Here is a 72,089-nt window from a genome sequence, read left to right as displayed (position 1 = left end):
ACCAACCTCCTTTGGGAGTTGTGCAGCCTCAAGAAGTATCTTGATAAGGTGTCTGTTTTTTATGGGCCCTCCTTGAGTGGTCATGCATCCTCTCTCTTTTCATATGGCCACGCAGGAGTGTAGGATGTGGTAAGCATACTTAGAGTCAGTGTATATATTGACTCATTTGTTGCAATGAGTTCTGCCTGTTGGGAAGTGGTGTTGGGGGGGATGGGGGCAGGCTCAATAGTTTGTGTTAGATTTACTATGGCATAACCAACCCGGGGGTTGGGTGTGGAGGCAGTGCTCCCGTCTATGAACCATGTATGTTGGGACTGCATAGTGGGATGCAGGGAGATGTGTGGAAAGGAATTGAGAAAGAGGTTTAAAGCCTCCTTGTAATTATGTTCTAAGGGTCATGAATGTTTTGGTATGAGAGTGGCTGGATATAAGGGAGGGCAAGGTTTAAAGGAGAGCTGGGAATTTTCAATGAAGGTAAGGTGGATAAGTTGCAGGTGGGAAGGGGGGAGAATTGACACAGCCTTACGGCTGAGAAGGTCTTGAGGATGATGGGGGATCAGATGACTGTTTGTTGTTCAAAAGTTAGTTTAGATCTTTCTTGTGCTAAAAGGGCAGCTGCTGCTGAGGTCCGTAAACAGGGAGCCCATCCTTGAGCTGTGGTGTCCAGTTGTTTGGAAAGGTATGCAACAGGGGAGAAGATATCTCCCACCTCTTGTCTCAAAACCCTGACCGCCAATCCTTGGTTTTTGGTGACGTATAGGATAAAAGGATGAGATAGGTTTGGGAGGGATAGAGCTGGGGCTGTGAGGAGAGCAGCTTTTAATCACTGGAAGGGAGAATGAATGGGCTTTGTCTAAAGGAATGGCAGGATCCCCTTTGGCTTCTTCATAGAGTGGTTTTGCTAGCATGCCAAAGCTAGGAATCCATAGGCAAAGATACCCTGCAAGCCCCAAGAAAGAAAGGATTTCACCCTTGTGGTAGGAGTAGGGAGTTCAGAAATTAGACTCTTGCAATCCACTATTATTTCTCTGGTTTTGGGGATGAGGTGGACTCCCAAATAGGTGACTGAAGGAAAAGAAATTTGGGCTTTTCTGGGGGACACTCAATATCCCCTGGAGGCCAGGAAATTAAGGAGCGCAGCAGTGTGGGCCTGTGAATCCTCATAGGAAGGGCTACAAAGGAGTAGGTCATCCACGTATTGTATTAAAGTGCTAGAGGTTGGAGGAAGTTCAGATAAGTCTTGAGCTAAGGCCTGGCCGAAGAAGTGGGGGCTATCACGAAACCCCTGAGGTAGTACTGTCCAGGTGAGTTGTTTGGAACGACACGTATCAGGATCACTCCAAGTGAAGGCAAACAGGTTTTGACAGGAAGGGTGTAAGGGGGTAGAAAAAAAAGACATCTTTGAGATCAAGTGTTGGGCCCATTTTTAGGAGCAAACATTATCTGTGAGCCACATGGTGCCTATGGGTGGAGGATGAAGATGGCGCCCATATGAAGTAGGGGAGTCGTAACCCAAGATAGCTCCAAAAGGTTTTTATTGGTCCTCCAGTATTTCTGCACTTGTGAACCCTGCATGATCACTATGCTCAGCATGTTAGTACAAAACGCATGCCGTGTGATCCTTTAATTGATTGGTTAGTTCATGGAAAGCCCCTACTTGCTTGCTTATATAAATTGCAGTGTAACGGCAATAAAGTGGAACTGCCCTGACAGAACCCCTGCTGCATCTGAGTGTCTCTTTCATAGGGCTGGGTTGGCAGGCAGCAGGCTCACTTTTCCCCGAGATCACTTGGTCCCAACACCGGGGGTAATCCTGTTGGCTTCTTCTCCTTCTGGGTCTGCGGCAGGACCCCAGGTGCACCCCCACAGTCAAGTACAGAGAAGAAACAGGTTGTCATTGGGATCGTGGATAGAAGAGTATAGGTGTTAGAAATGATTGGGGTTATGGGTAAAATGGCCACATTAATGGCCCTGAGGTCTTGAACTAAATGGTATGAGCCATTAGGCTTTATAACCAGAAGGATGGGTGTTGGGGCGTTGAGGCCACACACCTCCTCCAGGGGCAGAGAATTAGCCACGACCCCACCCACATATGCGTCTGTAATCTGTTGAAAACATTCGCCTGGACAGGAGAGATAAAGATGGCGCCTGACGGAAGCCACCGGGGAGTGGCCAAGGAAAGACATAGTTTAAAATTATTGGATAAAAGATATTTCTGCGCTCGTGCTCACCGCGTGATTGCAATAGCAAAGCATTAGAGCAAGATGCATGTTCACATGACCTTTAAGATGATAGGTTGAAGTTAGGAAATCCCCTTGCCATATGCTTATAAAAGCAGGTGCTTGTGTGAAAATAAACAGAACTGCTTGACGGAACCCCTGCCGCGTCTGAGTGTCTCTCTGTGGGGCTGAATGGGTGGGCGGCATCCTCACCTTCCTCCTGGGTCCTTCTGGCCACTAGGGTGGCAGGAGTCATCCTACCGGTTCCCTCTCTTGCTCATCCCGTGGCAGGGGGATAAAAGGGGCTACTGGGACGTTCGGGGCCCACCACCCCTGAGCCCCCACAGCTGGCTCCCAAATGTGGGGCACGAGGGTTAGGGCAACTGGTCCGCCACATGGCCGAGAAAGAAGGGCGACGAAAAGGCTACTGAGCCACGGCGTGGAGTTCTCCTCAGAAGAACACCGCCTGGGAGTAGTCGAATTTGTCGGGGCGAGTATCTTGGGTCCTGTCGGCTCTCCCCGACCTTCGCCTTAACCCTTCTTGCTTTGCCCTCTTTCACTTTCTTGGACCTTCAATGAACGGGAAGATGAAAGTGAGACAATTGACGAATCCTGGCCAGGGCAACTCGCTGGTGGACTCTGAAGATCTCATCAGTAGTGTCCCCAGTAGCGGCAGCCCATGTGAGTGAAGGCTCCTCTCCTTTGCTTACTTTGCAATATGGGAAACAGTGTTGGAAAGCATGTTGACCTGGCCTTTAAGGCCTTGTGGTATCTCTTAAAGAGAAACATCATGAAGATTCCATTTTTTGTCTGCCTGATACTACATCGCGGTAGATGCCAAGGTAATGCTGGGAGCAACGGACTACCACCACATACACCGGTAATACAGACTTGGCAAGTAATCCAAACTACCACTGGAAAGGTTGTTTTCAAGGTAACAAATAACTCTGCTCCCGAGGGAACATGGTTTCCAACGCTTAAGCCTGATTTATGTGACATATAGGAGAATTATTTGATACTGACTTAACAGGTAAACCAGTCTCTTATGATGACCCTGCAGACATTAATTGCAAAACTAAATTAGCAAAACAAAATTTACGATCAAAAGACTTTTATGTCTGTCCAGGGCACAGTTCCCACACTTGGAGATAATGTGGCAACACCTCCTCATTTTACTGTGCATCTTGGGGGTATGAAACTACCAGCGATGCTGATTGGAACCCATCATCCTCTTGGGACTACATTACAGTTTTTAAAAAAATGCATGCCGTTCTTAGTTGGTGGAGCGATTTGTCTGGTTAATTCTGATAACAAACTAGACTCTGGCATGCTAACTAGTCACGTGATCCCCGAGTTGCCTTTAATAATAACCCTCTGCCAAGACAAGATAACAGTGGAAACACTTAAAAACCTCTGGAGTGGCCTTGTATGAGGATTAAGATTATACAAAAACGGATATGATGATTGAATTCTTTTTTCAATTAAATATTCCACGCAACCTATTACTAGTAGTGTGGGACCAAATCAAGTTCTTATCAAACCATCAGCTGCTACCAATACTAAAGAAACAAACAGTACACACTCCCCCCAAACCAAGGATGAGCCCTGCCCCAGCGCTTCCAGTTTATGGGCAATTGTAAATACCACTTATACTGCACTTAAATGTCCATAATCAAACATGGCCTGGGCTTACTATGCAGCGCATTGTGTGTAAGGGAGTCTGTATAGGAAGCAATGACACCACCTTCTGTGATAAACAAGTAACACTCACAGGACAATGGAATAAGCCCTCCCAGGGGAAATGGCTGTGCACCCGGTCAGGACTTATATCTTATATATATAATGCTTCTTTTAATAATGAAATTTGTGTTGCAGTAGACATTCTTCACAAGGTATATTGGCACGAAGGATGCGAGATGTACATACATTGGACAACCAAGGGACGGCGATTACATAAAAGAGGCATCGGAGCTGCAGTGGCCGTATCCTCCCTCCTCAGGCTCATCGGTGCCAGCACAGGAACAGCAGGAATAGCATATGCTTACCAAAACATTCAAGATTTAAGACAGACTGTAGATGAAGATTTAGGCCAATTAGAACATTCTATAAGCCATATGCAAACTTCATTAACCTCCCCTTCCAAGGTTATGTTACAAAATCATAGAGGATTAGATCTTTTATTTTTACAGCAGGGGGGCTTATGTGCTGCCCTCAAAGAAGAGTTTTACTTTTACGCTTATCATGCAGGAGTAGTGCATGAATCTTTAGCTAAGGTTAGAGAAAATTTAGAAAAGTGCAAAAGAGAACGAGAAGCTCGGGCAAATTGGTTTCAATCATGGTTTAATAATTCTCCGTGGCTCACAACCTTATTATCCCTGGTGGGTCCTGTTGTTATCCTCTTGTTAGCAGTAACAATTGGCCCATTGGTGCTTACCAAAATAATTAACCTTATACGGCGTAATGTGGGGTCTATCACTATGCTCGCCCAAGTGGTAGACGACGTGGCCCAAGAAAAGAAACCCTCTAACCCATGGGTAAATATGGCCCTCCAAAAAATTTATTCCAGATACTAAAGCGTTCCACCAGACCTCTGCTTGTGTGGATAGTCAATGACGGGTAAGATCCCCAGAGGGGGACAATTTAAGACAGGCACAGCCACTTGAGGCTGGCAAGGCTGTGAGGTTAGCCACCTACAGCTGCTCATAAAAAACAAAAAGGGGGACCTGTTGGGGCATTGAGGCCACACACCTCCTCCAGGGGCAGAGAATTAGCCACGACCCCACCCACATACGTGTATGGGGTTGAAAACATTCGCCTGGACAGGAGAGATAAGGATGGCGCCTGACGGAAGCCGCTGGGGAGTGGCCAAGGAAAGACATAGTTTAAAATTATTGGATAAAAGATATTTCCACGTTCGTGCTCACCGCGTGATTGCAATAGCAAAGCATTAGAGCAAGATGCATGTTCACATGACCTTTAAGATGATAGGTTGAAGTTAGGAAATCCCCTTGCCATATGCTTATAAAAGCAGGTGCTTGTGTGGAAATAAACGGAACTGCTTGACGGAACCCCTGCCGCGTCTGAGTGTCTCTCTGTGGGGCTGAATGGGTGGGCGGCATCCTCACCTTCCTCCTGGGTCCTTCTGGCCACTAGGGTGGCAGGAGTCATCCTACCGGTTCCCTCTCTTGCTCATCCCGTGGCAGGGGGATTAAAGAGGCTACTGGGAGGTTCGAGGCCCGCCGCCCCTGAGCCCCCACAGATGGGTATATTAAAAGGTGAGTGGGAAGGTCATAAGAAATGAGAAGAAAGGAGTTTGCGTACAGTGGGTTTTAAGCCTATTAGGTGTTCTTTAGCGATGGGGTATTGTGGGACATTAGGAAACAAAGAGGGGTTCCACAATTTAACAAGGGTAGGGGAATGGTGCATAGCAATGGAGGGAGAAGAAGTGTCCCATACTAGGGATTGACCTTGTCTGAGGGGGAGGGGAAGGTGGAAGCCTCAGGGGCCAGGTCTGGGTGCAGCCTGTAACAGGAGTATTGTAGCTGGTGTTAAAGTGTTTAGGGTAAGGGTAGCTTTGATTTTGGAAAGGATGTCCCATCCCAGTTAGGGGGCTGGGCATTGAGACTCATTAAGAATTTGTGTGTGACAATTATTTGAAGTTGATACGACAAGCAAACAGAAAGGACATTGTTGGGGGGGAGGGAGAAGGGAGGGAGGTTTTGGTGATGGGGAGCAATAATCAGCTATCGATAAAATAAAATTAAAAAAAAAAAAAAAAAGAATTTGTGTGTGAATTGGGTGTGATGTAGGGTGCAGGAAAGGGGTTGAGTGATCTGTGGGCTGTATTCTGATCCCATGACCTCTACTATTGTGGTAGAGGATGTGGTTGTTGGTCCTGCATATTCAGGAAGGGTAGAGTAAGTGGCCCCTCTACTGATGACAAAAGAGACTGGCTTATCTGCTGTTTTAGTACATTTCGTGTTGCTATAACAGAATACCTGAAACTGGGTGATTTATAAAGAAGAGAGCTTAATTTGGCTTATGATTCTGGGACAGCTGCATTTGGCACAGGCCTCAGCCTGTTTCTACTCATGGTGGAAAAGTGGCAGGCAGCTGGCAGGTACAAGCAGATCACATGGCAAGAGGAAGCAAGAGAAAGAGAGAGAGAGAATGTGCCAGGGTCTTTTTAAGCAACGAGCTCTCATGGGAACAATAGAGTGAGAACTCACTCATTACTCCCCCCTCCCCGAGAGAGAGCATTAATTCATTCATGAGGGATCCGCCCCCGTGACTCAATCCGTTTCCAACACTGCCACATTGGAGATCAAATTTCCACATGAGTTTTGGAGGGGACAACACAACCAAACTCTGTCATTCCGCCCCTGGCCCCCCAAAACTCATGTCACTTCTCACATACAAAATACAATCATTCTATACCAACAGTCCCAAAAGTCTTAGCTTGCTCCAGCACCAACTTAAAAGTCCAAAGTCCAAAGTCTCATCTGAGACCAAAAGCAAACATCCTTCCAGCTGTGAACCTGTAAAAGTCAAAACCAAATTTATCCACTGCCAAGATACAATGGTGGAACAGACATTGGATACATGTTTCCGTTCCAAAAGGGAGGAATAGGCCAGAAGAAAGGAGAAACAGACCCCAAACAAGTCTGAAACCCAGTAGGGCAGACATTATGTCTCAAAGCTCCAAAATAATGTTTGACTCCAAGTCCTGCATCCTGGTCACAATTGGGCATCTGGGCCCCCAAAGCATCAGCCAGCCTTGTTCCCACAGCTCTGCCAGGCACAGCCCAGTGGGCCACGTTGGTGCCTGTGGCTTTTCCAGGCCTGCATTGCACATTACCAGTGGCCCCGATGTTCTGGGATCCTGGCGGCAGCCCTGCTGCCTTGGGTGTACTAGATATTTCCCTGGTGGGGACTCTCTGTGGGGGCTCTGACCCCACTTTCCTGCTTGGCATTGGTCTAGTAGATGTCCTCTGCAGTGGCTCCGCCCTGTGGCAGGTCTCTGTCTGGGCCCCCAGGCTTTTCCAGACATCCTCTGGAATGTGGGTGGAGGCTGCCACACTTCCACTGCTCTCACGTCCTGCCCTCCTGCAGACTTAACACAACATGGACGCCACCGAGGTTTTGGGCCTCTACTCTCCAGGGCTGCTGCATGAATGACACTTGGGGCCACTCTAGCCAGAGCAGCTGGGATGCAGGGAGCAGGATCCCGAGGGGAGCTGCGCCCCAGGTCTGTTCTGGGATAACAGTCCTTCTAGACCTGAGGGCCTGTGATGGGTGGAGCACTTTTCCAGACTTCTCAAATGCCTTTAGGGCATTTTTTCCATTGTCCTGGTTCTTAGCATCTGGCTACCTCACCACCAAGATAACGTCTTTAGCAGTTTATCAGCTTCACCCTTGCATTGTTCTCCTGCTCTCCACTTCTCTACCGCATGGCCAGGCTGCAAATATTCCAAATTTTTACACTCTGCTTCCATTTTAAATTCTGGCTTTACATCATGCCTTTGCTGCCATAATTCACAGTAGGCTGTTAGAAGTAGTCATGCAGCATTCTTAATGCTATGCTGCTTAGAAATTTCTTTGGCCAAATGCTCTGGCTCACAACTCTAAAGTTCCAACTTCCACAAAGTCCAAGGGCATGGACACAATGCAGCCAAGTTCCTTGCTATGGTGTAGCAAGGGTTATTTTTTGCCCAACTCCCAATAAGTTCCTCATTTCTATCTGAGACCTTATCATCCACATGGCCTTTACTGTCCCTATTTCTATCAGCATTCTGCTCACCACCACATAAGTCTCTAAGACATTCCAAACTTTCCCTAGTCTTTTTCTCTTCTTCTAAGTCCTCCAAATTCCTCCAACCTTTGCCCATTACCCAGTTCCAAAGCTGCACCCACATTTTCAGGTAACTGTTTAGCAACACCCCACTTGTCAGTACCAATTTTCTGTTTCAGTCCATTTTGTGTTGCTATAACAGAAATACCTGAGACTGGGTAATGTATAAAGAAGAGAGGTTTATTTGGCTTATGATTCTGGGACAGCTGCATCTGACACAGGCCTCAGGCTGTTTCTACTCATGGTGGAAAAGTGGCAGGCAGCTGGCAGGTACCAGCAGATCACATGGCAAGAGGAAGCAAGAGAGAGAGAGAAGTTGCCAGGGTCTTTTTAAGCAACGAGCTCTTGTGGGAACTAATAGAGCAAGAACTCACTCATTAATCCCCCCTCTCCCAGGGAGAGCATTAATTCATTCATGAGGGATCTGCCCTCATGACTCAATCAGTTTCCAACACTGTCACATTGGAGATCAAATTTCCACATGAGTTTTGTGGGGGACAACACATCCAAACTCCATCACCTGCTATGAGGAGAGTTACTCTGGGCTCACATGTGGTGATCTCCATGGAGGCCTCAGGCCCTGGGCATCATCAGTCCTCCTCTTGGGTGAATCCAAGAAATTCCAGTAGTGATGGCTGTGAAGCCAAAGGCTGCGGGTTGGGGACTGGGCTACTCCCTCTGTGGTGAGTGGAACAGTCAACCCCCCCAGTGACCTGGCTTTTTGCAGTGAGGACAGGACCTGGGAGAGAACCTGGAGTTAGGACAGGCCTGTACCCAGTCGCCCAGTTGACCACATTTGAAGCAGTTCCTGGGTGGCTTGCCCCTATAGGCAGCCAGCTTTGGAGTATGTGAATCCCAGATAGCATTAGCCAGGAGCTGGTATTTGGCCTGATGTCTTCTGTATCGATCCTTCTTCTCCTCCTCCTCCCTATTGTTAAAAACCTTGAAAGCTGCATTGAGGAGGTCTTGTTGGGTCATTTTTGGACCATTCTCAACTTTTTTAGTTTTTTCTGAATATCAGGGTAATGAAATGAGAGTGTAAGAGGGCCATGCCTGCAGGTGAGTTTGGGTCTATACATGTGTATTTATGTAAAGCCTCAGAGAGGTGGGTTTGGAACTCACTGGGATTTTTGGTGGATCTCTGTGTGATTTCTCTAAGCTTGTCAGGATTGACTGACTTGTGGGTAGCCTTTTGGAGGCCGTGAAGTAGGTGTCTGATCATGTTATCCTGGAGGTCCTGATCCCTGTGGCCAGCTTGGTAGTTCCAATTTGGGTCCATGCAAAGGACGGCAATGGTTCCCACAGGCTGCCTATTATTTTGGGCATGTACCTCATCTGCCTGTTGTTGGGCCATTATCTAGACCTGCTTCATATCCTCAGGGGATAAGGTAGAAGTGAGAATCATAAAAATATCATGCTAGGTGAGATCATAAGACTGGGTGAGATATCTGAATTCCTTAAGATATGTGTTTGTGTTGGACTGGAAAGATCCCAGTTGTTTTTCAATCTGGGAGAGATCAGAAAGAGAAAAGGAGATATGGACCCAGACAATTCCCTTTGTCCCAGACACTTCACGGAGAGGGTATAAAGGAGCCAGAGCTGAGGTGGGGTTGTCACCTGATGAAGGGGGAGAAGGAGAGGGGTTGGGTGGCTGAGGATGAGTGTCTTGAGACCAGGTATGGGGAAGAGAGGGAAAAGGTGAAGGGGCTGGTGAAGGATCTGGAACATAAGGAGGGGGTCAGGGAACAGTGGTCTGATGGATCAAAAGATTGATCCAAGTCCAGAAGGGGAGGTCAGGCATGACCTAGGAGAATTTGAGACACTGAGAAAATTATGTTAAGTGAAACAAGTCAGGCACAGAAAGAGAAATACCACATGTTCTCACTTATTCGTGGGAGCTAAAAATTAGTAAGTAAATAAACATACAAACAAATAAAGGGTGGGGGAAAGAAGACAGAATAGCCACAAAATTTCCTTGAACTATTTAAGCCAAGTGCACAGATATGATGTGGGGTGGTGGTGGTGGAGAGGAATGGGTAAAGGGGCATGAAAATCAAGTACAATGTATTTTGAGAAGTAAAATTAAATTAAATTAAATTTTAAAAATGTTAAACAAAATTAAAAAATAAAGCGAGTCTCTTATAGACATCATAAAAAAAGAATTTGAGACATAGGACAGTTTTGACAGAGAGAAGAATGTGATCAGAGATAGAAGAAGGCTTGAACATAAGGAATGTCTCTGGCTTTGCTGCTTTGGTGACAAAAGTTGTCTAGGTCTCTAAGAGTATTCAAATTGAAAGTGCCATTTTCTGGCCACTGGGATCCATTTCCTAGTTTGTATTTAGGCCAAACCTGATTGCAGTAGAAAATGAGGCATTTGGGTTTAATGCCTCCCTGGAGGCCAAGAGGTTGTAAATTGGCCAGGAGACAGCCTAGAGGCATAGAGCATGGCAACTTGGATCATGAGGATCCTATGTAGAGGATGAGAAAGGAAATGAGTAATCCTAGCAGAAGAAGGATAACAACAAGGTCTTCCTGGAGGCCAAGAGATTGTAAATTGGCCAGGAGACAGCCCAGAGGTGTAGAACATGGAGATTTGGATTGTGAGGATCCCATTTAGAGGGCGAGAAAGAAGGTGATCAGTCCCAGTAGAAGGGTAACACCAAGGAGAGTCCTCATTGGTGTGTGCCTTCTTTTTGAGAGAGGAGCCACCGGCTGGCTAGAGGAGTGTCCTCCAATAGCTGGGGGCATGAGAGGGGTTCCCTTGGCCAGGAGCCTGGTCTTCAGGAAGTAGACAGTAGTCATAGAAAGTAGTCAGGGGAACCCATAGAAGTAGGACAGACCCACTGATTCACCCTGAATTGAGGCCAATGTTGGATGTGTTGGTCTTGAAGCAGCAAGAGAAGAGAGTCCTGGAGGTACCTGGTTTGGCAGGTCTGGAAAGGGCAGCTGGGGGGCCAATCAACTCAAGAGAGGGGATTTTCTGAAGGTCCCAGCCAGGACCCTTCCCAGGTTTTGGCACCGAAATGAAAGAAAGTGAGCTGAAACACTGGGTACCAATCAAGCTTTATTAAAGGAAAAGAATCTGCACTCAAAATGGGAAGCAGCAGCTGGCATCAGGGTGGGAGGGCTTATATAGGTTGTAAGGAAGGCTGATGTAATCAGGGAGGGGTTTGGTGCTGGTGTGGAGGAGTTTCTATTTCTCAGAAACCACCAAGTTTCTCGTAAGGGAAAGGCTGGCAGCCATTTTGTGCTGAGTGTGTGTGAAATGGCACTGGTCACATCCAAGATGGCGCTGGTCACGTCCACGATGGCACCAGTTATGTCCAAGATCCATCAGTCAGGGATCTTCTAGTTTGGCAGGAAGTAGCAGAAAAGAGCAACGAGCAGATTTGTGTCAGTTGCTCATTCAGGAAGTTGTGACCTTTGTGATGTAATGTGAAATTTCAGCATTCTCAGTTAAGATGTGCTTGAAGCTCAAGCTGAGATGGCCTCCCAGCTGCACTTCTCATGATTAGACCATTGCCATTTTTCTCTTGTTACTCCTGTGTACATGGGCGATAACCCAGAGAAACTGGTAAATCTCTAGGATATATCTCACGGACTTGCCTTAGATTTTAGGCTTAAACAACATCCATCTCTGAAACAAAGAATGGTGTGGAGAAGGGCCAGGTTAACTGTGAAGCAGGGGTGAGCTTTGTTATGCAGATTTTAGTCTAAGCCTTCCACATTGATAAGAGTCTCTAATGATTTAGAGTCACCCTCCTCTTCCTTTATAAATGTAAGTTCTTCTTTCAAAAGGGTAACTTCTCAGTTTCTCCTGGGTCTGCGTTTCTCAAAATAATAGCTCAAAATAATATTTGAATTAAAGAGGCATATTTTGGGCTGAGATGTCCTGGACCCCATCATTTTCAACATCTACCTAAAGAAGGCAAGAACCTGTTAAGGACCTTAGATATATGCAGTTTGAAGTTTAGGAAGGGAAGGATTCCCTTCGCCCTCTAAATGTTCAAGTCTTCTTTAAGCTGCTGAAATAAACTGGCAATAGATCAACAGGGAACAAGTGTACAAATTTATTAACACGTACATGTGCATGGGAGTCACACAAAATATGAGACACAAAAAAGAACCAGATGGTTGAAGGTTAAATACTCTCTTCATAGGGGAAAAGGAAGTGGGGCATATAGGTAATTTTAGAGAAGGGTAAATAATTTTTAGGGGAAATAAATGGGCCTGAGGAATAGACAGTGGCCTGGCACAAAGTACCTCTGGGCTCTGGGGGAGGTGGTGACAAGTTGTGGGACTGAGGGGGCAGAGCCACACAGCAAACAAAGGTTGTCTTATTATGCAGATAAAGTCTCTCAGTAATAAAGGTTGTTTGAGAGTAGCCTCCAGAAGAACAGACCATAGCCTGTCTTGGAGTGTGATGACTTTTAATCTCCTTTCGAGTGATTAATCTTCCCTAGTTGTTTGATGAGATTCCTAGGGAGGGGGGTTGAGGCACTTGCATTCTTTCTGGAAGAACTTCCCTCAGTCAGACAAGGAACTTCAGAGACAGCCCTTCCCTGTGCTCTGGAAAGGAAGTGGGCAGAGCTGGAGAAGGTCAGAGAGACTTTGGTTCTGAGGCTGTTTCTGAGGCCTTTCAATCTTCTTTGTTCAAAGCATTGAGCATGCCAATGCCCCATATTTGGGGGTATCATTTCCTGGGCCCCAACAGAAGTATCTGTGAAAAATACCCTCACCCATCCAATGCCAAATGATAGGCACAGAGACATAAGGTACAGTGAAGCAAGACTTTAATAACAGCCTTGCAAGTCTGGGTGTCTGTGAATGGGATAGGCACACAAAAAAGGGTGTAGCAAGCAATTTATTCCCTAGTATGCAAGTCCCTCCCCCTAGTTCCTCATTGGCTGAGAGTACTACGGGGTGCACAATCTTCCCGGATGATGCCTAATTTATTATCTAGATTTTTTACACACACACCCACACACATATACACACACCCACACACACACACACACACACACACATGTATATACTATACACACACACATATATACATATTTTTATTATTTGCAGCTGGCTGGTATGGGGATCCAAACCCTTGACCCTGGTGTTACAAGGCAGTGCTCTAGCTAACTGAGCTAACCAGCCAGTCTGCAGATTATTTTCTTACAGTGTCTAATCCAAATACTTGTTTCTACAAAGAGAGCATGTCTTGTGTAAGATCCTTTATCAAGTCAGTACATGTCCTATTTCCCCAACCAGCACTTTTCCTCATTAGCAATACACTTTTTGCTTCTTTATCTATGGTGTACTTCCTAATCTAATGAAATGGGTATGAAAAAGTTGGAGGCTGTTCAGATCAATGCCTGAGGTGAGCATTATCCAACTTTCTTTTGTGAAGACGTGTTTCCCCAGGAAGAAATCACTATCCTGATTTCTGCATAGAAGTGAAGTTTGTAACAATTTGAACAGAAGTGACTCTATTTTGTTAAACCTTTGAATTTAAAAGCTTGTTCTTTCCTGTAACGCAAACCACAGAGCCTGAAGGCAATTGCCAGAACACAATGACTCTTGCTTTCATGTTGTGCACAAAATAACTAGTGGGAAAATTATTAACCCAGATAGACATTGTTTACTAGGTTACCAACCTGATCTTATTTGAGAATAACAGGAACTGAACACATGGAGAATGAAGTATGACACTGGTCATTTCCCACCCAGGAAAGTTCCTTGATGATTATCTGAAACTCTCAAGCACATCTGCAAGTCCCCATTTGGTTACCATGAGTCGGCTTTCCAGCACAGACCCCTATAAAACTCTTTGGCTAACCTGAGAGAGGCAGAAATGGTCTTTGAGACATAAGTCTGTTACTGAAACCCCAAAGGTCCGTTTGCTCGCTGCTGAATAGCCAATAATTGAGAGGCAAGTGTTGGTGTAAGGAAAGGCAGCCTTTAATCAGGAAGCCAGAAACCTGGGGAAATGGTGGACTCATGTCTCAAAGACCATCTCCACTTTTCCCAGACTTGCCAAAGGGTGGTAGCAGGTGCTGATTCGTGGTGATCTAAGCATGGATGTGCAGACATAATCATAAAATTGCAGATAAACATCAAAGAACTTCTCAGGTGGGAGCTGATTCATGGTGACCATCCTCCATGAAGTCAAGTCACGGATTCAGTGCCTGTTAACTTCAAAAAGATCTAGTTAGTAAGCTAGTAAAGAATGGCCATCTAGGTTAATGATTTCTTCTATAGTTATTCTGTGTACAATGTGAGCAAAAGTCATGTTCTAGCAGTCATGTGAACAAGAATCATTGTATTCTTATGTTCAGCTGCAAGCTATGCAGTTTGGGTTACAAGAGTCAGAGAAAAAAACTTTTTAATTTGGAAGTTTGACAAAATGGAGTCACTTCTGTTCAGCCTGTTAGAAGTTCACCATTTCCCCAAGCTGCCAGCTTCCTGATTAAAGGCTACATTTCCTTACACCGACACTTGTCACTCAATTACTGGCTGTTGTGCTACAAGCAAATGGACCTTTGGAGTCTTGGTAACATTAGAAAAATCTCTTTAAAGCATGTTTTTTTTCCAGCTCCTGGGCTTAAGTGCTTTACATGAATTATTTAAAGTAAATGTCATAGTTTATTCTGTTGTAATAATTTTAATATCATGCTATTAAGTCATTTCCTCATTATGCAGAGGTCACACAGCTAGCAAGTGAGCTAGCCTGAGTTTGAATCCCAGTTTTGTCTGACTTCAGAACTAAGCTTTTGATTAAATTGTGCCATTTATATAAAATTACAAACTTCTTCAAGGAGCTCTAAATGCTCAATGGAATTGTTTATAGCCTGAGACCTAGAAAGAATAAGAGAACTGATAAATTCACAGAGGCTTAAAAGGTATATCTTATTTGCTCAGTTTATGCATGAATTATTGTGCAGATTTGATCGAGTTCCTGAACAGTTTTTGAGTCCATTTAGGCGTTGGTGGAATTGAGGTTGGGGGATCGTGTCTATTCAGCACCTCTTCATTTGGGGAACCAGTTCTTGCCCATTCCATGTGGTCCCAATGGCTGAACATAATCGTCCTCCCCCATCTTCAGCATTAAGATGGTCATGTGATCCAGGACAGCCAATAGCCATGCTCTCCTGTGCCCATGATGCTCACCAAGGATGGCCCATGTGACCAAGAAGGGCCAATTTGTATATCCTCTGAGATTCTATAAATGGATGTTGGAAGAGAGAGAGTGTTTTTTTCCTCGGGGACCAAAAGCCATAGCACAGTGTTAAGTGAAACTGTCTGTGTCCGTCTTCTTTGCTTGCAGGGAAGACTCCAAATGAAGCACAGAAAAGCACAGCTGAGAGAGAAATAAATGACAAAGCCTTAATAACTATCACTTGAGTGCTGGTGCAGTTGTGTCACCCTTGAATTTCCCATAATTTCTTTTGTAATTGTAGTTATACAGTCTAAAAATTGGTAAACTCAACCCTGCTTACTGTTCAGAGTTGTCATGAGATGCAGGAACATATTAGAAATGCACAAATAGCATATAACTTTGAAGACTTCTGTCATTCAGAATTCAATTCTGACATTAGCTCCACGCTAAAGTCTATAAATAAAGTCTCCTTGCCTTCTCACCTGTTACTGTGACTGGAACCAATATTCACTCATTTTCCCAGGCCAGAAACCTCAGTCAATCCAGTCTCCCTAACCTATTCCTCCCTGTCTCACCTGTCACACCGCTGGCAATCTCTCCAAGCCATAGCTTTTCTTCTCTCATATGTCTCTGTCACCTACAACTTCTTCTTTATTCCCACTTCTGTCACTATTATTCCTTGTTTCTAGACTGCCACAACCCATAAGAGAAACAGTATAGTGCAGTAATTAAGACCACACATTTTGGAGCAAACTACCTGGGTTTGAATCTTGGTACTGCATTTTAATACCTCTAAAATATTGGGAAAATTATTGTCTGTTTCCTCATCTGAAAAACTGGATAGTAATAGTACCTACATGACAAGATTGTTGTGAGGCTTAAACAAGGGAATACGTGTAAAGCATAGACTGCCTGGCTCATAGTGAGCACACAGGACATGCTGCTGTGATTAATAATGAATGTTCCAGCAACTGTCAACTTCTTCCAGTCTTTTAGAATGGGGGTTGACCAACTATGACCCATGGAAACCCAGTTAACCACTATTTTTCTATAGCCCATAAGCTAAGAATGGTTTTCACATTTTAAAATTGTTTGTAAAAATCCAAATAATTTATATTACATGACATGTGAAAGCTATATAAAAATCCAATTTTAGCGTCCATAAAAAAGTTAAACTGGAACATAGCCACACACATTCATTTTAAGTGTTGTCTGTGACTGATTTTGTACTATGAGAGCAGAATTAGTTGCAACAGAGACTGTATGACCTGCAAAGTCTAAAATGTTTACTATCTGGCCCTTAACCAAAAATGTTTGCCAAATGTGTAAAATAATTGGGATCATCTAATTTAATCCAGCATTGAGAAGAGGGGGAAATTGAGATCCAGGAAGGAAAGGGATGTACCTGAAGTCACATACCGAGTAAACAAGAAGAAGCAGGAGAGAACCTGACGGTGTGATTTCACATTCACTTTCTGTCACACCCTATTCTCCTGTCTAGGCACTGGATCAGGCTTTGGCCTGTACTGCTCCATCTAAGCAGGCCTGTTGAGGCAGCATGCCAGCTGCCCCTCCTCAGTGTCATCTCTGTGACTTCGGTATGGTGGAAAGTGCTATTCTGGAAGACAAGAAAAAGAAAATTTTTGAAGAGGAAGCTGTCATCTGTGTCCACAGATCCTAATGTGCCAGTAGCGTGAGTACCGTGGATTCACCTGCTGTCCTGTGTTCTCGTCTGCAGGTTGGGGTCTGTGAGAAGGCGAGCTGAGTTCACACTCCTGTCCTCCACTGCCTGGTACTACACGCTCTGCTTTCTTATGGTGTGTCCTGGAGGAAACCTCATTTTCTTCTCAGTCTTCCTACAGCAGGACACTACATGATTTTATCCAGCTCTTCCCTAGAGCAAATTATTTGGGCACTGTTTCTATAAAAGTGCTCCATAGCATTGACAATGGACAAACAAGCAATTTTAATATTCTTTTAAATATATGTATTTTAAAAATCTATCTATCTGTATATTCTGCGATGTAAAATTCTTATAAAAGTGCCTGCCACATTATCAGTATTCAATAAATGCTACCTATTTAATTTAAAAATTGAGTGTGCAGAAAGAAGTGCGGAAAGTGGGGAATATTGCAGAGCCCTATGGGCAATAGGTGAGCAGCTTCCATGGGGTGGCACTGGGGTATTCCAGCTCCTAAACAGGATGTGGAGAAACAAGGACTGGTTATGGAAGGAGAGCATGACTATGTAACGTCATAGTGTCATCTGCCATCCTCCAGCAAAATTGCATTTCGGGAATCATATTAAATAAAGACATGTTCAGGTTAAACCTAGATGTTTACTGTCAACAGGACTTCACTAAGTGAACGTCTAACAAATAAACTTCAGGAAGAATTAGAATGACCCCAGAAGGATGGTCTAAGGTAAAAGAAGAAATGATGAAAACACAGAAACAATGCAGCTAAATATTTTCTGCATAAAGAAAATATATTTCTGTATAAAATGTCAGATTTAGGGAATTATCAAAAATGCCAAACTAAAGTACTGGACAAAAATAGCATGTAAACTGACGGGTATGCCGACTGGAGCTGATGTGTTTTAAAGTTCAAAATTATTTGGGAAAGGATTTAATGTTCAGTTTTAGACTTTGTGAATTTAATTATTCAGGATCATATTTTAAGGGTAATCACCAAAAGATTAAAGTACTTACAGTTCAAACCAATAGAGAGACAAAGATATGAAAAAATACATTAGAAAGATCTGAAATCAAGAAAATGACAGAAGAAACATGGAAAAAGGCAAGGAAATAAATATGAAAAAACTAACATACTGATACTTTTATTAAACAAATGGAATAAACTCACCATTTAAAAGGAAGAGATTATAACATTGGATTTTTGAAAATCCTGCAATATGCTTTTTATGAAACACAGGTAAGGGACGTGGAAAGGTGAAAAGTAAAAGGAGGGAAAAGATATACTAGGCATAACCTGACATCAGAAAGTTAGTATAACTATTTAACTATGAAAAAATAGATTTTAAGAGACAAGCATCACTCTCCTGAATGGCAAAAATGTAAAAGTCTAACGATTCAACATGTGGAAGATGTGAAGCGACTGAACTCTCATACGTTGTTACAGGAGTGTGAAATGGCACGCTCTTTTGGAACACTGGTAGTATCTACTGAAACTAAGTATGTGCCTATCATGTAACTCAGGATCCCACATACTGGTATTTATTCAAGAAAGGTGAGGGCATATGTCCACCAAAGACATGTAACATAATATTCATAGGATATTTATTTATTATATCATTAGAGTGTGTCTATTTATTTCTTAAATATGTAAATAAAGTTTGACAAGTTTACAGCAAAAAACCAAACCAAAACAACAAAAAACTGCTAACACGTGCAACAATATGGATAAATTTCATGTATGTTGTTGTATGAAAGATGCCAGTCATTCAAAAAGCACAAACTGTGTGATTCTATTGATAAAAAGTTCAAGGCCAAGGAAGATTATTTGATGGTCATAAAAATAGGAAAACTTTAAAACAAATTTTTCCTTATTTTGTTTATTTTATAGCAATTGTCATGATTAGAGAAGCAAATGACATTTAAAAACTTTCTCAGGGGCAAAGGATGCCAGGGTATTTACAAACACATGGGGTCAGGGACTGCAAGACATGAGCGTCCATCCGGGGTTCCAGGGCTGGACTTCCACCCAGGACTCTGCCCCAGGCCCTGAGCCAGGCTTGAATGCTGATGCCCGCCACCAGGACTGTCCCACTGGCCACAGCATGGGCTCAGGGAGCATCAGGCAGCCTCCCGGCTCTGCTTGGTGGGCCTGATGAGAGACCCTCTAGCTGACCTGCACCCCCGCCTCCCGGTCAGCTCAGAGGGCCTGAGAAGACGGGGCAGCATGAGGGGCACAGGGGCTGGGCAGAGGTCGGATGACCGAGCCTGCCCGGGATGGGACACACACATACAAACGCACACACTGTACCTTCAAAGAAAAATCACAAACGGGGAGATATTTTTGTGTGTGTTTAAGTCTTCACGTCTACAGTATTACTTTTTGCTATTATTTTTTGTTTCTTCGACAGTGATACAAACTGAGGTAAACGTGTGGCCAACACCTTCTCCTAAGGGGCAAAGGTTCCCAAGCCGACCAGCAGAGGCGGTGGTGGGGGCAGCAGCGGCCAGCAGAGACTTGATCTGGTTCCAGTCTTGCTTCCGAGTCAGGATGGTCGCTGCCTCTCAGCGCCTCTGAAAACGAGGGGGCAACGGGCTACATAACTACGGTCCCTTCCCGACTCTACCACCCTAATGCTAGGTGTGCTCATCAGCAGAACGGGAGCCTGGGGAGTCATTAGATTCTTGGGGCCTGTGCCTGCACACACACGCTTATGTTACTCCAGACATTTGCTACACTTTCTCGGGGCTTGGCCTCTCCCCTCTAGCTCCCAGGAAAGGGGCAGGACACAGCTACCCTCAGCTCACTGCCCTCGTGCCAGTCAGTGCCCAGGCGCCTTTAGCTCCTTCTCTACCCAACGCTTTAGCCCCCTTCTGTGCCCAGGGTGGGGCGGGGGCGGGCGGAGTGGGGTGGCCAGAAGGGCGGGACCTGGGGTGGGGCTGCAGGATGATGGGCGAAGGGCCAGGAGCAACTAGTGGGGATGGCGGGGCTTCGGGTGGTGCAGGGGTCTGGCCCGCAAGCTCCCTTGCTCCAGGTGTCGTTGGAAGTAGGGGCTCTGGACCCCGCCCCGGCCCCCGAGGCCGCACGAGGTCTTTCGGTGGCTGTCCCACGGGCGCGGCGCGGAGCGGAGCGTCAGTCGCGGTCGGTCCAGCTGCCGCCCGTGCGGGAAGTCCCGCGCCAGCCTCAGCCCCAGCCCGGCAAGCGGCGCTGCGCGCTGTCCCTGGGGAGCCCCCGCTGGGAAGGAAGAAGTCAAGCGGCCCCTGGCGGGCGTGCACTTCTGACTGAAGACACAGCGGTCCTCGGTCTGGAGGCCACGTCGAGGACCCTGACGAAGGAGGAGCTGGAGGAGGCGCTGCTGGTGACGCTCACCTCCCGCAGGAAGCCCTTCACTGGGTTTCGCTCTTGTCCGCGAACTTCAGTGTCGCTTTCGTGCCTGTGCCTCTGCTGGGGCAGCGCGCGCTCCTCTTCGCCCTGCGCTGGGGCCACGGGGACGTCGCGGCAGGGGCCTGGGCGCCGTCTCGGTCTCCGTCAGCCCCGCCCGGGGGCTCGGGGCTCCGCAGTCACGAGCTGGGATGCAAGGGGTTTAGTCGCCCCGCTCCTGGAGCTTTAAGAAGGGGTCCCCAAGGCTTCTTGCTAGCGAGGGGTGTCTCTTGCTGTCCTTGGGTCCTTAGATGGGGGGGCGGGGGAGGTGGTCAGGGGCGTTCTGAGCTGGGCTTCGTGTCTTGAGGTGTGGAGCTGATCGGGGTTCCCGCGATCCCGGGTGGGGGGCACTGCGTTTCAGATCTTGGGGGCCCATATTAAAGAGAGGGAGTCTTCGCCGTACCTTAGGTGGTCGCTGTCTTTTGAACACAGCGGAAGTCTCCGCTTTCCCCGGCTGGGGAGTCGCTCTGTGCTCGATCTGGAGGGGAGCCCCGCTTGCCGGGGGATCGCTGGATCCTGGAGATGGTGGGGGGAATCCTCACGCTCCCCGGCTGCAGGGACTTGCCGGGTCCCGGCCACCGGCAGGAGCAGGGTGGCTCCGTCGCCGCCGCCACGAGCAGCCCGGCCCTGCGGTCCCGGACCCCCGCCTGGCCCGGGCTCTGGCTGCGTCTGCGGCTGGTGTTCGGCCCCGGCGTCCGCCCCCGCCCGGGCTGCGCTCCACCGCGGCATCACCAAGAACACTTGTTACCTCTGGGAACTAAAGATTACAAAGTGGCACAATGTGCCACCCTTTTGGGGTGTTGGAAATGTTCTATTTCTAAACCTGTGGGGTTACACAAGCTTATACACGTGAGCTGTACACTTAAATCGAGTGCATTTTATGCACTTCATATATGTTACTTCAACAGGATTAGTACATAATTTTAAAAGACAAGAGGGATCAAGGAAATCACTATGAAATTATAAAAGTTTCAATTTATCAGGAAGACATAATAATTCTAAATGCATAAAATAAAATGTGCAAAGTAAAAGTTGATTAAGCTACAGCTAGTAATTGATAAAGCTGCTCTCATGGCGGGAGATATCAACACGCCCCTCTCCGTGAGTACTATGTAGGTCACGCCACATCAGTAAAGTTATAGATTTGAGCAATTCAGTTAATAAGTAGATATAATGAAAATATGTAGTAAGCACTAGTGTGGTTTACCAAACTCCAGTTCTCCACTTTACATCTCAGTGATAGGATTGCACTTTCTAACCTCTTTGTGGTTGGTTCTGGCCAATGATTTACGAATGAAAAAGGAAAAAGTACCAGTTCCAGGCAATAGCATTAAATGCTATCTTGAGGCCCTCCAGAGCCTTTATCCTTTTGTCACAGTGACCAGCAGTGTTTCAGATAATGGCTATTCCATTAGCCTGGATCCTGAAGGGAGGACAAAAAATGGACATGCAGCATAAGATACAAACCTTTGTTGTTTCAAGCTCTGAAATTTTGTGGTTGTCTTTTATCACAACTTAATCTAGGCTGTCCTGACTAGTACATAATTTGGTTACAGAAGTACAGTACAGCCTTAACATAAATCCTAAAATACATAGAATTGGCTTAGAAAGTGGGCGGGAGGTGGTAAGGAAACTAGTATCAGAATCTGTAGGTTTGGTGACACATGTTATGCAGTGCCATGACAGTTATAATTAAACTGTAACCATGGTAACTTAGATGACGTACCTAATAAAGTTGGGGCCCCAGGAGAAGGGGTTGGAAACAAAATGTTAGTGGCATGTGTTGGTTTATATTGGCTGTGTTTAGCAAAGTTTTAGGAAGAAATAACCTCAGGCTAGAATTGAACAGTTTGCCAGCCTGAATGAAAGGGAATAGTGAGAGCCCATGAATTCAGAGGTTATGTTGAAAGAAACAACTGTTCTTCAACTCCAATCAGTGAAAGTTGGAATTATGAAAAAATACCTTGTGCAATTTAGGCCATTATAAAAATCAGCCTTGTGATGTGAGTTAATCAAATATTTGACTGCCACATCTATTGTTAAAACTCTGAAAGGGTTAAAATGACACCCAGTAAAGTCTTTTAAATTTGAAAAATAAAAATAAAAAAATTAAAATTGTGGCATTAATGAAACTTAGCAATAACTGGCCAGTTCCACTGTCTCTGTATCATAATCCCCTTGTCCCATACTGTTTAAATGCCTGAATCGTCAAAGTAAAAATAAATAATAATAATAATAATAAAAATAAACTCCCAAATCATCACACCAACCAGAGTGTTTTCCTTCATTAAGACATTCTCCCAAGTCGCTACCAGTGGAACATTTAGCAATTGGTTTGCCACTTTGCCAGAGTCTCTCTGGGTGGGATGCCCCTCGCCAGCCCACAGGAGAAATCCAGCACACAGAATTTCCACAGAGGAGTCCCATGCTGAGCAGAAGGGAGGCCAGGCCTTCCACCCGCTACTGTGCTTGCTCACTGGCTAGAGCAACCTGGCAAGAGCAGGGTCTTGCATACAGTGGTGGCTCCTGAAGGCACTGCATCCCTCCAGATGAATGGCGAGTGTTTTTTTGAAGGGTATACGGAGCATCACACACGGAAGGCTACCACAGTGAGGACGGGAGGCCAGGTGGTGGTGCTTAACTGACAGCATCCAGGGATTTGCAATGATCATCAATGTGACAGCCAAGGGAGTTTGATGTGGAGAGAGTTGTGAGGATGGCTAGTAGGACATGACTTCCCTAAGGACAAACAAAATGGGCAGGCAACACGGGTACTCATTAACATGCACAATCAAAGAAGACAAGAATGGGTGAGCAGGAAGCCGAGCGCAGTTGCCTCAGTAAAATGCCATGATCCTTGAACTTGAGGTAATATTCAGATCAGAAAAACATTGACGAAAGAGGTAGCTGGGGGGCCAAGAGGAAGGACACTACAACACCATGGCCAGTGTATACTGTAATGATGCCTCTTGTCCTTCATCAAAGACCGATGGCTATTTATTTGGTTGGCTATATACTTGGTAAAGGGGAATATCCAGAAATTTCAAAGACTACTAGACACAAAGTCTAAGTTGATATTGATACTCAGACATCTGAAGCATCATTGTGACTGTTAGAGTGAGAGCGTATTGGGGCCTAGTAATAAGTGGAGTCCTGGACAAACTGAAGCTTAGTGTAGGCCCAATGGTTCCATTGACCTACATGTTAGTCACTTGCTTGGTCTCTGAATGTATAATTGGGATTGACATTCTTGGCAATTGGAGTCACCCCTACATTGGACCTTTATCTTTGGTTAAGAGCCATTAAAGTTGGAAGCCTCTGAAACTGCCCCCCACCCCCACCCCATAAGATAGTAAATTACAAACAATATTGTATTTGGAGGAGAGGGGTGGGAGGAGGATGGCAGAGGTTAGTGTTACTCTTAAAGACCTAGAGGATGCAGTGGTAGTGTTCCTATCATATCACTGTTTAATTCGGTAGTGTATACTTTGCAGAAGCCTGATAAATCCTAGAGAGTGACTATAGACTAGACACAAGCTCAGCCAAGTGGTACACTTGCAGACTTGACATTGTTTCTAAAGCAGATTTATATGGCCTCAGGTAGGTGGTATGCAGCCTTTGATTTGGCCAATGCATTCTTAATATCCCATTCACAAAAAAGAATCAGAAAATGTTTGTGCTAACATGGAGCAGACAACATTACACATCCGCAGTTTTACCCCAGGGCTGTCATAACATAATCTGAATAGAAGTAGACTGTCTGGACAATTCATAGAACATCACAATAATCCATTACAGCAGTGAAATCATGCCAGTCAGGCAGGATGAGCAAGAGGTGGCCAGCAGGTTGGAAACCTTGATATGCCACATGCATTCCAGAAGATGGACAGCAAACCCTATAAAGGTAGCAACTTAACACAAAAGATAGCATAGGATTCACATATTTGCACACTGCTATACATATTCTTGAAGAATTTTTGGTAGGCTGTTGCTGTTTTTCTAGTAATTTATGGATTTAATGACATGAAATTACAGATATTTTCTTATTAATTTTGGAATCTCTCCTGTATCTGTAATTATGTTGTTTTTTTCATTAATAATATTAGTTTGTGACTTCTATTCTTGTTACATCTTGGCAGAAGTTTATCTACTTGTTATATTTACAATGAACAAGATTTTGGTTTTGTTGATCTATCTGTATCTTTGTTTCTGTTTAGTTGATTGTCTGAAAGCTGAATTTGAAGGAAACCAATATTAAGGCAAAGTTGAGATATCAGAAATTCCTTGGAATAATATAGCAATTTGAGGAAATTTAATTGTTCATATAGACTTGTCATAAATAATCCACTCACCAGGTCCCCCAATTTTGACCTCTAAGAGGGGCCAGAGAAAAACACTCCTTTCACCATGGCATTGAGAAATTACTTGGTGAGGGGAGTGCCAGTGTCCTGTAAAAATGTGGTTATAGCCGTGTGTTGTATATACTGTCACTGAAATGAATCCCTGATATCAAAGGGGATGATAGAATTCTGGGGTGGAACAGTCCTCATAGCAGAATTTAATTGCAAGAGACAAGGTGGGCATGGTCACTGTAATAGGCTCACAGTCATATTGGTACTCAGAATTGTTGGACCTGCATAAACCTTTGGAAGTGCCTAATTCATCATGGGATCTTAAGGACGAAAATAGACAGACAGCTTATGAAAGCCTTACCTTATCTTTAGAACTAAAAATGCTGGAGAAGCTGGATATCCTTGAAGATAGACCTTGTAACTGTGTCACAAGTGTGTATTGTAAAACTTGGGAACCATTAACAGGCCATTTTACCATTCTGTCAGGCTGACTGCTTCTGGGTAAGGAAATAAAATAAATGTTAATACTGAAATAGGAGTGGTCAGTCCCCCTAAGTTCAGGTTTCAGCCACTTCCCTGAGTCTCAAACCACTCCCCTAGGACTCAAGTCCGCACTCTTGAGTCCTAAGCTTTGGTGGTCTATAGCACCCATTTTCAGCACCAGCACGTGGAGATTGAGACTGCGGGGGGCAGACATGCAATCTTGGTGGCCGAGCATGTTCAGTAAAAAGGCATTCACCCCTTAAATGACCTTACACTGGAGGCGCTAGAGAGCACAGAATATATTTGAACATATTTGGTACATGTGATAGAATTTGACCAATGAACATGCTCTAAAAGGGACCAACTGAGCATGTGCAAGACTATGTTATGTTACATAACTGGGAACTTCCCCCTTAATTGAATAGTCATTAGATAGCATGAATTTGTATGGATAGCAAAACTGTAACATTTGAATCTGGGGAAGAAGGCGGAGCTGTTGCTCACTATCCTAGAGCCAACCTGCCCTTCAGCTGAGGTGTGTATTTCTCTCTTTTTGCATTGAACTGGTCTTTGGCAGGCTGCCCTTGACTCTAGAGCCACCCTGCACTTTGTCTGTGAATGTGTATTTCTGACTTCTTATTAGACTTGGCATAGACCCTGCTCAGTCGCTGGAGCTAGGCCACACTTTTCCTGTGATATCTGTATCTCTCATACGTTACATGAAACCTGGTCCCACTTTTTACTGTGACTCTGCTCTTGAATTCTTTTCTGTGGTGGAATCAAGAACCTGGTAAGAAGATCAGGTGGGTTGAGTCTGGCCATCAGGCCTTGCCAGACCATCTCTTCTGTTATCAATACTATGCTCTTAACCACCATCATGATCCCATTATTACACTTTATTTGCTTTAGAATTGTCATTTGGTCTGATCTTTTTGTTTGCTTCCTCTGCCTCTTTTAGGCATTAATATGAGATGTAAAGATACACATGCTTCATGTCACTGCCAAAGTCGACAGTTCATTTGCATACCTTTTCCTCAGACTTCCTTGTCCCTGATGTTCTACTCTTGCACCTATCAGGATCCTGACAACCAGCCAAGTCAGTTAGCTGTGCCAAGAAATTAGTGCATATCCATATTTCCAGCCATCTTTCCTCCTATATGAAGTAAATGTCCAAGTGTACTTCTCATCGCTTTGACTGCTGGGAGAGTATCCCTTCAAAACTGTCCTCAAGTAGGGCCGGCCCGTGGCTCACTTGGGAGAGTGTGGTGCTGATAACATCAAGGCCGCAGGTTCGGATCCCTACATAGGGATGGCTCGTTGGCTCACTTTGCAGAACGTGGTGCTGACAACCCCAAGTCAAGGGTTGGGATCCCCTTACCAGTCATCTTTAAAAAAAACAAAACAAACAAACAAAAAAAAACTGTCCTCTAGTGTCCTCCCACCATGTGGGGCTGAAATATATCAGTGGTTCTTTCCAGATGGTGCAGATGTATCTGAGAATCAGGCTTGAATTATTTCCACCTCTGTCAGGTGGTCATAGGGAAGCCTCCACAATGCCTCACTATCAGTTGAGATAAGTGATGTAGGAGTATGGTCTCCCCATTTATGCATTTTATTTAGGCTTTATGGACTTTCCAGGGCTTGATCCCAATGAACCAATTCCATGCTACAATGACTTGCAGCAGCAGTCAATGAACCCGATAATAGAAAAGGTCTTCAAAATGTTCATGGAGAAGTTGGTATTATCTTTTAAATCTATTTTTCCATGAACTCTTTGAAGTACCCTCATATATCTCATGATGGCTAGCAATAGTGACATAATCACATGGTGGTAAAGTGATCAGTCTCTATTAGGGACCTATAGTATGCCAGAATCTATTTTTCAAATGGAAAGTAGTTCTCAGCCACAGAAGGCATGACCTTGCTACAGAACTCTAGTGGTCAGGTGGGAACTCTTTTAGAGATTGAAATAGACTCCACACAGCATCTTCATCTACCTTGGATACCTCTAACATGGTCAGACCTGCTGCATCACATGGCTAACCTGTACAACAGCTTGCACCAATCCTGAACCGGCTGCTCTCTTGCTTTAGGCTCCACTAATAATTGGAAGCCTTCCAAGCTACCCAAGAAATTGATCAGTATAGAATTTTCCAGTGTATTCTATGCTGCCTTCCAAATCCAAAGAGGTCCACCAAGCATTGTACCTCTTCATGGTGTGGGTGTGAATTGCAGTAACTTGTTCTTTACCTTAGAGGGATGTCCTAGCATTCCTCAGTTCATTGAACTTCTAAAAACTTCATTGATGTTAGGCCTCTAAACCTTTGTGGGATTTACCTCACACCTTCTGGCAGATATGTACATTATTAGGCCTTTGTGGTCTTTGTGTACTTTCTAAACAACAGTCACAGATCTGTTGTCCACAGGGCCCAGGGCCCAGGCTAGCATCTCTGATTAACTGCTGCCTTCTATGTGGTCAGGCATGCTATTTCTAAAATGTTCCTTTAACAAATTTTAGTCTATCCATTTTTATTCTTTCTTCAGAACAGCATTTTAAAAATAAATTTTATTGATATAATTTGCATATAATAAAATACACCTATTTTAATTTTTATTTATTTTTTATAGAAAATACTAATTTTAGTTAAATGTAATAAGGCAAGCTCTAGGCATCTGTCATCTTTCAGCCTAATAATTAGCAAAAACTGTTGAAACAAGGCATAGATTTTCCCCCATACTTGTTCTGTGGCTCCAGTTACAAAAAATTTTAATGAAAATGTTAAACATTAAAATATAAGTCTGAGATCTAAAAGAAAAAGAGTGTATAAAAATTCCCACTAAACTTGTGTCAACATTGTTCCTTATTCTACAAAATCTCACCTCTAATAATTAGAGCAAAAGGTGTTAACAACCATTGTGTCTGGCTATGACAAAGGCTACTGCGAGGCTAATGTCTGGAATCCCACTCACAGCACCAATTGTCTAGCTCTTAATCCTGTTCATGACACCAACTGTAAAGCTAGGTGACCATGCTAGTTGTTGCGGTTCTTTTACCTGCCAGTAATCCTGCACTGACTGGGCCAATGGTTGAGCTAGGGCTGGGTCTGGAGCTCCCAGACCCCCTCAAGCCCATTCACAGACTGGGTCACAAACCCTTTGCATGCCAGGCTGGGTCACCAGACCACTTCACGCAGGTCTATAAAGCTAGGCAACCGGCCACACAGTCCTTGGAAGCTGCAGGTCTGGAAAAATATGGCCGCACAGGGCAGGTGCCTGAGGCAGTAAACACCAGCCAAAGTGGGCCTTGCGGGCACACTCACTCCACCCACACGATGTTTACGGAACCACCCCTATCTGGCCCTGAGGCGACGGAAGCCTGATCAAATTACCCCTTCAGGGTCCCTCACCTAACAATCTATGAGCTCAGAATCTTCCACAATGCTCCCTTAGTGGGGATAAGTGACCCTTATATTTACATAAGCTATTGTCCATTCAGTATGCCTTAAGGCTTGCAGTTCTGTCCTTTAAATTGTCAGCCACATATGTCCGGTTAGTAGTCACCATTGGTGTGATCCTCCATGCAAACCCTGCAGTCATACTCATGGGAAGTTCGATGCATACTCAGCAGGCCGACTCATTGATCACGTGACTTTGGTGCAGTGCCTGCAGCCAGAACACTATGGGTGAAAACACAGAAGGGTTATTGGTACCAATAGGGGAAGCTCTCGCCCCTCTGGTAAGATACATCCAGTTTGCCATCCTGAGAAAGGACGGTTGCAGGAGTAGGTATCTTACCTGGCTTATGATACCATACTTCATCTGCTAACACTGTTGGATCTGTAGGTTCTACATGTAACAGTATAGGGGAACTCATAATTGGCCATAATGATAATACAAATGTGCCCTTTGGAATAGAGTGCTTATCTGTTCCAGGCCATGTCATCTTTACTCGAGGAGACCAGGTAATTGTCACCCAAGGTGAAACTTGCAAGCCTTCCTCTAATCCTTTCCCCCAAGGCCCTATTGCAACTACGTAGCATAAATGGGGGGCTTTTATTCCCCAAGGCCATTCCCATTGTACTGTCTGTCCCTGTTGCAAACAGGTTGGGGCCGGTAAGAGAATATTTCCATTCTAGCCATATCCTGGCTTCAAAAGCTTATCTTTAGTAGTGATTTGCAGCTGTGTAGGTGCTGCAGCCCTATGCAACAGTGCTTCCACTAGAGAGGGTCCGCCCTTGCAAGGTCTCTCATTTAGAATTCTGACTGTTGGCCATAATCGCCATGCCCACCCCTTCAGGGATGGGGGTTGGGTAGATAGCCTTAATCCCTTTTTTAAAAGGCCATTGTACCATTCAATCATTCCAGCCACCTGGGGATGATATGACACATGTAACTTCCACTGATTGGATAACTGGGAGGCCCGCCTCTCAACCCATGTCCAGTAAAGCGGGTTCCATTATCACTCTCTATAACTACAGGTGGGCCATACATAGCGGTAAGTCTATTCAATGCCTTCACAGTGTTTACCTGGTCTGGGGCCTTACAAGGCCATACGAACAGAAGACCAGTAGCCGTATCAACAGCTGTGAAGATGTATCTGAAGTTCTCTGACCTTGACAGTGGTCCGATAAAGTCCACCTGCCATCAAGTCGGGGGTACCCTTCTTTGAGTTATTTGCCCATCTGTATGGGGCATCCACCAGGGGTGTGGACTCTCTTGAGCACACACTGGACAGCGTGAAAGGCATTCACTACATCTTCCCATTTTATAGGCAGGGCCCATCTTTGAGCTGCCATCCACATGGTTTTACTGCCCGCATGCTGCATTCGTTGATGTAACCACTGGGCTACATCAGCAGCTGGGGCTCTCTCCAGCCATCTTACCTTAGCCAAGGCATCGGCTTCATCATTTCCTGGACCAGCTAAGGGGAGGTGTCCTGTGACATGGAAAAGAGTTACTTCTTTCTCATGCCCCAATTCCCATAAGTCTTGCCACATGGCTTGTCCCCACAGGGTTCGTGGCCTACCATCCACCGTTGATACTTCCAAGTAGAAATCCAAAGGGTTAAACCTTTGTACACAGCCCAGATGTCAGTACAGATGATTAATGGCCCAGGCTCATTCTTTATGCTCATCCATACTGCTCTCAATTCAGCCCATTGTCTGCTTTTCCCTGTGCCATTTTCATACCACATGGTATCTGTTTAGGGCTGGACAGCAACTGCTGTCCATGATGCTAAGGGTCCCATGCTAGAGCCATCTGTAAACCAAGCTTGCTCTGTGATAGGTCCCTGTCCCTCATGGAAAGGTGTAGCCTCCACCTCCATGGGTAATGGTTGTGTCAAAGTTTCCTCCACAACCTCTATTGGGCCTAGCACAGTTTGCAACTTTTTGGACAGAGGACTCGTTGACACAGTGCTCCTTTGTTCTATGTATGCTCTCCATTTAGACAGAGTGGGAATCTGAGCTACACCCATTTTAGGGTTGGTTGCCCACATGCACAGCCAACCTATTATTGGGTATGTCATCCTTACTAGGACTTTGGCAGTTCCTGTGATAGCTTCAGTGGCTATCAAGACAGAATACACAGCTGCTAACTGTTTTTCTATTAGGGTGTAGTGCACTTCAGTGCCCTTCCAGAGCTGGGACCAGAATCCTATAGGTGTGCAGAATCGGTCTTGTCTCTGCCACAAACCCCATCCTAACCCCTCCTGGGTTATATGTATGCCTAACTCAAAAGGTTTAGTGGGATCAGCCACTTGCAAAGCCTGTACTTGCTGTATTGCCCTTTTTGTAGCCCAGTAAGCTTGTTCTACTTCCTCAGTCCAATATCAGGGGGCTCCTTTCTTTGTTAATGCATACAGTGGGTGTGCCATTTGGGCCATATGGGGTACAAAAGCTTTCCAATACCCCAGAAGTCACAAATATGTCTGTAGCTGAGCTACAGTTGTGGGTCGAGGGTATGTCTGTATCTTATCTATAATAGCTTCTGGGATGACTCTTGTCTTACCCGACCAGACCACTCCCAGGAATCTGACTGACAGCCCAGGTCTTTGCACCCTGGCTGTGTTCATGGACCACCCACATTGTTCCAAATGACTTAGGAGCATTGGGGCTGCCTGGGTTAAATCTGCAAGAGAATCAGAAGTTAATAACACATCATCAATGTAGTGAAACATTGCAACCGTCCTGGGCCTAGTCCACTTGGCTAGGTCCCCAGCCACCAAACCATGACAGATGGTTGGGCTATGCAGATAACCTGGGGGCAATACTTGAAAGGTCCACTGCCTGCCTCCCCACATGAAGGAGAACTGATCTTGGCTATCAGCCGAGATTGGAATGGAGAAAAAAGCATTTGCAAGGTCCAATACATAATGATAAGTCCCCAGCTGAGTCGTCAGCTGATCCATCAAGTCATGAACTGAAGGCACAGCTGCATGCAAAGGAGGCACTACTTTGGTTCAGTTCTCAATAATCTACAGTCATTCTCCAGGTACCATCAGGCTTTTTCACTGGCCATACTGGAGCATTAAATGGGCTCTGAGCTGGACGATTAATGCCAACTTTCTCTAATTCCAATATAGTAGCACTTATCTCTGCATGTCCTCCTGGTAGGCGATACTGCTTTACAATAACTACACATCTTGGCTTGGGTAACACCTGTGGGTCATGTTTAGCATTCCCTTGTAACACAGGATTTACTGTCTGTGTTCGCAGCTGAAACTCTCCAACCATAAAGTACATCCATACCCAAGATGTATTCAGCTACAGGAGATATATATACGGTATATACACAAGGAGGTAATCTTCCTATGCCCAATGGCAATGACACAGCTTTAACCTCAGTAGTATGTCCTCCATAGCCATCTATACGAACTGTGGCCCCTGGAAACTTATCTGGATTGCCATATATCAGGCTACATTCTGGACCTGTATCCACCAATGCCAAAACACACTGCACATTTGTCCTTGTCCAATGTATTGCCAATTCAACATGAGGCCTCCAGTCCTTGCCTGTCCCCAAAAGATGAGTACCTTGGCCTGCTCCCTAATCAGAATGGAACAGTTCATCTGCTTCCTTGGGAGCAACCAAAAAGTCCTTTAAATCCACTGAGTGTACCTCGCTACCTGTTTCTGAACGTTTAGTAAAACGCTGTTCAGGATGCAATTGCTGCCACGAGGCAAACAGGACTGCATTTGGCTGCCAGTCAATTTTCTTTTTATCAACCCCTGCTGCAAGCAAGTCAAGCCACATCTGCTTATGGCTAGTCTTGCTTGGTCCCTTTGGGATAAAATCCTGAGTATTTCTTGGAGGTTTAGTCTTAGCCACCTTTTGGACCCCTTTTGCTTGTCTGCTATCCTCTACTTCACCCAAGCTGGCTATTATGGTTGTTACCTCATGTATAGAACGACTAATGTATGGGGTCAATATGGCCATCAGTGACCCAAAGGATGTTGATAGGGCATTTTGCAGCACTATGTTTCTCATGCTGCTTGTAAACTTTTCATCATCTGGGTCACAAGTGTTCACATTAAACACGGACTGCCGCATCCCCAGCTATTGAATGATTTGGACCAGCTCACCATATGTTTGCCATTTCCTAACAATCTTGTGCAGTTCTCCAGCATTTGCCCACATGGTTTGTGCAGCTTCATTCACCCAGTCAATCAAGGAGTGATTACCTCGTCCATGTGCATATCTGTGGCTATTTTGCAGCCGTTGTCTTGGGGATGGGTGCATAGTGATGGAGGCCAATTTCTCCACCTCCTTACCAGAGCACATTACACTATCCACCCCTAGTTTCCAAAACTGCAACAGCCAAGCAGCCAGGGTCTCCCCATGTTTCTGCCTGAAATGTCTCCCCAAGTCAACCAGTTCAACCTGGGTATATGGGACATAGGTGGTGAACTGGGTCACCTGTGGATCGCCCACCAGTTGTCCATCTGGTCCCATAGGCTGCTTGTGTCTAAATTTCTCATGCACAACAGGTTGTGCCTGGAGATGCATGGTTTCACCCAACTCACCACTGGGGTGGTCGTCTCCCCTGGTGTGAGGGGCAGGAGTGGCCAGTCGCCACACATCATCCTCCAGGACATTTATCTGTGCTTCCAACCACTCTGCTTTCTGCCTCAAATCTGCCAGTAGCTGCACATCATCCACCAACAACTCTGCTTTCCACTTCAGCTCTTGATCAGTTTGCAGCAGAGTGAGTAAAAGCCAGGTTCTGGTCAGCAGAAAAGTGGCCACTGGGCACCACACACTCAAAGACAGCCACATTTCTTCCCTGTCCCAAGGGGTTTTCTGCCATAGTACCTGGTCTATGCTGCCTTGCAGTACTGTGTGCAGCAACCAGGTTCCGGTCAACAGGAAGGTGGGCATAGGGCACAGCATATTCATAAGTAGCCACATTTCCTCCTTCTTCCAAGGGCTTTCAGCTCCTGTATCTGCTCAGAGTCCTGTCACAGGCTATGCCAAATGTAGCATAATCCTGCCCAATTATGCCAATTTGTCTGGCTACTACAAAGGCTACTGTGAGGCCAATGTCTTGAATCCTGCTCACAGCTCCAATTGTCTAGCTCTTAATCCTGTTCGTGACACCAAATTGTAAAGCTAGGTGACCATGCTAGTTGTTGCAGCTCTTTTACCTGCCAGTAATCCTGTATTGACTGGGCCAATGGTTGAGCTAGGGCTGGGTCTGGAGCTCCCAGACCCCTTAAGGCCATTCACAGACTGGGTCACAAACCCTTCACATGCCAGGCTGGGTCACCAGACCCCTTCATGAAGGTCTATAAGCTAGGCAACTGGCCACACAGTCCTTGGAAGTTGCAGGTCTGGAAAAACATGGCCACGCAGGGCACACACCTGAGGCAGTAAAACACCAGCCAAGGCGGTGCTGTGTGGGTGTACTCACTCCACCCACACAATGATTACGGAACCGCCCTGAGGCGAGGGGAGCCTGATCAAATTATCCTATTTTCCCAACACATTGCAACAGCATTTCTGAAATGCAGCTTGTCTGACCTCCCATCCCACTAAAAACAACTTATCATGGAATAAAAAAAGGATTTAAGAAATCTCGAGGTAGGATCGAGCTTTTATTGCAGTTTTCCCCCTGCCATCACTTAGAGGAGGAGAAAGGGTGAGGAATGTGCTTTTGCCCCTGGCTGTGACTGCTTGAGTTTCAAAAATGGGTGAGGAATTAGGATATCATCTGGGGACCTGTGCCTGTGGACGAGTTGTTGGGGAGGGATGAATGTGCCTGTTTTTAATGTAGTGTTCAAGTTCCATGAATTTTGACAAATGTCTATGCCTATGCAACCATCATTCCTATCAAGATAAAGAACATTTCCATCACTCCAAAATGTTCCCTTGTGTCTCTTGCCAGTCAAATCCCACACCAACTACTAATTCTGGACAACCATTGATCTCCCTTCCAACATTACAGATTATTTTTATCCTTTCTAGAATTTCATATGAATGGAATTATACAATAAATAATCCTTTGTATCTGCCTTCTTTCACTCAGCCCAATGCTTTTGGGATTTATGCATATTGTTGTGGGCATTAATAGTTTCTTTCTATTTATTGCTGAGTATTCCATTCTATAGATATACCACAGTTCTCTATCCACTCACCTGTGATGGAGTTTGGATGTGTTGTCCCCTCCAAAGCTCATGTGGAAAGTTGATCTCCAATGTGGCAGTGTTGGAAACTGATTGATTCATGGGGGTGGATCCCTCATGAATGGATTAATGCTCTCCCTGGGGCAGGGGGGGATTAATGAGTGAGTTCTCGCTCTATTATTTCCCACAAGAGCTGGTTGTTTAAAAAGACCCTGACACCTCCTCTCTCTTTTGCTTTCTCTCACCGTGTGATCTCCTTGAACCTGCCACTTTCCGCCATGAGTAGAAGCAGCCTGAGGCCCCTGCCAGAGGCAGCTGTCTCAGAATCGTAAGCCAAATAAACCTCTGTTCTTTATAAATTACCTAGTCTCCGGTATTTTTGTTATAGCAACACAAAACAGACTAATACAACCTGTTAACGGACATTTGGGTTGTTTCAGATTTTTGGCTTTTAAAAATAAAGCTGAGATATCACACCACGTCCTATTAGAATGGCTAAACATGAAAAGACTGCCAATATGAAGTATCTGCAATGATGTGGAGGAACCGGAACTCAGACATTGCTGATGGGAATATAAAAACACCACTGCTTTGGAAAACAGTTTGGCGGTTACTTAAAAGTTAAACATATGCTGACCATATGACTCAGCAATTCTACTGAACTGAAAACATGTACACCAATGTTTGCAAAATCATTTTAAGAAATGTTTGGGTTGTCTCTTCTTCTGATCCCTGCTGCTGAAGCTATGGATTGAGGGTCAAAGAAAAGAAAACAATGAGAGTCAGTAAAAGGAGAACCCCGACGGGGATATATTTATATGTATTCTTATTCTTAAAAATACATTCAGATGTACAGAGGGACAACCATGTGAGGACACAGGGAGAAGACAGCCCCACCTACAAACCAAGGAGCAAGGCCTCTGAAGGAACCAAACCTGGCAACATCTTGATCTGGTTTTTGGAGTTGTGAGAAACAAATGTCTGTGGCTTAAAAAAAAAAAAAAATCGGAAGATGGCTTCATGTGGCAGTCTAGGAGCCCCTTTGAACAGAAGCATCCCCTATGTGTTCTCTGGGCCACTGAAGACAATTTGATTTAAAATTAAGAGCACATTTTATTAAATACATGTTGTTGGGACCTACAACCAAACATTTTGGACAAAATAATAATGTTGCATTCCTACACGGCATTAAAAAAAATTCCAGAAGGGATAATTTTGTAATTGCAATATAAGAAACAAAAAAATATGTAATTATATGAATACCTATAATATCATAGATGAAAAAGATTTTTAAAACATATTGAGAGGGCTGGCCCATGGCTCACTTGGGAGAGCGTGGTGCTGACAACACAAAGTCAAGGGTTAAGATCCCCTTATCTGTCATCTTTAAAAAACAAACAAACAAACAAAACCATATATTGAGGAGATCAACTACAAAGCATAGTTTTCACTGTATAAAACTTTACAGGAAATAAAATACTATCACTTGTCTAGTTTTATTTTTAACATTTAAGTCTTTAATCTGAGTAATTTATGATAAACCTATACAATGAAACAGTGCACAGCCATTTACAAAAAGATACTAATTGTATATATTCATTCATTTCAATTCAAAAAATATTTTATGAGCCTCTACTTACCATGAATAGGTACTACCTATAATGTACCACTATTCTAGACAATGGGGTAGATGTATAAGACAGAAAAAAGGTTTCTACTCTCATGGAGCTTATAACAAGGGGACAGACAATAATCATTAAAATATATATATATATAAATATATACCCAGTATATATATAAATTAAATATAAAAATATATATATATCCAGTAGGGATAAATGCTCTGATAAAAACAAACCAGAATGATATATTGATTTGCGTATGAGACAAACTACAAATGGTAGTTTAAAACGGTCTTTTTGAGAAGATAAATTTGAGTAGAGATGCTATGCAGTGTTCTAGGCAGAGAAGTAATTAGTGAGAACTACCTTAGTATGTTTGAGAAACACAGAGAAAGAAAAACAAGAAGAAAATATACAGTATAATCACAGTTAAATATATATGTGTATATGTGTTTGTGCACTATTTTCATACATACACATTAGTTGAGACTTTTATTATGTATTTTGTTTCTTGTTTCTTGTTTTTCTTTTTTCATTTTTTTGCCTTCCTGTGTATTACTTGAACGCTTTTTTTATAATTTCATTTTTACTTACTGAAAGTATTTTTGAGTATACCTCTTTCTATAGTTTTGTGGTTTCACTAGGTATATCCATACCTAACTTATCACAGTCTACTGGTATTGACATTTTACCACTTTAAGTGTAGAAACCTTACTTTCATTTAAGTCCCTTTACCCTTCCCACTCTTTAATATAACTGTCTTAAGTATTTCCTCTACATACACTGAAGTACATCAGATGGTGTTAAATTTTTGCTTCAACCATCAAACACGATTTTGAAAACTCATAAGAATAGTCCATTATATTTACTCTTATAACCCATTCTAGTTTCTTCTTTCCTTTTGAAGTTCCAACCCTCTTTTTGTTATCTTATTTCCTTTGTAGTTGGAGAACTTCCAGTGGCCAGTCTTTAACAGTAGGTCTATGGTGACAAATTCTTAGTTTTTCTTCATCTGAGAATGTTTCTATTTCCCCTTAATTACTGAAAAGTATTTTTTGCTAGATATAGAATCAGAGGTCGACAACTCTTTTCTTTCAGCACTTGAAAAATGTCACCTCCTGGCCTCCATGGTTTCAGATGACAAATCCACTATTATCCAAATTGTTGTCCCCCCATAAGAAATGCATTGTTTCTCTCTTCAAGTTGAATACAGTCATAATAGAATTTCTAATAAATTTTGTAAATGGAATTTGGCAAGATTATTCTAAAATTTATCTAGAGCAGCAAACTCATAATATAGTCTAAAAAATTAGAAAAGAAAGAATAAGAGAGGACATGCCCTACCTATTTAATTGCTATAGGAAAGCTATAGCAATTAAAACAGTATGATACTGTTACAGAAATAGGCAAAGAGAGCAGTGGAACAAAATAGAAGATCTAGAAAGAGACCCAAATATAAATTAGTATTAGAAGAATATAAGAAATATATATGTAATGGCTTGTGAGAATACGCTGTATCTGCAAAATTTTTAGAAAGACATAAAATCCCACTACACAGAGTTCCTACAAATCAATAATAAAAACAGGGATCTGAAGGGAAAAATGGGCAAAGGATATGAACAGTTATTTCACAGAAGATAAGTAAGAACTAGTCAATAAAGTTTCCTATTCTCACAAAAAGTAAATTAAAACAAGTATCATTTTACATCAACAAATGACAAATATGACAAAAGTTAAATTTTGATAATATTTGTTATTCACTCAGTCAATAACTATTCATTGAGCCCTCACTCTGCACCAAGCAGTATGGTAGTTATCATGGGTATAATGATGAGCAAATTAGAGTGTCCAGATTCATAGTGCTTCTAGTCTAGTGAGGTAGACAATTACTAACAAAATAATCAGAACAACATATGTATATAATTAATTACAAACCAAACATAATTGCAAATTATATAAATGCTAAAGAGTAAGTATAAGATTCAATGAGAGTGTACGATTAAGGGGACCTTACTCAGAGATCACAACGGGATCGAAGAACACTTTTCTGAGTAAGAGTTGCTTGAGCTGAAATATGAAAGATGAGTTGAAATGAACTAATGAAGTTATGGTGTGAAGGGACGGACAGCTTTTTTTTTTTTTTTTTTTAAGTCAGAACAAATTAACATGCTCAAAGGTCCTGAGGTGCATGGCACTTGGGAAAAAAAGATGAGCGCAGTCCGAGAAGGGAAAATAATTAAGAAAAGCTTGAAAATATATTAATAAGGTCATGCAGTCTTATGGACCATGTTAAGGACTTCTGCCTTTACTTAAAAAGCCATCACATTATATTAAGCAGAGGATTATGACTAGAATTGCTTTTATAAACATCGGACTGATTTCCATGTGAAGAAAAGATTTGGGGAAATGAATGTAGTGAAGTTACAGCAATATTCCAGGTTAGAAATGATAGTTCGGATAATATTAATGGCTAAGATTAAACACACACACACATCACCCTCGACATGTTCAAAAACAAGATCATTTTCTTCTCTCCTAAACTTAGTTCTTTTTCTGTGTTCATCATCTTAGTGAAATAAAATGAGTAACCAAGAGATCTGGGTAAGTCATCTGTGGTATAAGTGGATGTTGGTCATGAGTGGATGACTCAGTGGTGTAAGAGGCTTTAAGGAATGAACTTCTGTAAGTGTATATCACCCAAGCAAGAACGCTGGCTCCATCTACCATATCCAATTCTTCACCTGGTCTTTTAGATTCTTCCTTTAAATTGTTTCTCGAATCGATTTCCTTTATCCTCCTTCCCCCTGCACTAGTTCAGATCAGTCTTCAGGATACATAGTTAATGCTTTCACTGGTCTTCCTGGCTCAAGTCCTTTTTCCTTTCAATTAATTCACCCCGAACATAGGGAACTAGAATGCAAATATAATCATGCCACACCCTTAAGAAAAAAAAAAATTTTTTTTTTTTTGGCGGCTGGCCGGTATGCGGATCTGAACCCTTGACCTTGGTGTTACATTGCTAAAATTCTTGTGTCTTCCCATTGCTCACAGAACGTCCTAGTTCCTTCACAAGGCCCTGCTTGCCTTTTCACAGGCCAGTAAATTTCTTCCATTTTTTTCTCTTCCATTTTGTATAACGGATCGTTTTTCTTTCTTGCCACTAACTTTTTCATACACCGTTTCCTCCACCTGGAACAATGTTCCCTGACTCAGAGATTTAACTCTTTCCTAACTCTCATATTTCAATATATAGTTCCTCTCGCCTCCTCCCACCCTACTCAGACTCCGAGCTCTTCTAAGGCAGGGATGTGTCTGGCTTGCTCCCCCAAATTTCCCTTATGTGCCCAGGACAGCGCCTCGCACAACCCTGGGAGGAAAGAAACCCCCCAGGGCTGTGCAGTCCGAGCAGTCACTAGGGATCCTCTTTTCGGAGGGCTTTGGGGGCTCAAGCTCGGGCATTTTCAAAGCCAGGGCCGTTCCAGCGGCGGCGTTCCTTCTCAAGGGAGAAGGCCATCGCTGCGCCCGCACCGGGAACAGTCCGGGCCGCTCCACACAGGCGCGAGGGGCTCTGTGAATTGCAGTCGCCTGACCCTTCGTCTCGCGGCGCTGCGGGGGCGGTACAAGCATTCTGGTTATTATAGTTAACTGAGGTCAGATCTTAGACTCAAGCTCCCACTCCGCACTCGATTCTGGGAGGTGCGGCTGTCTGAGGCTGGCGGTCTTTGTCTCGGCGCTGTGGCCATGGGGCATGCTGGGAGTTGTAGTAGGGGAGGAAATCCCTTCGTCTCACCCGCGGGGGCCGCGGTAGCTTCTGGGAAGTGTAGTTGTCGAAGCCACGGTCTTTGTTTCGGCGCTGCGGACAGAATGGGCGTGGCCGTGGGACATGCTGGGAATTGTAGTAGGGGAGTAAATCTCTTCCTTTCACCTGCCGGGGCCGGGGTATATTCTGGGAAGTGTAGTCTGAGGCCGACGGGTTTCGTCTCGGCTCTGTGGCCATGGGGCACACTGGGGGTTGTAGTAGCGGAGGAAATCTCTTCCTCTGGGACCGCGATAGTTTCTGGGAAGTGTAGTTGTCTGATGCCGGCGGCCTGGTCGAGGGGGAGGGGGTTCGGTCCCTAACGCGCCGGAAGGCGCAGTACCCGCTACGCCCCCGGCGGGGTCCTCGGGGGCGGAGCCGAGAGTCTGGCCTGCATCGGGCCTGAGGCATGTGAAGGGGCCCGCCCTGCAGGTGTCGCGAGCCCCGCCGGGTGGCTCGGGCGGTGACGCTGTCCGGAGCAGGGGGACGCTTCGTCAACAGGGCCAAAAGCACAGAGGAAACGCGCCGTCCTGTGACGACTGTTAAGTGAGGAGGTGCTGGGGGCGCAGATCCGGTTCACGGTCCCCGGAGGCCTCCCTGCGAGCGGGGTCCACGCTCCGACTCACGGGCGCCCGGGCACTCTGGGCTCCATGAATGTGTGGCGGGCGGGGGCGACGGGAATGCCAGCTGGGGGCCCGGTGACTCGGGCACGACCCAGCTGGCCTGTTCACTCACAGCTCCTTTATCTCTCTGCCAGTTCTGCCACTTTCCACTTTCCTGGTCTCCTCTTGAGCCATGTCTCAGGTAAGCTGATGTTTCCTCTTTTCATCCTGAAGTGCAGCCGTGTTTTTCAGGACTTGGGGACCCAGGCTCTTTCTCTTGAAACTACCTGTGCGGCAGAACCCAGGACCCTGCCCCCTATTCCTCCTCTTCAGCTGCTTGTATTTAAACAGAAGTAAAGAGTTGACAGGAAGCTATCCAGACGCGGGCGGGGTTTCTGTCTGGCGGGCGGGGTTTCTGTCTGGCAGGCACGTTTTCGAGTGAGAGGGTATGGTGACAGCTGTTAACACTGTTTCCTTTTTAATCCCAATATTAGGATGGGGAGTGCTTTACTTTACGTTACTTGCTCCAGCTATTCTTCATTCATCTATTCAACATATTTTTACTGAGGATCTACTCTCACCATCTATATGGGTAGTTCTCAGTGTGATCCCTGGACCAGCGGTATCAGCATCACCTGAAAACTTAACAGAAATGAATATTTTTGAGCCCCACCTCAAACCTTCTGAATCAGAAACTCTGGAGCTGTGGCCCAGGACTCTGTGTTTTAACAGACCCTCCAAGTGATTCTTTTTTTTTAAAAGATGACCGGTAAGGGGATCTTAACCCTTGGCTTGGTGTTGTCAGCACCACGCTCAGCCAGTGAGCTAACCGGCCATCCCTATATGGGATCCGAACCCGTGGCTTTGGTGTTACCAGCACCGCACTCTCCCGAGTGAGCCACGGGCAGGCCTTCCTCCAAGTGATTCTAATGCATAACCCATCCCATGTCTTGGGGCTGCAGCAGTGAGCAAAACAAAATTTCTGAACTCACAGAACTCATTTTTTAGGCATGATATTAAGTTTTTTCATTTTTTTTTTTTTTTTTTTTTTTCTGTTTTAGCAAGAAGCACTGGTTATTTTTATTTTGGCTGGGGCTAAATGTGTGGGTAATTGTGTTTCACAGTGGAAGGGATAACAGGGTCAGCTATTCCAAATTAGTCCTTCTGTTTTCAGTTCCACTTATGTGTCCTCCCTTTTGTCACACTTGTCTCTAAATCCAGAGGCTCTCCAAGTTTTGCTGGGGAATCCAATTTCCACCTCTGCAGACCTTTACTCTAGAAAACAGCTTCCTTTACGAGTCAACGATTTTTTTTAAAAAATCACTTTTTCTTTTTTAACTTTAAAACTGTATAACAAAACTCTGCCATATATCTGGGTCTGCTACTAGTTTGGGACCTTTTAAATTCTCATTCATGCCTTATTATGTGGATCACTGAAGTGGTGCAGAAGTAGGCTGCAAAGCAGGGGCTTATTATTCCCGGTAATCCTGAGGGAAAGAGCTTTAGGTTCTGTCTTGGTAGGTATTACATTCCCTTCCTGGGAGGTCCATGTACTTTATTGCTTATATCTTCCTTGTTCTTTGACACTGCTAAAATTGTCACTGAGTTTCACAGCTATTTCTTTGGATTGGGGACCACTGTGACAAACCTGAGCAAATGCCCTATCTGAAGGGTGCTGCTTCTTACCTGCTATAGTCAGTTATAACTATAAAGAAATCCTAGCCGAATCATATTAAAATAGATTGGTATTAAGGAAAACATACGTTGCTTATTTAGCAAAAAGGAATTGTCTTCATTATTCATGAAGTGTTGAAAGACCTTAAGAATTTTTACAACCAAAGCAAGAAATCCATGTTGTTCATGTGTATAATCCCTTATCTTGAACAAAATTGTAAATTATCTCAGGACTTAGTTCTTTCTCCTTTTCTCCAGTTGTACAAAACAAAAGAGCTAGGTTCTTATATAAGTATTCAGAATTCTGAAATCTTCCAGTGTCACTACTTATTTTTTAAATTTTTTAATTTTATCAATATACAATGTAGTTGATTTTTGTGTCCCTTTACCGATTTCTCCCTCCCCACTCTCTCTCCCCCTCCCACCCACCAACATCATATCTGTTCACTTGTCTTAACAAGTTCAAGGAATTGTGATTGTTGTGTTGTCACTATTTATACACGTGGTCTACCCTCCACAGTGAGACTCATTTCACTCCTTGATAAGCACCTTTGGGGGCAGGGGTGCTGGTTGTGGAGATATCTGTATGTCATTTCAGGGGTCAGTGACATTCAGAGATGTGGCCATAGACTTCTCCCAGGAGGAGTGGAAATGGCTTCAGCCGGCTCAAAGAGATTTGTACAGATGTGTAATGTTGGAGAATTATGGCCATCTGGTCTCACTGGGTAGGTATTCTTCCTCATCTCCCTCAAGTTAGAATTTGATCTTTAGGATGGCTGTTGTCAATCTTTTTTTTTTTTTTTAAAGTTAGTTTTTAAGATGGGAATTGTAACTTCACCTAATCTTTAGACATTTTTCATACTTATATCTCACACTTTTTTAAAACCTACGTAATAGGTTTAAAATAGTAGTAAATATTTTTAATATTTAAAATAGTAGTAAATAGGTTTAAAATAGGCCACAAAATAGTAGTAAACTATATACTAAGTGGTATAGCTCACTGTGGAGTGTGGTCTTTATTCTCCCAAATAGCCAGAGTTGGTAAAGTTTACTAAAAGCTTCCTTTTTGGTAGCGTGACGTTTCTTTTAATGGCCTCTCTTTTCCTAGGATTCAAGGACTGATTTTGAATTTATTTCATTTTCTACAATCAGGTCTTTCCATTTCTAAGCCAGATGTGGTTTCTTTATTGGAGCAAGGGAAAGAGCCTTGGCTGGGGAAAGGAGATGAGAGATCAGATCTGTTTTCAGGTAAGTGAGTTAGAAGCTGGTAGGGAACATTTTAAAAATAACAACCCAACTAGTCAATGAGAAAGCAATACTTTTTTATATGTTGGTTGGAAATTTTTCCCTTAAAGATACCACAGATGTGGAGATTATGAAGTCTTGCCCACAGCTCCATAGGGGACCACTTCATACCCAATTCTCATCTTATACTTTCCCCGCTTCCTCACAGATAGATGTGTTCCTTCTTTCCATTGTTAGCTTTGTCTGCTCTCTGAATTTCTCTTTTTGGTTTCTCATCCCTTTTTTCCTGCAAATTGTCATATATTTTTATTGCCTAACAACAACTATATATATATAGTTATATATATATATAGTTAAATATACAGTGGTCTGTTCCATGTAACCATCCTGGAATGATTAATTTATTACTCTGATTAATTGATGATGTATTCATTCATATATTCTCACAATATTTACTGATATTTTAATCTTGTCAAGACTTTCTATTAAGTGCTACTTAGGTAATAACTATCAAGGAATTTATGGCTTACTGAAATGTGTCTGTAAATAACTTGCATTAGAGATCCTCAAATTAGCAGTTAAGCAGTGAGAGAAAAGGAATTTCCAGTTGGTGTTTTAGACCTGGATAATTTGGACAGGGACAGTAATAGAAACATAAAAGACAGAAAAAATTCAGTTTGGGAGAAAAGGTGTATCACAGGAGCCCCAAATCTGAAAGGGCATTTGCGTAGTGTTCCCCTATTCCAAAGAACTCACCCTGGCCAACAGGTAGAGACATTGATTTATTAGACTTACAGGAAGTGCTGATGGTGGCTGGTCAGCTAGAAATCTGCACTGCCATGGGGTACATACCACAGTTATATAGTGAACATATCAAAGAAGAGGTGTAAATCATTTGCATGCTTCTGTGTAAACCCTCACCTGACTCAGAGTTCTCAGATCTGGCTGAGTAGATAAATTAACCCCTCCTGGCACCAGGGTAGTTAACTTCAGTGTTCTAACTCTATTTACATGCTAATTCATTTACTCAGTGCTCCTGCTTCCTACTGTCTTCCATTTGTCATAAAGGAGATGTGCCTTTCCTTGGGTAAAATACCTTGGCCAGGGGTAGTTTCCCAAGGTAAGGGGGATCTCTGGTATGCACGGGGATGGGGGATAGGTCTATGTCCCACATTTACCTTACATAAGGTGATAAATTAGTTTGAGATATGCTTGGTGTGAGTAGAGAATAGTATTTCCAAGTGAAGATGTGCAACAAGCTATTGGAATATACAGGGGTCTTCAAAAAGTTCATGAAGGATTTGTATTATCTTTTAATTTCATTTTTCCATGAACTTTTTGAAGTACCTTTGTATCTTAGAAAAAAATTCAGGTTAGAGATGTAGATGCAGGAATCTTATATTAAGCAGAAATTGAAGCCATAATATTGAATGAGAATTGCTCTGAAAGCTTTCTTCACCTTTAGTTGACAATGGAATTACTGGTGAAACTCTTAAAAATAACTATGGCTATGCCCCCACTTGAAGATGGAGGATCTATGGAGCCTAAATATGTGTATTTATGAAAAGATCTGTAAGTTCTATAATTGATCCTGAAGGAAATGTCTAACGGAGGTACACTGACCTTTTTTCCCATTGAAAGAAAAGGAGGAATATCTACATTTAGAAAGCAGCAGCTTAGGAGGACTAATGAGGGAACAGGAATAGGTACCATGAAAACTGAGCTCTAGCTTTAAGGAGAGTGGTGGTAGTCTCACTTGCTACAGATACCTTTGGGAGGATGTAAAGAAGGATTTGGAAAGAAGGTACTGATGAGGGCTGAAGTCATGAGTCAAGTGCAGGGAGACTTCATTTGAGTTAACAGAGCACTGCCAGATCCCTGAGAGCTTTCTGTGTGCTCATTACAGTCCCCCAGCAAAGGTCATCTCCCTACTTTTATGGTAATAACTTCCTTGGTTTTCTTTATAGTTTCATCAGCTGTTTGCATCTGTTTTCTACAGTTTAGGTTTGTATGTTTGTGAATGTTATATAGAAGAATTCATAATATATTATGTTGTGATTTGCTTCTCTTTCAAAAATATTTTTTTGAAGATTTATGCATTTTGTTTACTGCTCTAGTAGCGTGTTTCATTGTATGAGTAAGTATACCACAATTCATCCATTCTACTTCTGAGGGCTTCTTGGGTTGTATATTAGTCCATTTCTGTTGTTTATAACAAAGTCCCTGAAACTGGGTAATTTATAAGGAAATGAAATTTACTTTTTTCAGTTTTAGAGGCTGGGAAGTCCAAGGTCCACAGAACATATCTGGTGATGACCGCCTTCTGGATGGGAACTCTGCAGGGCCCAATGGCAACACAGGGTATCACATGGCAAGAATGGCAAAAGCAAGATAGCTAACCTCACTTGCTTTCCTTGGAATAATGCACTGTCATGGGTGTGGACTGGTGGCTTTATAAGGAGCATATGAGAGAGCTCTTGTGAGATTCTTGCCATGTGATACCCTGTGTCACCACAGGACCCTGTAGAGAGTTTCACCCAGAAGAAGGCCCTCACCAGATGCGCCCTCTGGACTGTCGACTCTCCTGCCTCCAAAACTGTAAGTTTAATTTCTTCAGGAATTACCCAGTTTCAGGTATTCTATTATAAACAACAGTAACAGACTAACACAGATTGTTTGCAATGTAAAGATACTGCAAGCAGTTTTGATGTTGTACCTGTACCCTGGCACAAGTTTCTCTGTGATATATATCTAGGACTGGAATTGCTGGATTAGAGGATAATGCCAAAATGTTTTTCAAAGTGCTTTTACTGACTCATTCCCACAAACACACTAAGTGGGTTCCTGTTAGTTATCACAGTTTTCCCTATCAGAAGATGCACAATGGTAGGTCATGGTTTGTTGAGCACCTTTTCATATGAATATTGACATTCAAACCCTTGACCTTAATTCAAACCCTTTAATTAAATACAGATTTAATTTTACTGTATTTGCCTCACCTTTGCCCCCCTTTTTTACAGAACTGTTTAAACAGGGCTACCATTTAAGAGTTGTTGTCTTAACCTAGTGTAGACCTAATCAATACCTGAACTATGGAGGTGTCCAGTGGGTAGAGTGAAGTAGACAGACAGATAAAAAATTAAGGAGTAGATTCAGAAGGACTTGGTGATTGACTAGATGGTAGTCATGAAGAAGACTGAGGAATAATGGTTGCCATCACTTTTTGTTGGTATTATTTCCTAAGAAAAGAAGGAAGAACAAGTTTGGAAGGGAGGGGACAATTATATCCATTTGAGACTTGTTGAGTTTTGAGTCTCTGTGGACACTTGAGTGTGTAAATCCAGTAGGCAATTGAGTATCATATTCTGGAGCTTAAGAAAGGTATCAGTGCTTTTCAAATTTTAGTCTGCAAAAGAGTCATCTGGAGAAGCTTCAAATACATATCACTAGGCCCTACCTCAGAAATTCTAAGTTATTAGGTTTGGGATGGAGCCCAAGAATTTGCTACCAAGATGATAACTGAGCTAAAGTAGACATTTTTGAGTTATCTGCACAACTTCTTAAAAGTTTGAATTTTCCTTGTAAAATCCCTGTATTCCTATTGTCGAGCACCTCTCCCCAATTTCTTTTCTAACAAGTTATATTGCTTCTCTATAGGAATGCTAGTAAATTTGTATATTTATAATCTCTTAATCTTTATTATGAAAATAAAAATAACTAATCCTTTCTAGATTGATTTTTTTCCCATGCAAATACTGTAATGATTTTTCTTTAATTAATAAACTTTATTTTTTAGAAATGAAGCTTTAGGTTCACAGCAAAATTGAGTGGAAAGTACAGAGCATTTCCATGTACCCATCCCCACACGTGCACAACTGCCCTCACTATTGATGTCTTGCACTACAGTGGTATATTTGTTATAGTTGAACCTACACTGACACAGTATCACCCAAAACACATAGTTTACTCTTAGGGTAATAGATCCATAGGGTTCACTCTTGGTGTCATACATATTATGGGTTAAGATAAATGTGCAATGACATATATCCACCACTGCAGTATCACACAGAATAGTTTGTACTGTCTTAAAATCCTCTGTGTTCTGTCTGTTCATCCCCCTGCCCCAAGCCCTGGCAACCACTGATCTTTCTATTGTTGCCATAGTTTTGCCTTTTCCAGAATGTCAGAATTGGAATCATATAGTATGTAACCTTAGTAATATGCATTTAAGTTTCCTCCATGTCTTTTCATGGCTTGATAGCTCCTTTTTTTTGGTGGCTGGCTGGTTTGGTGATCTGAACCCATAACCTTGGTATTACAAGGCTGTGCTCTAACCTACTGAGCTAACCAGTCAGCCAATAGTTCATTTCTTTTTAGCTCTGAATAATATTCCGTTTACTAGATGTACCACAGTTTATTTATCCATTTACCTACTGAAGGACATCTTGGTTACTTCCAAAGTTTAGATAATTATGAATAAAACTACTGTAAACATCTGTGCAGGTTTTTATATGGATGTAAGTTTTCATTTCATTAGGGTAAATACCAAGGAGTGTGATTGCTGGATCATATGCTAAGTATATGTTTAGTTTTGTAAGAAATTGCCAAACTGGTGGCAGACTGGTACAGGGATTGAACCCTAGACCTTGATGTAATCAGCACCATGTTCTAACCAACTGAATTAACTGGCCAGCCCCTTGATGACAGTTCTTTATGAGATGTGTCTTTTGCAAATATTTTCTACCAGTCTGTGGCTTGTCTTCTCATTCTCTTTTGCAGATCAGAAGTTTCTAATTTTAAGGAAGACCAGTGTATCAATTATTTCTTTCATGGATTGTGTCTTTTGTATTGTACCTAAAAAGTCATCACCACACTCAAAGTCGTCTAGGTGTTCTATGTTATCTTCCAGGAGTTTTATGGTTTAGTATTTTTCATTTAGGTCGATGACCCATTTTGAATTACTTTTTGTGAAGGATATAAGGTCTCACTTTTTTTCATGTGGATGTCCAGCATCACTTGTGGAAAGACTGTCATTGCTCCACTGTGTTGCCTTTGTTCCTTTGTCAAAGATCAGTTGACTGTATTTATGTTGGTTATTTCTGGGCTCTTTATTGTAATCCATTGATCTATTTTTCTATTGTTTCATTTCACCAATATCACACTGGCTTGGTTACTGTAGCTTACTTACTGTCTTGAAGTCAGGTAGTATTAGTCCTCTTTGTTCATTTCCTTGAATATTATGTTGGCTGTTCTGGGTGTTTTGACTCTCCATATAAACTTTGGAATCAATTTGGCAGTATCAATAAAAAAAACTTGCTGGGATTCTGATGGGGATTGTGCTGAATCTATGGATCAATTTGGGAAGAACTGACATCTTGACAATGTTGAGTCTTTCTGCCCATGAACATGGAATATCTATTTATTTAGTCCTTTGATATCTTTCATCAGCCTTTTGTAGTTTTCTTCATATAGATCTTGTACATATTTGTTAGACATATGAGGGACATTGTTGATGGAAAGGTTCATATTATCTTTTAATTAAATTTTTCCATGAACTTTTTGAAGTACTCTCATATACCTAAGTATTTCATCTTTTTGGGTGCTGATATAAGTGGTTGTGTTTTTAATTTCAAATCCCACTTGCCCATTGCTGGTATATACAAAAGTGATTGACTTCTGTATATTAATCTAGTATCTTGCAACTGGTATAACTGCTTATTAATTCCAGGAGTTTTTTAGTTGATTGTTTTGGATTCTCTGAGTACAAGATCATGTCATCTGTGAACAGACAGTTTTATTTCCTCCTTCCTAATCTTTACATCTTTTATTTCCCTTTCTTGTCTTATTGCATTAGGTAGGACTTCCAGTCTGATGTTGAAAAGCAGTGGTGAGGGGGACATCCTTGCCTTGTTCCTAATTTAACAGGAAAACTTTGAGTTTCTCACTATTAAATATGATGTTAGCTGTAGAGTTTTGTAGATTTCTTTATCAAGTTAATGGAGTTCGCTTTTATTCCTGTTTTGCTGAGAGTTTTTATCATGAATGCTTTTTCTGCATCTACTGATATTATTCTTTAGCCTTTTGTAGTAATGGATAACATTAATCAATTTTCAAATGCTGAACCAGCCCTGCATATCTGGGATATATTCCACGTGGTCATTGAGTATAATTCTTTTTATACATTGTTGGGTTTGATTTGCTAATATCTGGTTGGGAATTTTTACATTTATGTTCATGAGAGATACGGGTCTGTAGTTTTTTTCTTTAAATGTCTTTGGTTTTGGTATTACAGTGATGCTGGCCTCAGAATGAGTTAGGAAGTAGTCCTTCTGCTTTTGTCTTCTGAAAAAGATTATAGAGAATTAGTATAATTTATTCCTTAAATGTTTGGTAGAATATACACCAGTGAACCCATTGGGACCTGGTGCTTTCTGTTTTGGAAAGTTATTAGTTATTGATTTGATTTTTTTAAATAGGTACAGGCCTATCTGGATTGTCTATTTCTTCTTGTATGCATTTTGGCAGTTTGTGTCTTTCATGGAATTGGCCCATAGGTTATAAAATTTGTGGACATAGAGTTGTCCATAGTGTTCCTTTTTCATCCTTTTTATGTCTATGGGATCTGCACTGACATCCTCTCTTTCACTGCTGGTATTAGTAATTTGTAACATCTCTTTTTCTTAGTTAGCTTGGCTAGATTTGGTTTTCTCTGTTGATACCATTTTTAATTTCATTGTTTTCTGCTAATTTGCCCTTTTTCTACTTTCCTAAGATAGAAGCTAGATGATTTGAAATCTTTTTTTCTTCTAATATGTTCATTCAATGCTATATATATCCCTCTAAGCACTGCTTTTGCTGCACCCCAGAAGTTTTGATAAATTTTATTTTCATTTTCATTTAGTTCAAAATACTTTTAAATTTCTCTTGAGATTTTTTCTTTGAGTTATGTATTATTTATAAGTATGCTGTTGAATATCCAAGTATTTTGGGATTTTCCAATTTCTGTTATTGATTTCTACTTTAATTCTATTGTGCCCTGAGAGCCACACACACTGTATTGATTTCTGTTCTTTTGAATTTGTTAAGGTGTATTTTATGGTATGTCCCAGAATGTGGTCTGTCTTGATGAATGTTCCATGTGAGCCTGAGAAGAATGTGTAATCTATTGTTGGATGAAGTAGGTCATAGATATTGATTATATACAGTTGACTGATGGTGCTGTTGAGTTTAACTATGACCTTATTGATTTTCTGTCTGCTGGATCTGTCCATTTCTGATAGAGGGGTGTTGCAGTCTCCAACTATAATAGTGAATTAATGTATTTCTCCTTTCAGTTCTACCAGTTTTTGCCTTACATATTTTGAGGCTCTGTTATTAGGTGCATGTGCACTAAGGATTGTTATGTGCTCTTGGAGTATTGACTCCTTTGTGATTATGCAATGCCCTTCTCTATCCATTCATTTACTTTTAATCTATATGTATCTTCATATTTAAAGTGGGTTTCCCATAGACATCATATAGTTGGGTCTTATTTTTTGATCCACTCTGACAGTGTCTTTTAAAATTGGTGTAGACTGTTGACGTTTAAAGTGATTACTGATGTACACTTGGATTAATATCCACCATATTTGTTACTACATATTACTAATTATGTTACATATTTGTTACACCGTATTTGTTTTCCACTCATTGCCCTTGTCCTTTGATCCTATTTTGGTCTTCCTCTCTTTCATTATTTTAATTGAACATTTTATATGATTTCATTTTCTCTTCTTTCTTAGCATATTGATTATACTTTTTTTAGTGGTTGCCTTAGAGTTTGCAACATATATTTTACAATAATCCAAGTTCACTTTCAAATAGTACTATACCATTTCATGTGTAGTGTAAGAATGTTATAAAAAATATTTCTAATTTTTCCCTCCAGTTCCTTGTATCATTGTTGTCATTCATTTCACTTACATATAAATTATAATCATCAAATAACTTATTTTAAACAAACTGTTATTAGGTGAATTAAGAATAAGAAAAGTAAGGTTTTTTTTGTTTGTTTTCTTTTTAAAACTTCCACTTATTCCTTATCTAATGGTCTTCTTTTCTTTATGTAGATCCAAGGTTCTGACCTACATCATTTTCCATCTCTCTGAAGATATTTTCCATCTCTCTGAAGAACTTCTTTCAACATTTCTTGCAAGGCCACTCTCCTTGCTTTCATGATTTCTGAGAAGTCCAATGTACAGTAGTTCCTTCCCCCTTATCCATAGGGGATATGTTCCAAGACACCTAGTGGATACCTGAAATGGTGTATAGTATTGAAACTTATCGCTGTCAGCCAGAACACATTTCTGTTCATGTCTTCCACCCATAAATTTAATGCCTTTTGCATCTTAACTAAGCACTTATTACATACTATGCTGTAATGTTTGCAGTTTGAGGTGCAACAGCAAAACCAGCACAAATTTTTTCTGTCTTTACAATTTCATGGATAGGAGATTCATTCTTACTGCAGATCTTAGCAATCTCAGCATATGATTTTTTTTCTTTCCTTATTAAGAACTTTCACCTTTTCAATTATCAGAAGCACTTTATGCCTTCTCTTTCGCATATCCAAATCACTACTAAGGGTTACTTGAACATAAACACTGGAGTACCATGACAGTTGATCTGATAACTGAGGTGGCCACTGTATTAGTCCATTTCTGTTATAACAAAATACACAGAACTGGGTAATTTATAAGAAAATGAAATTTATTGCTTACAGTTTCCGAGGCTAGGAAGTCCAAAGTCCAGGGAACACATCTGGTTAAGGCTTTCTTTGGTGGTGACTTCTGCGACAGCAGGGTATCACACTGTTAAAATGGTATAGGAGAGTGAAAAAAACTCTTTTGTGTGTTTTCCTCTTAAAGCTCTCAGAACCACTCTCATGACCACCATTTTTAATCCATTCACCACAGCATGGTCCTACAATTGAATCACCTCTCCAAGGCCCTGCCTTTCAATTGCCATATTAAGATTTCCCAGCCTCTTAACACTATCACAGTGGGGGTCAAGTTTTGGGGGCACATTCAATCCAAGGCAGCCACTATATGACTAATAGGTCTGTAGTGTATCCAGCATGGATATGCTGGATAAAGGGATGATTCACATTCCAGGTGGCACAGAGCAGAACAGCATGAGATTTCATCACCCTACTCAGAGTAGCACACAATTTAAAACTCAGGAATTGTTTATTTCTGGAATTTTCCACTCATTATTTTTGTACTGTCGTTGACTGTGGGTAGTGGAATTCATGGAAAGTGAAACCACAGATAAAGGGAGACTACTGTAATTCTTAGTTTTGCTCCTCTGTATATAGGTAAGGTGTTTTTTTCCCTTAGGTTTCTCCTTTATCTTTGATTTTCTGAAGTTTGAATATGATATGACTAGTTTAGTTTTTTAGGAATTTATCCTGCTTGATGTTCTCTGAGCTTCCTGATCTGTGGTTTGGTGTGTGACATTAATTTGGGGGAAATTCTCAGTTATTATTGCTTCAAATATCTCTTGTGTTCCTTCCTTTTTCTTTTGCTGGTATTTACACGTGTTACACATTTTGTAGTTGTGCCACAGTTCTATTTTTTTCAATTTTCTTTCTCTGCTTTTCAGTTTTGGAGGTTTCTATTGAGATACCCTCCAGCTCAGAGATTCTTTCCTAAGCTGTGTACAGACTAAAGCCTTTGATGAGCCTATCAAAAGCATTCTTTGCTACAGTATTTTTTATTTCTAGCATTTCTTTTTGATTGTTAGAATTTTCATTCCTCTGTTTATATTATCCATCTCTTCTTGCATGTTGTCTACTGTTTACAATAAAGCTCTTTCCTGGACTGATCATTCCAACATTCCTGCCATATCTATAGCAATTCTGACCCTGATGGTTGATCAGTCTCTTCAAACTGTCTTTTGCCATTTAGTATACTTCATAATTTTTTGTTGAAAAGTGGACATTATGTACTAGGTAAAAGGAATTGCAGTAAATAGGCCTTTAGTAATATATTGGTTAAGTGTTAGAAGAGGAAAAGCATTTTATAATCCTAAATTAGGTGTTAGTCTTTTGGTAAGTTTGTGCCCCTGGACTGTGAACTTTACAAGTTCTCAGGTTTTTTCCACCTTAGTTGAGACAGGCTGGCTAGAGTGGGCTGGAGTTGGATATTTCCCTTTCCCCACATGGAAGGCTAGAGCTGGATGGGGTGGGGGTATTTCCCTTCCCCCAGGTAGGTTAGGCTCTGGTAAAACAGTTCCTCCTGAGGGCAGGTCTTGTTAAGAAGAATAGAATGCTCTGGTATATTTCAAAATGGTTATTTTCCCTTCCGTCTGCCAGAAGCAAAGGGATTTTTTTCCAGTATTCACTATGAGGACCTGGTAGAGCTCCTAGATGTAAAACTCACAAAAGCCTAGGGGACCCCTTGTGGCTGGAGTTTTGAAACACAGACTTGTCCTCACTGAGCTTCCAGCTATTTGTCAATTGCAGTTCAGGTTTTCCTACCCCAGCATTGCTTCCTGTGGAGATTTCTGCCCTGATGAGTTATGATTCTGTGTACCTTTTCATCTCTCCAATTCTGGGGGTGGTGATTTGCTCTGTGACCTTACTTCTCTAAAGGAATCTAAGAAGAGTTGTTTTTCAATTCAGCCTTTCTCTTGCTGTTAGGATAGAGTAGTGACTTCTAAGGTTCTTTCAGGTCAGACTGGAAACTGGAAGTCTCCCTGTAATGATTTTTTATCTTTTTTAGTTTTAATTTTTTTATTTTTAAATTTTTATTGAATCATAATTGATTATATATATTTTTGGAGTTCAATGTTGAGATATGTTGATCAAATCAATATTACTAGCATATATTTTGTTACAAATCGTACTTATTCTTTATGTCCCTTGTCCAGTCTCTCTCCATCCCCCTCTCCCTCCCCCCTCTAATTACCCTAGATTTTTTCTCTCCCTTGAAACAGTAATGGTTACTCTGTTGATTTGTTGCCTAGATCTGTCCAATGCTGAGAGGTGTGTTCAGGTCCCCCAATATTATCATAGAGCAGATGCTTCTTCTGTCACTGTGGAATGGAATTTGTGGAGAAAGACATCCTCTTCTTTTCTTTGGTCTCTGCTGGTGACTCTCCTTGTGTCAATGCACTCCAGTGCCTGGTGGACCATCTGTATGGTGATTGTGGAATCTAGCCACTTTCGTGGCAGCTGTGGTTATTGTGGTGGCTGTGTTGGGCCACCCACATAGAGGTGATGTTTTTGTCATGCTCCTTGGTGCTGGTGATGTGCCTGGTTGTGGGAGGGGGTTCCAATCCCCAGATTCATGCCTCAGGACCCTAGGCAGGCCCCAAGGTGCTGGCAGTGTGCCTGGGCAGGAACAAGTTTTTTGTCCTTTGCTTACTTCTAAAGTGGAGGAACTTCCTGTTGGGACCAGTACTTGAGCTCTGTGGTTGAGATAAATTGCTTCTTTGCTGCTGCTTCCCTAGGGAAGGCTTTTTATGCAGCTCAGGTTATAATGGTTGAATTCATAGGTACTTCTGGCTCTCCAGAGACCTGGTACACCTGGATTGTGTAGAAACTCTGATCTGGGACTGAATCTTTTCATCAAACTCCACCCCATGCAATTCTATATTCCTGACCAGTCTCCTCTGAGTGGTCCTGTGCTGATTGGGGGTGGGGGCAGATCAGCTGTCCTTGCTGTGCCCCAGTGTTCCCCCAGTTGGCCTGTTTCCCCCACCACCATGTTGCAAACATTTCCCTTGGGATGGGCCTTGTGCCAGTCCCTTGTGACTTACCAGCCTCTGAGTGATTCCTTTTTTTCAGTTGTTGTGGCTCCTTGGTCCTACGTGGGTCCACGGGAACCCTGTTGGTGGTACTGCTGGCCTAGGGGCCACCAAAACCCTCTTCTCCCCTTCCACCTTCAAGCAACTCCATCCGAAGGGCAAAGCTGTGGTTTTTGCTGGCTCCTGCTCTGAGCGCACAGCAGCTCCAGGCTTAAGGCAGCCACAGCATGAAATGGTCAGAGCATATTTTTCTTTCTCTCATCGTGCCTTTTTCTGCCTTCGTGCACTCCGTTGGTCTCTCCTCCTCTTCCTCTGAGTTCTGTTGGCCCCAGCTTGGCTGTTGTTGCTTTTTTGTATTTGTAAATTGGTTGATTTGTGAGAGAGAGTTACGCTTGGGACCATTTATTCCGCCATCTTGACCAGAACCCTCCAATGATTTTTAAAAATCTTCCTTTCCATAGTTTCCTTTCTTCCTATACTCATACTATGTTAAGTACTTCCTAAATGATCTCAAATAACACTAGTGATAGAGGATATTTGTTTTTTTCTTAAGAAAAGGATAATTACATCTAGCAATTTTGCTTTATTGCTGGTGTATCAAAGGAATCCTTTATTATATTAAGAATGAATGCTTTTTTCTTTCTAGGCTTTTCATAAGTACTAAGTTTCATCAAATCCATTTGGTATCTACCAAAAAGAATATGTGCATAAAAGGTGATGGGGAGAGGTTAGGTGACTCTGAGGAAGGGAAGGGAACAAGGTATATATAATTAGCATTCTACTTTAATATCTTGAGCCTGGTTTCCTGGTTTTCTTGGTTGTTTTTTTCCTCTCACTCATCTGGGAAATTATATGGCAAATACTATACTAAATCTGTGCAGTTAACTCCAACAGTTTTTTCTAATATCATTAAATGTCCAGGTTCACTTGGTGTATTTCTGTTCCCAGCTGTTTTCCCTGATGAAGCATTTCTAGGTGAAGCCTTTCTTCATCTGTTGCAATGGATTTTTATATCTCATCTCTAATCTTTTATAGTGTTTACCCTAAATATAACAAACTTACTGTTGTGTCTTGTATTATTAACTAATGTTTTCTTCTGTGTTTTCTGTCTCCCTATTTATATTCTCAGCTTCTGAAGAGAATTACTCAGTTTATATCCCAGGGCTTTTACTCAGGTACTCCATAGATGTGCAATTGGTTTATAGAAGAGGGTGGAAAGGAATTTAAGATTTTTCCCTTTACTGAGATCATTATTTTAACAGCTATTTCACTGCCTCCCCTAGCCTAATCTTTCCTGTATGTTTGTGTGCCTACCATAAACATAGATCTTGATTCATTACTAAGATAGGTATTAAAGAAGTATGAGGTCTATGTACTTCTTTAATCGGTATTAAAGAAGTATGAGGTCTAATTACAGAGTGATTATAAGAGATCACATTCCCACCAAAACAAAGTGTCAAAGTGTGTTTTAGAGAAAAATGAATTTTTAAATGTTATTGGGAAATAATTTTAAACTTACAGAAAAGTTGCAAGAATAGTATAAAGAATACTCACATGTCCTTTACTCTCATTCACCTTTGCTAAAATTTTGCCCCATTTGTCTTATGATTTGGTATGTGATGTTTTCTTCTGAAACATTTGAGAATAAATTGTATATGTCATGGCTTTTTACCCCTACATACTTAAATGTATATTTCCTAAGAATAAGGATTAAAAACAAACAAAAAAACCGACTTCATATTACTATAGAATTCTGTTCCAAATAAAAAATGGTAAAGTCCCTTCCTAAATTTCAGCCTGGAGAAACTGAGGGCCTGTATGTCTGTCAAAGATATTTCATGGACAGACACTATTGTACCAAAGGTGAGCTTCATATCAGTTCAGAAGGTAGGTAGAGTGGGGATCACAGAGAATAATTTTCAGAGAAAGCTTCCTCCCCATTTAGAATAAGTTACTGTAAGATGTTCCAAAGGCACTAAGCAAATAATCTGATATCTTTGTGGGGCCTGAGGAACACTTGCAGTGTGTTTATTAGCAGCAGTATGAAATTGCCATTTTCAGATATTTCTGGCAGTATATACAGTTTAAATAGTGGTGAGGAAGACTAATAACCTACCCCTCACAATTACTTATCATCCTGATCTATTTTTCCCTCTCTTTCAGTTACTTATATTTAATCTTTCTCCTAATCCACCCACATCTCTATCTAATCTCTTCTGAATTTTTGTGCATACTGCTCAGGTTTCACAGACATATATGACAGCTAGAAAAGCCATGCAATTGAGAACATTTTTTTTCCTCAATTTAATTCTCTCATTAAAAAAGGGAGGAATGGTTTTTATTTAATATGTAAAAAAAAAAAAAAACATTTGCTTTGTTTTTGGTACTTTTCAGTTTCAGAGTCAGATGGTGAGATCAAAGAGTTTTCTCCAAAAAACGTCTTTTATGAAGATGACACATCCCAGTATTTGATAATGGAAAGAATCTTAAACCAAGGCCCTGCGTATTCCAGTTTTAAAGGAGGCTGGAAATGTGAGGATGATAATGAAATGCTCCAAGGAAATCAGGGACATATTAGGCAAGTGACAGTCTCTCATCAAGAAGCCCTGGCTCAACATATGAGTATAAAAACTGTTGAGAGGCCCTATGGATGCCATGAATGTGGAAAAACTTTCAGTCGGCGCTTTTCCCTTGTATTACATCAGAGAACTCATACTGGAGAGAAACCATATGTATGTAAGGAATGTGGCAAAACCTTTAGCCAGATCTCAAACCTTGTGAAACATCAGATGATACATACTGGAAAGAAACCCCATGAGTGTAAGGACTGTAATAAAACATTCAGTTACCTTTCATTTCTCATTGAACACCAGAGAACACATACTGGAGAGAAACCTTATGAATGTACTGAGTGTGGAAAGGCCTTTAGTCGTGCCTCAAACCTCACTCGACATCAGAGAATTCACATAGGAAAGAAACAGTATATATGTAGGAAATGTGGGAAAGCTTTTAGCAGTGGCTCAGAACTCATTCGCCATCAGATTACACATACTGGAGAGAAACCTTATGAATGCATTGAATGTGGGAAGGCATTTCGCCGTTCCTCACACCTTACTCGACATCAGAGCATCCATACAACCAAAACTCCCTATGAATGTAATGAATGTAGGAAAGCTTTCCGTTGCCACTCGTTCCTTATTAAGCATCAGAGAATTCATGCTGGGGAAAAGCTATATGAATGTGATGAATGTGGTAAAGTTTTCACTTGGCATGCATCCCTTATTCAACATATGAAAATTCATACTGGAGAGAAACCTTATGCATGTGCTGAATGTGACAAAGCCTTCAGTCGGAGCTTTTCACTCATTCTACATCAGATAACTCATACTGGGGAGAAACCTTATGTATGTAAGGTATGCAACAAATCCTTCAGCTGGAGCTCAAACCTTGCTAAACATCAGCGAACACACACTCTAGAGAACCCCTATGACTATGAAAATTCATTTAATTACCACTCATTCCTTACTGAACACCAGTGAGTTCATACTACAAAGAAAACATAAGAATGTATGGATTTTTTTTTTTTTTAAGTAATGCTTTACTTTCACTTTAGAGAACTCTTGGAAAGAAGCCTTATATGAATATGTTGAATGTGAAGAAATGTGGCCCATATCTTATTCAACATCCTGGAGAAAAATCCTAGGAATATGTGGGAAAGCTATTAATAGCTGCTCATTCCTTTTGCAAGACCAGAAGATGAAATCAATATTGAGAAGATTCTTCTTGGTAATATTGAGAAGACTCATTTGGATGGATTCTCTCTCTGCCTTTGTAAATTCCTATACCAGGAAAGAGTACACATCCAATAGATGTGGGAAAGCTTTTAGCTAAGATGTCAGCCCTCATTCTGTATCTTGTCAGCTCAACCAGGACAGAATGCAAGGGTAAGGAATGAGTTTTACAAAGGTGTGCTTTGTCTGAAAATGAGAAAATTCATACTTAAAACATAAGTGATATAAACAGTGATTTGATAATACCTTTATTTACCATGCAATTTAATTTTTTTTTTTTTTGGCAGCTGGCCAGTACAAGGATCCAAACCCTTGACATTGGTGTTATAATACCACAGTACCATGCAATATTTAGAAAACTTTTAAATACTGTCGTAGAAGAAAGCAACTGTATAAATGAGCATAGAATAACTTTCCACAATATTTCAAACATATATTAGAAAATTATGTTGGGTAAGAACTACCATTGAAATGTAGTAAAATCTTAGATTTGTGAGAAGTCATAGTGGATGAAATCAGTGTGGGAAAGGGTTTATTTCAGGGGGAATTTTTTTTGTTTAAGTGAATTCAGAAAAGAAAGTTGTGAATAAATCTTTTTGTTTATAAATTAATCTTTTACTTGCTGCTTTTTCCACAGAATGTGATTCTGAAAATGTAGCTACCACATGTATCGACATTATACAAACATAATTACAGAAATATTTTTAGATATCTTTTGGTTTTAACTTTGAGACAGAGTTTGGATTTAAGGTTACCCAGACTCAGAATTTATCCTTGAATCTTATTATAGACGTTTCTTAGTCTGAAACAAATGTAAAATAAGACACATCAAGGAAAATGTCAAGGAATTTTTCCTCTTCTATTTACAGTGAGAACAGTTCTTTTCTAAGCATATATTTCAAACTGTTTTGGTATTATGAGCTGCCCAGCTGGCAAAGCTCAAACCACCAAGGTGAGTTCGCTTTGATCAGGAAAGTAAGCAATTTTATTTTATAGAAAGAGAAATAGAGAATATGAGCAGTGACTAGTTGAGCATTAATGTGGTGGCTGTATTGAGGGCACATCTGTAGGTGTTATTAGATAAATATCTCATTTCATAAGCCATTTTGTAGAATGTGGAATTCTTTAGAAGAATTTTAGTTCCAATCAAAGAACGTTATTTAGTTTACTAAGAGTTCTAAATGCATTATCAGAAGAGCTGTATTTCCTTAAACCTGCCATTAGATATGCCATTTTTGTATGTACATTTTCAAGCTGCCCAACTTTCCATAATAGTTGTTTAGGAGAGGCTGATTTAGCTTAAAACAATGTACAGCCTGGCTCAAACAGTGATGAGAAGTATGCTTTGATATATATGGCTATCTAGTACTCGTTTGGCTTTCTAAGATGACAGTAGTCTATATCAGGGTGAATATCAGGTTTCCCTGTGCTTTCACTAGTATTAGGGAGAACATGGAAAACTCTATTTATTTAAATTGATATTTTATGTACGGGTATACTGGGTATCTTCCATTTTCTGCTCCAGATCCAAACTCTTTCCACTCTCAAGTATGAACTATATCAGAGGTCATCAAACTTCAGCCTATGGGCCATTTACATATTGTCTGGCTGCTTACCTGCTACAACAGCAGAGTTGAGTATATTGCCATATTGCTATCAAGGCTAAAATATTTATTATCTAGTCCTTTACAGAAAAAAATGTTTACTAACCCCTGATGACATCAAACCTTTGCCCTCTAGCTTTTGATTGAGTGCAGCCAATGCTGAGAACAATTTACTTCAGAAGAAGATGGGGATATCAGACTGGATCCATTATGTGCATTGTGCTTAGCCATCCCTCAGCTTGGGAAAGGCCAGACACTTGCTTTACGGAATTAAGAAACGCACTGGTGAGGGATGTACCATCATCCTTGAAGAACTCTGTGGTACTTGCTCTCTCTAGGCCATAGATGATGTGAAGAGGTTTTATAATAAAAATAGGATCCCAATTTCAATAGAGATCATGGGATCTTGGCATGGTAGAGGTTGGGTACAATTAGACAAGAGTTCAAGGGATGGGAGTGGTAATCAGAGTTTTAACCACATAGGTCTGTGTAATGGCTAAATGGGATTCCTGGAGATAAAATAGATGGTAGGCTACCAAGGTGCTGTTTGATATATGAGAGATCTTCAAAAAATTCATGAAAAGATTTGTATTATCTTTTAATTCTATTTTTCCACATACTTTTTGAAATTCCCTTGTAGACAGGTGGGAAAATTCTGTATCTACTGGGTAGAAACCTAACTAAAATCACTATAGTGAGGATTTACATCCTTGACCCAGCTCCCAGATTGAAGCCAGTTCACAGTTCTAAAGCTTCTCAAGTGAGGGAGAGGCCAGGTCCCTTTGAGGAAAAGTGCTGTAATTCAATACATATATAAAGTGTGAAAAAACTCTGCCAATCTATATTTCCATACCGAGCTAAAATATCCTTTAGAAATAAAGATGTTCCAGAATAACAAAAATGGAGGTAACTTATGGTAGCGTACCTATACTGAAAGAAATATTAAAATAAGTTCTTCAGAGTGGGATGATCTTTGATGGAAACTTGGAAATGCACAAAGGAAAAAGGACACTGGAGAGGCAAATATGTTGATAAATACAAGTCAGGTGTTGGGAAACTATGTCTCATGGACCAAATTAGGCCTGTGAACTAAAAATGGTTTTTGTGGTTTTAAATGGCTGCTTTAAAAAAAACAAAAAAGGCAAAAAAGAATGTGCAACAGAGACTATATCTGGCCCATAAAGCCTAAAATACTTACTATCAGGACCTTTACAGAATAAGAATATAAATGAGTACTTTAACAATTATATCTGGTGGTGTTTAAAATATATATGAAACTGAAAAAGAATGACAATAGCACAAGAGAGGAATGGGATAAATGGAGTTAAGAGAGTGAAGATTCTACCGCAGCACTGGGGCAGTGGTAAAAGTACTTGGCTCTCTTGATCTGGGGTGGGAAATATATTAAACTGCACACTTTACTCTATGAATTACCTACCATGCATCATTAAATAAAAGTTTCTATGTCTCCCAAAATGCAGAAAGATAAGTGGATAAAGTAACAGGTACAATCAATGTTAGTGAAGTAAATATTAGTTGTGGGAGAATGACCCAAATTCCTTATTTTCTTAGAAGGCAACAATCAAATGCTTTAGGGGACTTATACCCACAAACTGAAGCTGGGTTTTTTTTTGTTTGTTTGTTTTTTAAGATGACTGGTAAGGGGATCTTAACCCTTAACTTGGTGTTGTTAGCACCACACTCTCCCAAGTGACCCACAGGCCTGCCCCTGGGTTAAGTTTTGTTGCTGAGATATGCCCAAAAGAATTTTCAATCATATCTCAAACAATGTAACTAAGGACAGGAAAACTGTTAAATCTCTCTGATGACATGGAAGAAATTTCAGAGCACATAAACAGTAAAACTTGCAGACTGGGTATGAGTGAAAAGAGAGTCCACATCCTTAGCAGCACTTTAAAAAGTCTGCCTTTACAGGGTACAACATAAAAAAGGTAGCAAAAAGTGTAAAGAAATTATCTGATATTTTAAGAATTTTACAAAAAGAATTATTTTAAGAAATGCTGCATCATTAATACTCAACCCCACCAGAAGACAATATTATGTAGAAAAAATGGACAATGCATCCAAATTTTAGAAAAGCCAGACTCAATGTGAAACTTTGCTGATAGGTGAAAAATGTAATTTTATGTGTTTGATATGCATTTCTTAAATCACAGGTAAGCTTAAGTCACAATATATATTAGTCTGTGCATTTCCTGTTTATGCCAAAATAGATGTCTCATGTTGTCTGTTATCTTAAAATAATTTCATGTTAAGGAAATGAGTTTTCTGTCATTCAAATTTCATACATGAACTATTGCAATAGCCTCCTAGTCTCTCAAGATTTTTTATATAATCAGTGTGATCTTTCTGAAACAGTTTCAGTCTCTTATGAAAAATCCCTAAATAGCTCCTCATAGCTCTTGAAACAAAATATAAACTTGTGCCATAGCTGACAAGGTCTTTTAGATCTGGCTGCTGTCTACTTTCCAGTCTGGTTTCACATACTCTTCTCCTTGCCCCTTTTGCCTAACAATGTTCCAGCTATTTACTTTATGTTCCACAAATATGTCAAATCCCAAATGAGGACTTCTGTTCTTGCTATTTTCTCTACTTAGCAAGCTCTTCCTCTGTCCCTCCACATCCCGGTCCCTCCGATAACTCCTTCCTTTCCTTCATATTTCAGCTTAAATGTCACCTTCTCATAGAGACCTTTCTTGACTGCCTTATCTAACATAGGTATCCCTATTCTTACCATAGCACCTCATTTGTTTCCTTCATATTTTGAATTTTGCTTAGAGGTCAATTTAGATGAAGTCTAAAGAGTCCATACTCTTCAGCAACACTTTCAAAAAGTTTGCTTTTAAAAGGTAGGAGACAGAAAAGTTGGTTTATAAATATAAAAAACAATTTTACTTTTAAAAATGGGTAGAATCTACATGTCCAACAATAGCCTAAGCAAACTATTTACTTTATAACTTTGAAGATATTAAAATTATGCTTTTGAAAAATATTTATTAACAAAGAGGTTAATGATACAATTGTTTTAAAAAATAGACAACTTAGCTGTGTTTACTACATAAATGAGAAAACTCAACAAGAGACAAGTAAAATAAAAAAATTATGACTCAGAAATAACCACTGCTAACATTTTGGTACATATTCTTCCAAGATATTTGGAATGCACACACATATATATACATATTTATAACATACATTTTAACAAAAGCATGGTCATACACTATTTAAAATTCATAATACATTAAACATATCTCCACCTGTCAGTTGATATACAATTATATTTTAATGACTGTATTATGTTCTATTCTATGGATGTAATTTTTAAAAACCAATTAACTATTATTGAAATTTAGGAATTTTCCAGTTTTTCAGTACAGCACAAAACTAAGATGAATATTGCTACTTATATATGATGATATAGAGTCCTTTTATAAAAGCTCAGAAAAAAATTCCTAGGCTAAAGGTTATAAATATTCCAGCTTTGGACACAAACTCCTTTACTGTCCCCAGAAAATTTTTATTCATCTATGCCTCTACCAGTAGCCTAAAGGAATACACTGCTCACTCACCAATTCATTCCTTTTAATATTAGAATACACAATGGAGCAACATATGAACACTGTACAAAAAGTAAACTATATGAGGTTGTAGGGGGTGGGGAGTGAGTGGGGTGAGGGAAGAGAGGACGGGGGACTAGGAGAGGGAGAGTATGAATAATTAAACTGCTGTTCTCTTAACAGTCTTAATTTCTGTGCACCTGTCATGGTGGAACATCCTGCTATGCTGAGGGTGACTCTAGTGCTTAGAAAAAAGAAATATTGGTTCCATGTAATTTTTGCCTTATACACAATCAATTAAAAACCTAACTCTTGTTTTTAAGTTAAACTTCCACTGGAATATTAAGTAAAAGACAAGATACAACATTTTTTAAATAAATAAAATTTTTTTTATTTGGCATCTGGCCAGTATGGTGTTATCAACACTGCACTGACCAGCTGAGCAAATAAGCCAGCCCTATATACATATATTTTTTTAATTGATTTTTTTTTGGGGGGGGGGGGTGTCTGGCCAGTACAGGGACACAAACAAGGCATGAAAGTTTTTAAAAACATTGTTTAATTTAACATGTAAGTTTGGGCCAAATAATAGTAGTAAAACAGTAAACAATTTAGATGAAGTTCCCACCTTACCAAAGCTTACAATTTAGAGGGCAAAACACGTAATTAAACAGGTAATACTGTGAAAATGTGACAAGTATTATTAACGCAGATAAAGGATACAATACCTAAAGGATGAATAGGCCAGGCTAAGAAGGGAGAGTGAAAAGATGAAGGGAATAAAAAGGAATTGAAAGGGTCTTGGTTTATTTTGCCTATCTTAAGTTGTTTTACAAGTTGTCTTGCAGAATGCAAGCTGAGCATACAGACAAAAGGACCTTACTGTCCAGATGACCTTGGATATGGCAGAATCCTGAAAATCCTTCACCAAAGGATGGGATTCAGAATCAGCCCCTTCCTGTAGCAACCAATTATCCTTTGCCTAGTAATATGGCCTGATTCAGAGGTTGCTAATCAGTGGTACTGAATACCCCTTAAAGTCTGCACAGCCCCTGGTTCAGAGAGGCAGATTCAAGGTACTTCACCTCCTGTCTCTATGCCTGTTGCCCTTGTGAAATAAAGCCTTTTCTTTTCTCAAAAACTGGTGTCATTGTATTGGTTTCTGTGTGCGTCAGTTAGTGAGCCCTTGCTCAGGAACAGAATGAGGCCTGAAAAGATAAGTAAGAGTTTGAGCAAGATCTTGTAAAAAGATTTTATCTTAAAGGAGGAAAATGCCAATGGAGGATTTAGAAGAGAAAATATAATACAGTCAGATCAGTACTTTAGATAGATCATCCTGGGAGCAGTGTAGAGAACAGATGAAAAGAAAGCAATATATATATCTAAACAATACTGTTTGCTGCAGTATTGCTTGCTGTTCTAAAAAGTCTACAGGCAAAATGGATTAAATACACTATGGTACAGCCATATAATCAAATAAACAACAATTATTAAGAATAAAATAGAACTACATGCACTGACATGGAAAAATACACTTAAAAAGATACGGAATAAAAGGTATGATGTAATTTTTATTAAAAAACCCAAATATGTATATGTGCACAGAATGAAACAGAATGCACATTCATATACAATGTTAAATTTCCAAGGCCATAAAATCTGGGGAGGAAAGGCTTTCCCTTTTTCTGTGTAGGGCAGAGATGGTTTACATGCTTTTCTCAAGCATGTATTAGTTTTATAATTAAAACCACCAATAAGTTTTAAAAAAAGGATTCTTTGGAAGCTACACAGAAAACACACTGGAACAAAGTAAGATTCAAGTCCGGGAAACCAGTTATGCGGCAATAAAATTCAGGTGTGAGACATTGGCTGTGATCATGCTTGAGTCTAGCTGCTAGTGTACTAAGATCACTGGACCACTTGCATTTGGGATCATTTTATGACTGCTGACTGCTAATGCTATACCACTGGGGCTAACACTGAATGAACAAAAGGAATACTTGGTTTCACAGCATGACCGCAGGTGCTCCTTTTCAAGCTACATATGCATCCGATTAGACGTAAGTATCCACCACCCTCTTATAGACTGCTGGGATTTAATCTATCCTCCCTTTAAATTTTGTTTTCACTGGTTGTATTAGTCCATTTTGTGTTGCTATAACAGAATACCTGAGACTGGGTAATTTATAAACAAAATGAAATTTATCACTTACAGTTTCTGAGGCTGGGAAATCCAAAGTCCATCTGGTGGTGAGAGTGACCCAGTGGTCTCACACTGCAAGGTGGTGGAAGCAGAGAGAGCAGAGAGAGACAGACAGACTCTCCTCTTCTTTTAAAGCCCTCAGAACCATGCCCCTGACCACCATTTTTAAAGCATTCACTACCACACAGTCCTACAATCCAATCATCTCTTTAAGGCTCCACCTTTCATTACTGTAATAGGATTTCCCACTCTCTTAACAGTCACAGTGGCGCCTAAGTTTCTAATGCATAAAACTTGGGGAACACAATTCAAACTTCAATGAGTTTTGGGGGGACATAATTCAATCCACTACTCTGGTCATGGCACAAAGTCTCAGCCCATGCCCCAGCTCTGATCTTATTTTCTCTACTGGTACTGTCATCACAATCTTCTGTATTCCTCATGGCCCAGTCACAAACCCTAAACTCCTGCTTTTCTGGAAACCATTTCCATGGTGCCCTCCAAGATTCCCCTGAGGAATAAAAAAATTCCCTTAATATCTTCAACTATTTCCCTGAACATTCCTTTCATTTCCTTGTATTAATGTAAACTTGACTGTCCCCTGGGGGTGTGACAACCATCACATCAAAGAGGGGCTTCTTCCAATGGGCGCTCCACATGTCTATAGGTTGAAAAGTAGGATCAATGTCCTTGCTCCCTATTACTGCTTCTAACCATTGCATCCTTGTAAAAACCACTGTTGTGTTAAGGTTCATACTGTCTAGTTATGCCACTTTCACCCTCTCATCCAGGCTGCTATCTTAGAGTTAAATGGACTCTCTTCATTCACTTAGACATTGCTACTTTACTGCCTCTTCCACTGACGGCCCTACTGATAACTTGGGATGACTTTCACATATCTAGAAGTCTTCTTCACTAAAACCTCTGATCAGTATTTCATCTACCTCACTCTCACAGCAGATAATCTTACCAGGACACCTACAATCATATGTCTATTTTATTGGCCAGGAACAGGAAAAATAACATCTCTTGGCTACAAGGAGGCTGGGACAAGGAGTTTTGTAATTGGACACAAAGCAAAACTGGGGTTCTATTAGTAAAGGAGGAGAAAATATGTATCATGTTCGCAACTGGCAATGTCTTCCATGGTAGGCCAGAAAGTAGCTCGAGAAACACTAAACAAACAGCATTATATAGTTCAAATACTCTGACCACAGCTAAATTAACATAGATGTAAGTAAATAAACAAGTAATTAAAACCAACCTGCCCATTCCTCCTTTACTCTTGAGAGAATGGTGGCAGTATCCCTTCCCATAGCAAACACCAGTCCTTCTGTCTGTGCTTTAAATATCTTCAACCCTGTTCTCAGGAATTTCACACTATTAACTATCCCTCTTTTATGCCTGCATATTTAATGTCTCTATATCACATCCATCACATTAGGATTCACACGTTCTAGTTTGTCATATTTTAAGAATATTTTCCCTTCACTCCAAATCTCTATCCAGCTACTACCCAATCTTTCTACTACTATTCAAACTTGCCTATATTCAGTCTTTACTTCCTTGCCCTTTACTGATTCCTAAGCTCATTCCAATCTAGCACCCATCTTATATGTGCCATCACATTATTTCTATCTAAGGTCATGAATGATCTTCACATGGCTATGTATGTCCACTTCATCTAATTTGATCCCCAAGAAACACTGAAAACAACTAACTTCACCTTCCTTTTTCAAAACTTGGTTTTCTTGGTTCAGTGAAACTCCACTCTCCCTGGTTTTCCTCTGATCTCTCTATTGTTCCTTGTTTTAGCCTACCTTTAAATACAGGTTTTCACGGTCAGTGGTAGATACTCTCTTTTCACTCCATCTCCCCTATGCAATTTTAGTCACCTTCACAAAGCCTATTACAGTCTACCTACTGATGTCACTAAAGTTTATATCCCTATTCTAGACTTTGTTTTCATTTTTTGGCAGTTGGCCAGTAAGGAGATCTGAACCCGTGACCTTAGTATAATAAGGCTGTGCTCTAACCAACTGAGCTAACCAGACAGCCCTTTACATAGACTTTGTTTCTTTTTTTCTTTTTTCTTTTCTTTTTTAAAAAATATATCCCTATTCTAGACACCTCCTCAGGTCCAGAACTGCATATCAATCTGTTCAAATGGATATCTTACAATCCTACAAAGTTAACATGGCTAAGTCTGCAACCACTGCCTCTTTTCTTCCACCTTGTGCCCTTCCTTCCATATTTTGTTTTTTAACAAATTAGAGCTAATCTGGTCAGTATCTGCAAGACGAAGCAGGAAAATCTCAAGCTTCACTTAGCATTTAAAGTTGGTAACTTCTATCTGAAAACCTGCATTTCCTGTGATGAAATGTCAGAATTCCCTTTTTGCTTCTTTGATCACTTGTTTTCAGTGATCTCATTTCTATCTCCATCTCCTATCTAAGCACAAAAGTTCTGTCAATATTCCTTTTCTGCTCCCCCTTTTCTATGTTCCTTTTCAAATGTGTATATCCAACATGAAGCATTTAACTCTGTATACCTCTGTGGTCCCTTTTTTAAAAAAAATAAATGAATAAGGTGACTATATTCAGGTACTGCTTTAAAAAAACAATTAACTTATTTTTCTCACATAAAAAGATGGGCCAGCTATCAGCAGTGCAGGGCTGTCATAGCAGTTTAAAGGTATCTTTTGGAACCAGGATCTCTATCTTCCACACCATCCTTAGACCATGATTGTCATCTCATGATCACAAGACAGCTCCTTCAGCTCCAGGAATAGTAAATTCAAAGGAATAATAATGAAGGCTAAAAAGCAAAGTGCAAAAGGCAAAAAGAACAAAACAGAGAGCTGTATTCACAGGAATACTAGTCTGTTTTTGACGGGTAGGAAATGAGGGATATGGATGGCTACCCTTGGATACAAGGAGGTTGAGAAGAATTCTGTCACTAGACACACTGGTAATCTCAGCTAACACAGGGCTCATTAGTAAAGATGGAGAAGCTGATTATTAGGTTGGCTACTAGCAATAGCTGCCTCACTGGACCAGAAAGCAATTCTGAAGAAAACACCAATAAAGTAGAATCACATAGTCCAGATACACCAAACACAATGCAATAACTTAAAAATCAATAGTAAAAAGATAACTGAAAATCTTCATAACTCATATATTTAAAATACATAATTCTAATAGCCATGGATCAAGTAATAACAATTAGACAATATTTAGGACAAAAATAAAATAAGTTAATACAAAACAAAATGTGTTATATAGCTAAAGGGGTGTTTTGAGGGCCATTTATAGCCTTAAATGATTATTTTAGAGAACAAAGACTGAAATAATGAGCTTGGAGTCTACCTTAAGACAATGAAAAAGACAATTTCACATATATAGCACTTACAGGGTTTCTCTCTCAGTATGAATTCTCTTGTGTATAATAAGTGAAGAGCTCTGACTGAAGGCTTTTCCGCACTGAATACATCCATAGGGTTTCTCTCCAGTGTGAATTCTTACATGTCTCCTAAGGGAAGAGGAAACACTGAAGGCTTTCCTACATTCCTTACATTCATAGGGTTTCTCTCCTGTGTGAGTTCTCACATGCATTCTAAGGGATGAAAGACCACTAAAAACTTTCCCACAGTCACTGCATTCATAAAGATTCTCCCCAGTATGTATTTTCTTATGAACCTTAAGGTGAGAGCTTGTGTTGAAGGCTTTTCCACAGTTACTGCATTCATAGAGTTTCTCTCCAGTGTGTATTCTCTTGTGCACTATAAGGTAAGAACTTGTGCCAAAAGATTTTCCACACTGATTACACTCATAAGGTTTCTCTCCAGTGTGAGTTCTCATATGAGCCTTAAGAGATGTTTTTTGACTGAAAGCTTTTCCACAGTGATTACATTCATAGGGCTTCTCTCCAGTGTGAGTTCTTACATGTCTCTTTAAGGTTGAGGAATCACTGAACACTTTCCCACATTCTTTACATTCATATTGTTTCTCACTCATGTGACTTTTCTTGTGCAAAACAAGATTAGAAATCCTTTTGAAGGCTTTCCCACACTGATCACATTCAGAATGTTTCTCTCCAGTATGGGTTTGCTCTTGCTGCTTAAGGAATGAATGATGATGAAAGGTTTTGTTTTTACTCCATTCACAGGAATTCCCCACCATATGAAAACTGTTATGTATAGGAAGCATATTATTATGTTTGAAGAGTATACCATGTTTGGGGCATGTGTAATCTTTTTGTGCTGCTTGTGTTCTTTCAAGATGCCACACAGTTTTATCATATTCATGACTTTCACAGAGCCTCTCACTTAGAAAGTTTTTCTGATGATTGTTTAGGACTGAATTATGTTTTGAACATTCAATACCTGAGTAACATTTATGGCAATGTTTACTGATGTAAAGTCTCTGTGAAAAAATAAGTTTTGATCGAAGTTTAGGGTTTTCCTCTAATTCATGACAGTCACGGAATCTCTCCTGAGATATTTTCTTTTGGGTATATGTCACTTGCCTCAAATGTCCCTCTGGGATCTTGTGCTGTTTTCTCATCTTATGGCATTCCCAGTGTTCTCTTAACATTGAGGACCAATCATTCATTGTGAATCTTATTTTCATTCCACTGGACGGATTCTCCCTCCAAATATCCTGCTTAGGAGATGATTCTTTGGTTTTAAGATGAATCGTCCAATCTGAAGAAATGCTTTGGGCAATTCTCCTTCTCATAGTTCTTATCTCTTTTTCATCCAATGGGGAGATCACAGTAGGCTTGCATAATTGATACTCTACTAAGGTAAGATTTCTATAGTTTTCCAACATCACATCTTTGTATAGACTTCTCTGAGCAGAGTCCAGCATCATCCACTCCTCCTGGGTGAACTCCACAGCCACATCTTTGAAGGTAACCAGTTCCTGTAAGCAGGCTGTTGGAAATCCAGAAACCATTCTTTCCTCCTCAGTATTTCTCAAACAGAAGCTGGCAGAGTTTTGTGCAGGCAGAGCCCATGTGGGGGATAGTTCAATGACTGCCATCTTGTGAATCTGAAAGTGACATAAGCCTCCTCAATAGGGTAGAGGTATCAGGATGTTTCTCTGATCCAATCATGGGAGGGATGCATTTCCACAAGTACCTTCCCTGTAGCCAAAGAGCAGGTTCAGGTAAAAGAAGAAAGGTGGAAACAAGGCCTCATTGGAGGAATGGTAAGAAAAAAATGTAGACCCTCCCCGCTACCTCTCAGCAAGGTCTAACCATCCTAAAACCTATTTACTGGGATTTGTACTGACACGCAATACAGTTATTCTTGGCCCCATTTTAGAACATCTTGGTTATCTCTACCAGCTTCTTCTGCAGATTACTTCTCAGCCTTGGATAA

At 41.4% G+C, this 72,089-nt stretch overlaps 2 protein-coding genes and 1 non-coding gene across 7 annotated transcripts; 1 reads left to right on the top strand and 2 right to left on the bottom strand.

Annotated features, from left to right (window-relative positions):
• The first annotated feature begins 40,517 nt into the window (after nucleotides 1–40,517).
• Nucleotides 40,518–59,873, top strand: ZNF140 (zinc finger protein 140). Of its 5 annotated transcripts, none has more exons than XM_063085597.1 (5): nucleotides 40,518–40,762; nucleotides 40,974–41,020; nucleotides 43,091–43,217; nucleotides 43,645–43,740; nucleotides 57,922–59,873. In XM_063085597.1, the coding sequence occupies exons 2-5, from the start codon at nucleotides 41,012–41,014 to the stop codon at nucleotides 59,064–59,066; spliced, it is 1,377 nt and encodes a 458-aa protein (XP_062941667.1). In that variant the 5' UTR covers nucleotides 40,518–40,762; nucleotides 40,974–41,011; the 3' UTR covers nucleotides 59,067–59,873. The 5 variants fall into 5 exon arrangements, 4 of the variants coding, with proteins under 4 accessions (XP_062941667.1, XP_062941666.1, XP_062941665.1 ...); XM_063085596.1 differs by having other exon boundaries at nucleotides 40,518–40,770; XM_063085595.1 differs by having other exon boundaries at nucleotides 40,518–41,020.
• Nucleotides 43,443–43,565, bottom strand: LOC134371382 (small nucleolar RNA SNORA4). The gene has a single exon (XR_010022808.1). It is a non-coding gene; the product is annotated as a small nucleolar RNA SNORA4 (small nucleolar RNA).
• Nucleotides 59,874–70,030: 10,157 nt separating the features above from the next.
• On the bottom strand, nucleotides 70,031–71,748 carry ZNF891 (zinc finger protein 891). Its single transcript, XM_063085589.1, has one exon. It carries the CDS (start codon nucleotides 71,746–71,748, stop codon nucleotides 70,111–70,113), a length of 1,638 nt encoding a protein of 545 aa, XP_062941659.1. The 3' UTR covers nucleotides 70,031–70,110.
• Nucleotides 71,749–72,089: the final 341 nt, after the last annotated feature.

This window comes from Cynocephalus volans, chromosome 2 (genome assembly GCF_027409185.1).
Source record: "Cynocephalus volans isolate mCynVol1 chromosome 2, mCynVol1.pri, whole genome shotgun sequence".
Lineage (NCBI taxonomy): Eukaryota > Metazoa > Chordata > Mammalia > Dermoptera > Cynocephalidae > Cynocephalus > Cynocephalus volans.
The sequence above is the reverse complement of the archived record's forward strand: the minus strand, read 5'-3'. Positions and strand labels throughout refer to the sequence as shown.

What these genes read in the sequence shown, in the direction of transcription:
- ZNF891 (XM_063085589.1), bottom strand. Translation starts at nt 71,748, where the DNA reads ATGGCAGTCATTGAACTATCCCCCACATGGGCTCTGCCTGCACAAAAC.
- ZNF140 (XM_063085594.1), top strand. Translation starts at nt 43,079, where the DNA reads ATGTCATTTCAGGGGTCAGTGACATTCAGAGATGTGGCCATAGACTTC. An exon ending in TGGCCATCTGGTCTCACTGG is followed by an intron (nt 43,218 to 43,644) that starts GTAGGTATTCTT and finishes TTCTACAATCAG; the next exon opens with GTCTTTCCATTTCTAAGCCA. An exon ending in GAGATCAGATCTGTTTTCAG is followed by an intron (nt 43,741 to 57,921) that starts GTAAGTGAGTTA and finishes GGTACTTTTCAG; the next exon opens with TTTCAGAGTCAGATGGTGAG.